Source organism: Gadus morhua, chromosome 12, assembly GCF_902167405.1.
Source record: "Gadus morhua chromosome 12, gadMor3.0, whole genome shotgun sequence".
NCBI lineage: Eukaryota > Metazoa > Chordata > Actinopteri > Gadiformes > Gadidae > Gadus > Gadus morhua.
In genome coordinates this window covers 3,703,885-3,774,030 of record NC_044059.1, presented here as the reverse complement: position 1 = coordinate 3,774,030, position 70,146 = coordinate 3,703,885, and the positions used below count along the sequence as shown (strand labels likewise).

General features: G+C 44.6%; 4 protein-coding genes and 4 long non-coding RNA genes across 16 annotated transcripts in view; 6 read left to right on the top strand and 2 right to left on the bottom strand.

Annotated features, from left to right (window-relative positions):
* angptl1a (angiopoietin-like 1a) overlaps window positions 1-6,174 on the bottom strand; it is a 16,059-nt gene extending 9,885 nt beyond the window's left edge. Inside the window, exon 1 of one of the 2 annotated variants that reach the window (XM_030372704.1) lies at window positions 5,811-6,174. The gene's annotated coding sequence lies outside the window, so the exon portion shown is untranslated. Of the gene's footprint in view, window positions 1-306; window positions 509-5,810 lie in introns of those variants that run through there. The other variant, XM_030372705.1, reaches the window with a different exon arrangement.
* ralgps2 (Ral GEF with PH domain and SH3 binding motif 2) overlaps window positions 1-22,501 on the top strand; it is a 72,631-nt gene extending 50,130 nt beyond the window's left edge. For 2 of the 3 annotated variants that reach the window (XM_030372701.1, XM_030372702.1), the window contains exons 10-21: window positions 10,660-10,797; window positions 11,148-11,238; window positions 12,860-12,927; window positions 13,060-13,198; window positions 13,993-14,144; window positions 14,559-14,613; window positions 15,508-15,585; window positions 16,691-16,796; window positions 17,400-17,492; window positions 18,136-18,241; window positions 21,542-21,633; window positions 21,720-22,501. In XM_030372701.1, coding sequence (XP_030228561.1) covers window positions 10,660-10,797; window positions 11,148-11,238; window positions 12,860-12,927; window positions 13,060-13,198; window positions 13,993-14,144; window positions 14,559-14,613; window positions 15,508-15,585; window positions 16,691-16,796; window positions 17,400-17,492; window positions 18,136-18,241; window positions 21,542-21,633; window positions 21,720-21,749 — 1,148 coding nt within the window. In that variant the 3' untranslated portion in view covers window positions 21,750-22,501. The remainder of the gene's footprint in view (window positions 1-10,659; window positions 10,798-11,147; window positions 11,239-12,859; window positions 12,928-13,059; window positions 13,199-13,992; window positions 14,145-14,558; window positions 14,614-15,507; window positions 15,586-16,690; window positions 16,797-17,399; window positions 17,493-18,135; window positions 18,242-21,541; window positions 21,634-21,719) is intronic. The other variant, XM_030372703.1, reaches the window with a different exon arrangement.
* A 4,236-nt stretch (window positions 22,502-26,737) lies between these two features.
* On the top strand, window positions 26,738-44,807 carry fam20b (FAM20B glycosaminoglycan xylosylkinase). 2 transcript variants are annotated; one of them, XM_030372697.1, is made up of 9 exons: window positions 26,738-26,952; window positions 27,974-28,528; window positions 28,933-29,180; window positions 34,941-35,027; window positions 35,118-35,227; window positions 38,415-38,586; window positions 39,142-39,333; window positions 43,245-43,304; window positions 43,487-44,807. In XM_030372697.1, the coding sequence occupies exons 2-9, from the start codon at window positions 28,400-28,402 to the stop codon at window positions 43,716-43,718; spliced, it is 1,230 nt and encodes a 409-aa protein (XP_030228557.1). In that variant the 5' UTR covers window positions 26,738-26,952; window positions 27,974-28,399; the 3' UTR covers window positions 43,719-44,807. The 2 variants fall into 2 exon arrangements, with proteins under 2 accessions (XP_030228557.1, XP_030228556.1); XM_030372696.1 differs by having other exon boundaries at window positions 26,739-26,952; window positions 28,152-28,528.
* A 178-nt stretch (window positions 44,808-44,985) lies between these two features.
* LOC115555698 (uncharacterized) lies at window positions 44,986-47,734 on the top strand. Of its 2 annotated transcripts, XM_030372699.1 has the most exons (4): window positions 44,986-45,160; window positions 45,790-45,982; window positions 46,766-46,817; window positions 47,052-47,734. In XM_030372699.1, the coding sequence occupies exons 2-4, from the start codon at window positions 45,791-45,793 to the stop codon at window positions 47,417-47,419; spliced, it is 612 nt and encodes a 203-aa protein (XP_030228559.1). In that variant the 5' UTR covers window positions 44,986-45,160; window position 45,790; the 3' UTR covers window positions 47,420-47,734. The 2 variants fall into 2 exon arrangements, with proteins under 2 accessions (XP_030228559.1, XP_030228558.1); XM_030372698.1 differs by having other exon boundaries at window positions 44,988-45,982.
* Window positions 47,735-50,168: 2,434 nt separating this feature from the next.
* LOC115556076 (uncharacterized) lies at window positions 50,169-51,712 on the top strand. Its single transcript, XR_003978935.1, has 3 exons — window positions 50,169-51,052; window positions 51,199-51,241; window positions 51,351-51,712. It is a non-coding gene; the product is annotated as an uncharacterized LOC115556076 (long non-coding RNA).
* Window positions 51,713-57,969: 6,257 nt separating this feature from the next.
* LOC115555016 (uncharacterized) lies at window positions 57,970-60,380 on the top strand. 4 transcript variants are annotated; one of them, XR_003978810.1, is made up of 3 exons: window positions 57,970-58,415; window positions 58,754-59,223; window positions 59,312-60,380. It is a non-coding gene; the product is annotated as an uncharacterized LOC115555016 (long non-coding RNA). The 4 variants fall into 4 exon arrangements; XR_003978808.1 differs by having other exon boundaries at window positions 57,970-58,883; window positions 59,052-59,223; XR_003978809.1 differs by having other exon boundaries at window positions 57,970-59,223; window positions 59,312-59,460; window positions 59,561-60,380.
* A 105-nt stretch (window positions 60,381-60,485) lies between these two features.
* LOC115555018 (uncharacterized) lies at window positions 60,486-60,993 on the bottom strand. The gene is made up of 2 exons (XR_003978811.1): window positions 60,816-60,993; window positions 60,486-60,675 (listed from the first exon to the last, which is right to left on the bottom strand). It is a non-coding gene; the product is annotated as an uncharacterized LOC115555018 (long non-coding RNA).
* A 6,620-nt stretch (window positions 60,994-67,613) lies between these two features.
* Window positions 67,614-69,270, top strand: LOC115556137 (uncharacterized). Its single transcript, XR_003978942.1, has 5 exons — window positions 67,614-67,855; window positions 67,956-68,094; window positions 68,177-68,265; window positions 68,390-68,510; window positions 69,044-69,270. It is a non-coding gene; the product is annotated as an uncharacterized LOC115556137 (long non-coding RNA).
* The last annotated feature ends 876 nt before the right edge of the window (window positions 69,271-70,146 follow it).

The following is a 70,146-nucleotide window of genomic DNA, read 5'->3' as shown; positions in this document are numbered from 1 at the left end:
CTTCAAGCCACCATCCTGCTCCTCGTATATATTCCCCCCCCCTGTCCTGCTACTTTGCACCATCCCCAGTTGCCTGGCGCATTGGGTCTGGCGGGAGGATGTGTCTCATTCCCATCAACGGATGACGCACAAATAACCTAGGGGGAAAAGCCTGCAGAACGGGAAACACTATTTTCTGCTCTTAATTCAAATAATGAATGCAATGTTGGTGGGGCCAGGCTCTGTCAAGGTGCTTGTCAAGCCCAGAACAGATGCTGCATCGACTCGCAGCAGATCTACACACTCCCACAATCCAGCTCTATCTACCTTTTGTCCCTGTTCTCCCGACTCCCGGTTCGATTCAGAGGCTGCTCTCCTCTCCCCGTGCGCTGGGGGAGAGCTTGTACAGTGGGGAGATGTGACTCTGCTCTTGACCCGTAGGGAGAACACCCGCTTGCTCAGGAGAAAGTGAATTTCAGGTATAACGTAGAGGAACAAGTACTGTAGAGGCACAGCGCCATCCAAATCACATTCACACACTTGCTCATGCAAAGGCGCACACACACACATGCAAACAAACACAGGGCTGTGTATCCACATTGCCAATGACTTGGCTCTGAGTTCACTCGCACAAACCCTTACTGTCATTCTCCATCTTCCCCCAGTTCCCCCAACTTTGCTTATGTTGTTGTTGTTGCTTGGTAACTGTGGTTAATATAGTGGTCACTTACATTGTAGATGCGTAGCAGCTGGTAATAATAGCTATTATCAGCAGCTGTGAGTGGGGCCATAACCTGAGAGCTCGTTAGGGCAGAATCAACAATGCTGCTGTTTAGATTAGTGGATAAACACAGTGCAAATGGGCATGACTGCCTAACAACATAATCAGTGTTTAGGTAAACAATGAATAAAAAAAAAATGTAACTGCATTGCTCTAAATTGAGATGTCATTTATATTTAGTCAACCATCTCATAGACGTTTCACAACAGCCATCGTCCGACATATTTCTAAAAAAATGTCGAGCCCCTGCTCTTCATAGCCAGACTATTTTCCAGGTGATTATTCGCAGCTTCTGATGTATCGGCTGGGACGGCTCGTCTTGTGGGGACGAGAGGTTTGGCTGAAATATATTTAAGTTATAGCCAGCGTATTTCTTTGCCTCCAATCCGGCTTCCAGGACCTCCATCTGGCCCTCAGACTTTCCCACAGCCTTTCCAACGTGCCCCGAAATGCACAACACATCCAGAAGGAGTGGAGAGAAACGAAGGAAAGACAATTGGGAAATGCCGTCTGCAACAGTAAATTGCTGTGCTTTATTTACATGTCAACACAGCTGGACGGCTTCTTTCCCCCGTTTGCTTAAAAAACGTTCATCCACCGTCCATGTAGCCCCGTGCAAGCCAAACCACGACCCTCTCTGCTAGCGGTGCCGAGTTTCACGACCGCTCGGACGTGGGTGTACTTTTCTTACAAAATGGGGATCTCTGTTGACACTGTTGACAGAGAGGCAATGTCATAAAAAAAAGAAGTCAGAACTTGTCCATCGGATTTTGAACCGGACAAACCATTATGTTTCTCATTCATAATGTTCACCATTGTGTAATATTTACCCATATTTACCCCCACCCTAAACTGAGTGAGATTCAGGTGAATCTGCAGATAATAAAAGAAGACAAGAAAGAACAACTTACTACATCTGTTATGTGGACTGGAACCTTTGTTCAGAACTACACAACCACCGAGAGCGCAGAGAAAGGAAGAACCATTTCCTGTAGTAGGTGGTGAGCATTCAGGAAGCCCTGGCCTGGGCTTGGATCATACCCAGACAGATGACATAAATCATAGAACCCTAAAGGGGTTCCTGGGTCCCTTTTGCGTACCAAGCTACTGAATTATGCTTTTCTGGGCTGTGAAATGCACAGCACGGAACCCCCCCCAAACCCTCGGGCCCTAGAGGCCCCTGACCCCCCATCTGTTTTGGTCCCAGAACAGTGAAACTCTAAACATGTGGGCTGATGGGCAGGTCGGAGGTCTGCTTGTGGGGGGGGGGGAGAAAGAGTGTGTTTGCTAAGAGTGTGTGGGGGTTGCTAAGAGTGTGGGGGATAAGAACGTAGCCCCACTCCAGTCTTGCTGACCCATATTTTGGCAATCAATTGGCCTTTGTGAAACGTAGGTAGGCCATTTTCCTCTGTTTGGATATGGCAGGGTTCAGCCATGCGCACTGCGCGGGAGAGCCCCACAGACACACGTTACACCTATGCACACATAAAAAAACAGGGCAAGTTACACGTCGCCATTATTCAGTTCACTGCACTCGCACCGGAAATGGTTCACACAAGGGCCCTCTTTATTGCCCTGTCAGACACACTTCAGATAAGGGCCCTCATCTCTCTCTCACCGCTCTCCTGTTAGCCCCTGCCCACAACTGTAGAGCTCTCTCACACACACTGCAGTACTATCATTCAAGGCTGTAAAGAACACCCCTCACCCTGAACACAACCTGCATGGTGCGCACGCTACTACCACCTTAAACAAAGAGGCACTTTTGAAGTAAAATGTGTGGATAGGAATATGGGACAGTACTTGGTGCATATACCATGTTTTAACAGTGCTGAGCATGCTGGCAAGTTTGACATTGAAAAAACAAAGTCCATCAAAAGCAACTGAAGAAGTATTCGCCCAATTTACTGCTTCATTGTTTTGTTTCTTTAATCCGTTTAACTGGGCAAAGACGTCCGGGACATCGATGAACAGAAGCCCCTTGTGTTTATTTTCAGTGTGCAAAGTGCAATATCGAGGTTCAAGATGAACTGTGGGACAGGCAGCTGCCGTTGCTCACGCATGTTTTTGTAACCCAGGCTCACCTTTTTACTGAAACATTTATCACTGATACAGATGCTTGATATTAGCCCAGAGAGGGAAGAGCTCATTTATTTCAGTTTGTCTGCTCCCCCCCCGCCCCCTCCCAACGGTCTAATGTGGTGTTGACCCTGCAGCTGACCTGTCCATTCGGCTGTGTCCACACTCTCATTAGTGGAGACTCTAATTGAGCCTCGGTATGGCTGTAAACAAGAGGATTTCTACTTCCTCCCAGTTCCTTTCCCCTTAGTCATTACAGTTTTCTGCTGTTTATCGTCTCTTTCTTTCAGACAGCAAGCTTCATTAAATGCTGAGTTCTTCCATCAGTGCTAACACATGAATCATAAAAATAAACCATCAAAAACAATGGAAAACCACTCTCTGACATGGTTTGGCTGTATAGGCCTGTCAATGTTTATCTTGTATGCCTGTTCGTGTTTTGGTGTGATGGAAACATCCAAATTCAAATTATATCTGTGCGTCTCTGAAGGCATTCATCATCAGTGGATTCGTTTTGCCTTGCAGAGCTGCTGGTATTTCATATTGTCTCAGCCCCTGTTTACGCAAGATTAATATCTACATTCGTCAACCCTTTTTGAATCTAGACACTTATCCAGATCAAAATACAAATGTGTTTACACAAATGGAACAACGCGATCACAATCCTCTCAGCCTGTTTAGACATCTGTGCAGTCTACCAGAAATCTCTGCTTGATTTGCACTACCACATTAAAGTTTGAGGTTCCTTCCTACCCCCTCCCCCCTGTTGCTTTTCATTGGTTGACGACCGACAACGTATAAGCTAAGCGTGTAACTTGACCACGCTTTCTTGAGATATTCTGTCTAGACTCCTATCTCTCGTCAATCTAGATTGAGCGCAGCATACGCTACAGAGGAAACCCCCATTGCGTCACGACCTCACAATGGTATTAAATTTGGGATTTTTGAAGAGGGACTCCAACCCCTCCTGTAAACGGGGCCTCTGTGATAATGTCACACATGACAAGTCTGTGGACCATGGCGTGCCGGCTTCCATCAGATGGTTAAGCACTTACAATTAGTGACACACATCAGACCTCCAATCCTCTTTGTCCAGGCTCTCCTTAGTTAATAGTTGAGCACTGCATGGCCTTTTTTTTTTAAGTAATTGGCAGTCAGTGCTGTTAACAGCAAATAACTGGTTCACACTTCCGAAAATGGCAACATTGGTGAAACTGGTGCAGTAATGCATCATAGCTGTTAAATAAAGTTTGACAGCAAGTAGGGGTTTTGGTTGTAATTCATGACGTAAATGGTGAAGAGTCCTGGATTCGTGTATGAACGGAGGGTGATTAAGCTTTAAATCTTCCGTCCAAAACGTTCCTTCCACACGTGCAAGTTTCAGGTGAAGCTCAGGGCCACGCTATTCTAGCACTGAATGTTCTGCAAAAGGCTCTCCGAAAGCGGCTCCACCTTTTTGTCTGGGATGAGTTATGAGGGTATTTAAATAACAATTTAGCTCCATGGAAATGGCATAATTGCTGCAATACATTCTATCAGCCTTTTATTGCTCTCTAATTTTGTCAAATTCCCTCAAGTTTAGCCTTTTTAAGTGTGTGTGTGTGTGTGTGTGTGTGTGTGTGTGTGTGTGTGTGTGTAAGGGAGAGAGAGAGAAAAAGACAGAGATTTAAGTTGGCGTGTCTGTGTATCAGGGTCTGTTTTTATGCTCTCTGTCCATTTTTCCTTCAACGACGTCCGCAGATGTGCTCACTCACGGGAGATGGAGCGGTTCGCCCGGCCTCCCTTCCCCAGCAGCGCAGCTACTACTGTAAGGCCACTTGAACCTAATGGTTCACCGTCAATCCCAAAGCTCGGCCGAGCTTTCAGAGTGTGTACCATCCGCACGGTACTTGGCCCGGCAGGGGTTGCTTGTGCGATACCCCTGGGCGGGGTGGGGTTCTGTGTTCTGCTATAGGAGGATGTGGTTGGAGTACAATGACCAGGTTTGTTTTTTAGTTTTAACAGCACCCTATGAATGGCCCTCTTATTTCCTGGCCTGGCTACCCCTGAGCCACTATTGATAAGCCCTGGACAAGAACGAAAAGTGGCTTGTTTTTTTAACGGGGGGGATGCACGGAACGCTGCGTGCACGACATGCAGATTTATGTGCGTTTGTGTGTCGGTGTGCACATGTGTTGCGCTTTAGTCGGCACGAAGCCGGGCTGACCACGCCTGCATCACCGGGAGCGCCGTGTCCTGCCAGGAGTGTCGTGTCCTGCCAGGAGTGTCATCACCCCATTAAGCTCCTGTTATTGATGTAGCGTCATAGTTCCACCGGACCAGGCCATCACCTCCTCAGTGTCCAGACACAGGAGGGCACGTTGAGAAACCCAAAGCTCTTGGAAAATAAACAAGGCTAGCTCCGTTTGGGCCGTCTCTCCGTCTGATCTCCCTGGGTTCCCTCCAGCTCGTCCCCAGGACGCTCTGATGTTGCCCTGCTGTTCTTTGTCGTTCCTCTCGGTCACTTTCAACTTGTGTTTTTCTTGTTTGTTTTTCTTATTCTTTTCAACGTTATCCTACCTTATTTTAATTTTTTTGGGATTATTGAACATCAGCACTTTGTCAGAACAGAGTGCAACAGAATGACCCTATACATCAGCAGGCTACTGCCTACATGCACCTTTTTTCAACTTTCTTCATAGCACACAACTACTTGTCTCACAGTCAAAACCTATTTCAATTATTCAAATTGTCTTATTATCCACCCAGCAAGTTTGTTAAAAATAGATGTATAAGCTTAATGTTGCTGTCTGCAGCCGGTCCAAAGTGACGAAACGTGCTTACCCTTTGGAGCAATCACAGCTGCTGGAGCACACACACACACGCACACACACACATACACACACACCCCTTTGTCCTTTCCGACTCCTACATACCGAGACCAAACTCAAAGCAGACAATGAAAATACCTCTGGAGCATGCCAATGCTTACCTTGGTGACTTCCAGAGGGCTGACGTGTGTTTCCTTGCAGTAAAAGAGTTTCACTTGTGTGTTTTGAATTGACGGTGCACGAAGTCATAGCACTCGGGATTCATCGCTCTGTCCTTCTCAGTTGCTCAGTCGGCTTTCCTTCCTCTTTCCCACTGGGCTGTCTTCGGTCCGAGGGGGGGGTTGGGTGGGTGGGTGGGGGGGGGGGGGGGGGGGGAGCAGCCTGTCCGGTCACCTAGTGTCTTCTGAGGCAGTGCTTGCGGCCCTCTTCCCAGCGATGGAATCTCTCTCTGGGCTCAGCTGGCCTGGGGCTGAGGCAGGGGCATGGCTTCAGGAGCGGGCCAACTCAACAGACTGAGCTCAGACTACTGATGACTTCAGTTTTTGCACAAAGGATGGGGAGACGAATGGGAGGGAGGGAGGGTTGGTGGGTGGGTGGGTGGGAGGTAGTGGATGGAGGAGAAGGGGTTGGGGGGAGGGAGTGGGAGTTTGATATTGCCTATTTGTCTGCCCAGCCTACCTCTGATGTAATGGGTTAGGTGTGTGTGGGGGGGGGGGGGGGGAAGCAGGGTCCGCCTCTTTGAGTTTCCCATCCCGCTGTAAGAGTGTGTGTGTGTGTGTGTGTGTGTGTGTGTGTGTGTGTGTGTGTGTGTGTGTGTGTGTGTGTGTGTGTGTGTGTGTGTGTGTGTGTGTGTGTGTGTGTGTGTGTGTGTGTGTGTGTGTGTCTCTAAAAATAGAAAGGCAGAATGGGAAATGTTCTACGAAATGCGCGCTCACACACACACAGTCTTTATATTAGCTTGTTCCGATGCGGAAATGTGCTACAACCTCCCGTGACACCCCCCCCCCCCACCCCCCCCACCACCACAAATCAAATAGCCCCTAGTCCCGGAGTCCCTTTGATCAAAGCCCGTAGTACCGGTGTTCTTTGGATCAAAGCCCCTAGAAAGCAAACCTCACCCACCACTTATCGTCCCACTCGTCTTATTTTGTTTTTGTTTTTCTGATTTGAGGAGAAGGCTGATTGTGAGGCCGATGTGGCCTCTGGAACAACTTCCTGGCAACTTCGAACGCAGGATATGCGAGGGCAGGGCGAACGGCGGTGCAGATAAAAGTGATTTGCGTGATGGGGGTTTGTGGGCTCGGCAGGGGGCTAGGGGGGGTTAGTTCAGAGTTCTTAGCCCCAGCTGGAGCCTGCTGTAGCCGCCTCAACTTCTCCACTTCCCTCCTTGTTGGCCCACGTTGTTGTGTTTATCGTTTGTCAGAGAGGGGTAAAACTTAGTCAGCGAAAGTTGTTCACCGGATCAAAAGGAACACGGCATCCTCATTTTAGTATTTGTATTTTTTCACCAAGTATAACCAAGGCAACAAGGGGCTCTGTTTGTTTCACAACGGGGAAAATCAAGGACACTGGAGCCCACAAGGAGACATCCCCGGTGCTCCCTCTAATCTCCAGATTGATTCTCGATGAGCTCTTCACGCACGTGCGCTAGTAGATCCGTATGCACGAGCCAAGTATTATACAGTATACAAGCTGTCTTCTATGCATCCATGCTCTTGCTCGCTTTCTCCCTCTCTTTCACTCTTGTTCTGTGTCTTTCTTTCTTTCTTTCTTTCTTTCTTTCTTTCTTTCTTTCTTTCTTTCTTTCTTTCTTTCTTTCTTTCTTTCTTTCTTTCTTTCTTTCTTTCTTTCTTTCTTTCTTTCTTTCTTTCTTTCTTTCTTTCTTTCTTTCTTTCTTTCTTTCTTTCTTTCTTTCATGTATGTATATTCCGGAGCAGGATGTAGTCCTGCATGACCTACTGCCATTATCCGTTGACATCCTGTGAGAAGAGCAGTCACAGTGGTTTAAGCCTCCCACTTCCTCCTCTTCTTCTGATCTCTCTGTCTCTCTGTCTCTGTATCTCTGTTTGTCTCTCTGTGAGAGTTTATAGAAACCTTTCCCTCTCGACAGTCCTTTGGGTCTGTGTCTGTCCCCCCCCCCCCCCCCCCCCCCATTATTGTAAGATAGTCCTTGATGAGCCCTTCATGTCTTTTATATTGAGAGCGATGGGATGCTGTTTCTGGCTTTGCCTTCTAATGTTAATATTTACGTAATGAGACACTGTGAATCCGTGCTCTGCTCCAAGGCCTGCAGATAGACGGAGAACACTGGTCCGATTTATACAGAGATGAAAATACTATCAAACAACGTGAGGGAGTTTTGTCTAAGCCACACTGTCACTTAGAAAAACTGTTAACTTCTGGGCGTGAGTTAGCTGGGAACGTCGGCTGTATGAATGCGGCTGTTGAATTCATTGCTTGAGTCATCGAAAATGAAAACGGCGCCACTGTTGCATTGGATCAGTGCACCAGGAGTGCAAGCGACACGGTCTGTCACGTCGGAGCCAAGCATGTACAGCCGATTGAAACAACACAGTGTTAAACTTAACATCCCTGTTTGTTTTCCTTTTGTGCTCACAAGCCCTGGCCGGTTCTCCGCATGAGGTCTGGAACAGCCCTGTGTTCCCCTAGTGGTAACACATCTCCCACGCAGGGGCTCTGGACTTATTCAGCCTGCCCTGTGTGCAGAAAGTCTTCTCTAGAAGTCATCCAGCAGATTAGTGCAATATAACACCAGCCCATAGAAATTATTCAATGTGCTTTTTCCTTACCCTTGATTCTTAAGGGTTGATCCAAGGTAGTGGGAAATGTCCGATATGGCTTTCATACTTGCATGCGATGCATTGTATATCGGCACGCCATCTTCAAATTGGAACCTGATGTGCTTATGACAAAACATGGAATAGGATTGAACCTATAGAGTGATACACAATGGAAAGCTCTCTGAACAGAGGTAATTGGCTGAAGACGTGTCGTGGAAAGACTCGATCACACAGGCACTTTAATATGTTTGTGGTGGAGGATGACAAGGGAGATTCCTGTGGGATGGGAGGGCCATTATGCTGTATGTCTGCGTCTGGGCTCGCACTTGAATATAAATTCTCAGAAGTGGAAAGGATTTTAAAAGAAGAAGAATTTTATGTCTGCTGTACATCACTATCTCCCGTTTTTGACATTGATATTTATCATCAGACTCTTTATCATTTTATTTTTACCCTCATGATTTGCCATATGGTGGCTCCCTTATGGGGGATCGGTCAACGTCAGCGGTGGCTGCGCTGTGGAATTCTCTGGAGAAACGATGTAGCTGTCGACATAACAAGACACTGTGGGTCCTGAATTGGTTTCAGCACAGCATCAAAACGAATGACAATTTGCGCAACAAATTCAATTGCACACATTGGGCCCTATTTTAACAGTCTGAAACGCAAGTGTGAATCGCCAAGCGCAAATAGCTTTGTGGGCGGTTCTATGCCGATGTTGCTATTTTACCGGCGCATAAATGAGTCTTGCGCCCAGCGCAAATCTATAAAGGGTTGGTCTGAAGTAGCCTAATTACCCGTAGGTGTGGTTTGGGGGTAACGTGCAATAAACCAATGAGAGTGCCATCTCCCATCCCCTTCAAGAGCCATGAGCGCATTTTTATCTGACAAGTGGATATTTTGACAGAGCGTTTGCAGTCTCCAATGAGACAGATGCATGTCACATGAATTTCAAACTTCAAATGGCTCAGTTTATGGACAAATAATATTGCCTAATTCACACATGGAATAGCGTTTTCTGCCACAACTTCAGAAATACTGAGACTTCAAATACATTTCGGCAAAGAAAACACACATATGATGTGCAGTAACTGTGGTTCCATTTAATGATATAGGCAATACATTAACAAACATCGTTTCAAACCAGTATGCACTATCGTTATCGACTTGAGTTCCTAATATGCATGTGTCCCCCCGTTAATATACATTGCCATGGACTGTATTATGCGTTACTTGTTTAGTTGGCATGTGTTTAAACAGATGGATGCACACACGCGCGCCCGCATTCATTAATAATTTTACACATACACACACGCGCGTCCGCATTTATTCTTACTCGCGGTAAAACAATGTTTTCTCACGATCAAATACTCATCAATCCTAAAAGTTATGGGCTTGTACGCAATGTTTGTGTCAAGCAAATATGTGTTTGCTGTACGTGTTTGCAGATGCATTGATTTAAAAGTACAACTTATTACCGCTGTATCAGCTGTTCTTTCCCAAATAATTTACCAAGAATTTGTGGCTAGGTAGATGAGGGAAGCAAAGTGTATGCGCGAGGTGCACAAGCAACATTATGCATGCGCCCTTTAAATAGCATCTGAACAACGCGCCACTGACCAGGTCTTTCCTGGTTTGTTGAGCAATTGTTTTCTGAAACCGCAAAATAGCACCAGGGAGGGTTAGGGTAACCCTAACCCCAGAACACGCCTCCTCCTTTCGCAAATCCGCCCCCTGGGGCACAAGATCATTCCCTAATATACCGACGCGTGGTGGTGGAGGGCAAAGAACACACTGCGCCAGTTGCAAACTAGCAACGACACATGCGTCAGTGTAGAAAGTCAATTGCGCCGGATGCAAGATGGGGCCCGTAGCCACAAGTTGGAGTTTCAACATGATCATATTGTCATTCAGAGGCGGTAGTGTGTCTCCTGTCAACATGATGTATCACTTCTTAGGCCGGTTGATTTAAAGAGTTAAAGTTAAAGACCGAGAACAGCACAGCATCTGCATTGACTAAAGTCCTTTTATGCAAATATATCTGAATCCAGTGGTCTTGAAGGGGTCAAGAGTTAAGTGGCGTGATCATACTTGAGATGATGAGTGAATTCATGAATTGTTGCTAGCACTGTCCACCTACGTCTACGCTCCCTTACTGTATGGGTAACACTTTCCTTAAGGTTCCCTCTGTTCTTCCTATTTGTTCTAGGTATGTACCTGTCTGACCTGACCTACATTGACTCCGCCTACCCCTCCACCGGCAGTATCCTGGAGAACGAACAGAGGTCCAACCTGATGAACAATATCCTTAGGATCATATCAGATCTGCAGAGATCCTGCATCTGCGGTGAGCTTTGATACGCGCAAATGTATACACCCGTTTTTACACGCACACGTGTAAAAACACAAGCACATAAAAACACACTCATAAAAACGGTAACAGCCTTTCCTTAATGAAGTGCAAGCTGATTCAAGCTCTCTGGTTATAAAATTGTCCTGTTCTAATGGTTTTATGGTTACCTTATGAAAATATTCAAATATGCACATCACAGATGGCTTGCCATATGATGTTATACAGTTACTCGGTTTGGAGTGCAAACCTACTGAATCCGGTACTCTGCACTGAGGTATTTAGCCTACAGACTACATTGCATTGAGTAACACTAGCTTCTGCTGCTCCTTGCCCTGTATCCCCAGACACACCAGTGTTGCCTCACGTCCAGAAGTATCTCAACTCGGTCAGATATATCGAGGAGCTGCAGAAGTTTGTGGAAGATGACAACTACAAGTAAGACGCACTGTGAAAAAGAGCCTCCCGACTCACTTCCACTGCGGGATGTAGCAGTTAGGACGCAATGAAGTCCTTGAGTAGGCCACAAGAATTCAGCCAGCAGCATATGTTAGGTGGAAAAACTGATTTATTTACCGTGCTTGAAAAAGTGAAATAGCAAAAGCCCAAAAAAATACTTTCATAAACAAACCAAAAATAAACCAGAGGGTTGCTCACTAGCCAAGTTCTAATAACATGAGAATTCCAGAACATGTACAAGCCTCACAGCAAGCCGTCTCACTCTGCCTCCACCAACCCTCCTCGAAAGCAGAAAATACCGGACTTGAATAAAGCCAACCAATTGACTAAATTGGTAGATACCAACTACCATAGGGGTTCACAGACCCAAGTACCATAATACATTTATATTTAATAATGAAATCATATTCAACCACACACTTCATTACACATCTTAAAGGTTGGGTATGGGATTTGCGAAACGCCAGCAGATTTTGAAAACACAAAACTCAAATGGTCCTACCCCCTCTCCTTCAACGCTGACTCTGACCCATTCCAAGTACATGGACGTGCAATCATGCACGAGCGCAAACACAGATGCACGAGAGCGAGCCATTAGCTAGTTAGCTAGCTCCAGTAGCTACTGCAGGATAACAACAAACAGAAGCTTGCAGTGGCTGTAAGTGGGTCATGATAAGGATTTCAAGTAATTTTGCAAAAATGGCCAAAAAAAGAGAATTCCATACCCAACCTTTAACAGTTCAAATTTTGATTATGAACTTCACTGTGGCAAAATGCAAAATACTGTAATAATTAAACATAGTGCAAATAACGCCCCCCTCCCCCTTACGAACAGTCATTTTCCTGCATCCCAATCAGGCAATGAAGTGTTGCATTTCCAGGTGCTCGTGTTGCCCGGGATTCAAAATGTTTGGGGACCCAGGAAGTGGGTGTGGCTGTCAGTGTCTGTTTGTGTCCCGCAAAATGTATGGGTTAACTTAACGGCAGAGAATGGGTTATGGAGCATATCGGCTGATAACTGACCGATTGCGAGGATGTTTACATGCAAGTAACTTAAGGGTTTTGTCGTTTGTGATCGCTATGTCTCATGACGAGACGCCTGCACCGTGCGTCATACTCAACATTAACAGATGTGTGAATGCGTGTGTGCCTGTTGATCAGTTACGGTTTGCGGGTAGTGTCCTGTGTACGTGAAAAGGAGGGGCTACCTTTTCACGTGCCCTGACTGCAATAATCCATGAGGCAGATTTCCTGCTAGGCACACTGTAAAGAAAACTGGTACGGTCTCACGTGTTCAATGCAGACGACACCTAAGTCCATAGTTGTTTTTTTCCATTGAGCAACACTAGTCGTGCAGAATCCATGGGGTGTCGCCTTGTAACACGCTTTCATAGGGTTTTAAATTTGAAGTTATAAAAAGTTTTGTTTAGAAAGAGAAAAAGAGATTCATTATCCACACTAATTGGCAGAGAGTTTGCTTAAGAGCCTGTGTTTTGGGATGCATTAAGCGATGTCCCAGGGTCCCCGTGTTCAACAAAGAGGATTCAAGCACTGGCTATAAACCTTAACTAGCTGACCCAAGGTTATCTCCTGTCTGTAGGCTGTCCCTGAAGATTGAGCCAGCCACCACCACACCACGCGCTCACATCTCCAAAGAGGACCTTGTTGGTAAGACACAGATTTGGAATGAGCGTACGTTGTTGTGTTTCTTCCTATGGAGGATCTGTGGTCGATTGAGGCAAAATGAGCCACTGAAGGTGAACTCACAAGGTGTTTGTTCCCTTGTTTCCTCCCCACCAGGTCAGGAGGTGTCCTCCTCGCCTCTCTGTGGCCGCAAGGGAACAATAGCCCCCGAGGGCGCCAAGGTCTCGGCCACACCCCCCTCGCCCCGCAACCTGCTGCCCTACAGCCACAGGAAGAGCCACAGCCTGGGCTACAAGTCAGTACACGTCCCGGTCACCGATCAGGCCTTACTATGGCTGCACAATTTGCTGGACTGAAATCTGTTTATTTGTATTAAATGATACACTGTCGCAGCTCAGCAATTGCTTTATAAATACCGTTTTTTATATACAGCAGGCACCACAGTGCATTAAACAAATCAATAGTCTGTTAATCGCAATGAATTCTAGGTGGAATTCTAACACTGTGATTTACTAAAATGAGTGTTTTAGGAAAGGGGGGGTTGTGTTATCCCCATGGTTACAACCTACGGCAACTTTATGATACTATTTTAGTACCGTCATTCTGTTACAGTTATGAGTGTTATAATAAGCAATGTTGTGTATGAAATCCTTCCACACACCGTAGCGTTATGCTATAGTTGTCCGGGAAGCCTAATCCTCGCTCAGACACAGACATTAAATAAATCTCTGCTCAGACAGAGCATCACAATCCACACTCACCATGGCATTATACAATAAGTGTCCGAAAAGCCAAACTTTCTCGCGGACAGCAAAGTCCAAAAAAGTTGATGGGGTTCGAGGAGAATGGCAAAAACATAGGTCTTTACCCCTTTTCTCTCGAAACTGGGGAATTATTTAAGTAACTGAGGAAATGGCATCCATTACTATATTTACGATCATATAAGACAAATGACCACATGTGAAACAAAGTCCATTAAACCATGCCAAATCTCTGGTGTGAACATGACCTCATGCTCCCACGGAGTGAAATGCGTACATCTGCACTGCAGAACCCCAGGACTCACCATGTCTCCCCCTGTCCGGACAGCTTCATCCACAAGATGAACACGGTGGAGTTCAAGAGCGCCACCTTCCCCAACGCGGGCTCCCGCCACCTCTTGGACGACAGTGTTATGGAGAGCCACACCCCCACCCGAGGTCAGGCGGAGAGCTCCACCCTGTCCAGCGGCATCTCCCTGGGTAAGACTGCTACACCAAGCACCCCCACCACCACAGAACTACACAGTCAGCCCATAACCACCACAGATCTACTGCAAGACTATTACCACCACAGATGTACACTGTAAGGCCATTTCTACCACAGATCCAATAATGCATGACCATTACTATCACATATCTATATTGTAAGACCCTTCACACTGTTATCCCCACAGATCTATTCTGTAAGACCATTCTCCATTTTGTCATGGCCAGACCAAAATACAGAAATACAATGGTCAAAAAGAATCCCATTTTCCCTTCTCTTCTCATCAACCAGATGGTACGGTCTGATTAGTTGTACAGGCGGCAAACTTCGAGAAGGCAGACCCTGATTAGTGCAGGAGAAAATGTTACTCCCTCACATCGCCTTTCATATAATTTTCCTGTTTTTAGGAAGCAGTGAAGGCTCCGAGCTCAGTGAGGAGATGTCGTGGCCAGCTTTTGAGAGGTAAGACCTTCCAGACAGATCCCCACAAGTTGAAGCTATTTATTAAAACATTAACATCAGCCAAAGCTAACTGAAGCTAATCTTAACGACGACCATATAAATATCTTCAAAGATGCGTGTTAATAGAGCAACCGCTATCCCTGTTGTGACTGACATGGTTTGTGAATCCCTGGTGTCATCCTAGTGCTAGCATGAGTGAACAAAGGCACGCTCCCTAAGCTACGCCGTCATTGGCTCTTGCCATGTGGGCTGTCCCGCCGTCACACTCCACGCTGTCCGCTCGCCCTAGGCAGGAAGACGCCACACTGTGTGATCCGAGCGCTGACGTCCCCCGGCCCTTAGTCCCACTGTGTCCATGGGCCCCGCCAAGCCCCACCGCTTCTGATACATAGTCCCATGCCCGGAACCCACCCAGCCTGAAAACCATCCTAGCCCTCCTCCCCAAAAACACCCACTCCCCCCTCCCCCAACATTTTATTAATTTTGTTTATTTTTTTCTTATGGACGGTTTTCACAGAAGCGTCATCGTAAGACAATCGTTGATCCCCCTCATAACAGCAAGTATGGGTTTGCCCTTTTGTATGTAGCACGGTTCATCGACTAAACTATAGCATTAGTTTACTACGCGTGCCCTGCTCCATATAAGTAGCAGACTCCTAATTAGCGCAATGAGCCAATGCCAGTGTTTTGTCCAATGATGGCGTAGCGTCTGCGAAAAAGGGTCTCTTCCATTAGAGACCCCTCTTACAACACGCAAGCACACAAAGCCCTGTCACTCCATCCAGCCTTAACATCATCTTGGCCAAGAAAAGGTGTGGCTGAGCCCACACCAAAGATCCTCACACTTATCAGTGTACCGTGCCCCCCTCCCTACCCCTATCCCATTCTGAACAGGACTCGCTTCTATCACTCTCTGGGCCCAGTGACCCGCGTGGCCCGCATCTCCTACAGAGGCGTCCTCAGGGCCAGCAGGTATAGCCAACCCGACCAGTACCAACTAAAACCCTCTCTCGGCCTCTATCCCTGCCCTCGAGCCCCCCTGCTGACTGTGGGGGGGGCGGTGTGTGTGTGTGTGTGTGTGTGTGTGTGTGTGTGTGTGTGTGTGTGTGTGTGTGTGTGTGTGTGTGTGTGTGTGTGTGTGTGTGTGTGTGTGTGTGTGTGTGTGATTGGAAAGTATTGGGTCATTACAGGTGGCTGAGGATCATAGTCTCTTAGTGCTCTTGCTCTGCTAACCATCAATCTCTCCCCGGGCTCGCCTCTTCCTCGAGACACATGTGCATGCATGTGCCAGCTCTCTTACACGCACACGCACACACAGACACACAAACTCGCATTCTTTTTTGTGAGGGGTTCCAAAATATTTTAAATAAAAATAGTGAGATCCATCGTCGGCCAAGCCGGCCTCACGCGTTCTTGGAAACGGAGCATAGCATCACACTCCTCTTCCTCATCTCATGGCCTGGGCTCAAGAAGAGTCTGAGGTCCGAGGTGAGCCAGCCAGTTCCCATGGATGTTCCGTATTAAGGCGACCATGATGGTTATTTTCTTTCTTTCTTTCTTTCTTTCTTTCTTTCATTCTTTCTTTCTTTCTTTCTTTCTTTCTTTCTTTCTTTCTTTCTTTCTTTCTTTCTTTCTTTCTTTCTTTCTTTCTTTCTTTCTTTCTTTCTTTCTTTCTTTCTTTCTTTCTTTCTTTCTTTCTTTCTTTCTTTCTTTCTTTCTTTCTTTCTTTCTTTCTTTCTTTCTCCCCCCCCCCCAGTGGGCTTCATTATGTGGTGTTTTAAGCACAGGAATTACTTCTCTCCGTTCCCCCAGACGGACCCAATCTGAACGCCACTGCGCTTCTCGTGAGCACCAAGCCCACAGAAAACTCGCTTTAAAATAATATTTGGTCACATCTGAACTTTATAGAGCAGGAGTCAAATCAAGGTTCTCTGTTATTGGCGAGAGGGGCTCTGCAGATTGCGTCCGGACGACACTGTTATGTTATATTTTGGTGTGTGCGTAAAAGGGTAACCAAGGAGATCTGTGGTTACATGCTTGTGAGTTACAACATGACTCTGTTTTTCCCTTGCTGCAGCTCTGCAGAGTCTGAGGAGCTGGCTGTCCACTTGTATCCAGGAGCAGCGACGGTCCAGGGGGTCTTGAGACGCAAGACAGTCCTCAAGGAAGGCAAGAAACCCACGGTGAGACACGCGCGCGCACACACACACACACACACACACACACACACACACACACACACACACACACACACACACACACACACACACACACACACACACACACACGACTGCACACACACACACACCTGCTCTAGTACCAGGCCTTCAAACAGAGTGAAGTAAAGATGCAGCCAGTGTCAAAATTCATGCCGACATATTTATTAAAATGCTATCGATGACAAACTTTAAATCAAACCCAGGCTGTTACCCTTCATTCTCTAATCATGCGTCCAAAGGAGCCAGGAATCATTTAATTTCTTCCCCTCACCACCAAACATGTGGTTTCTTTTTGCTCTTTGTCATTTCCTCTCAGGGCCTTGGTAATGTATTTCTGTCTCTTTGTCGTTTAGTTGAGGGTTTCAAGATATAACAAACTGCTTTCCACCGGCGTTGGACTAGGAGAGCCGCTTGAGTGCATGCCACGGAGTCCGCAGCGGCTTAGCGTTGATTAGCATTTGCATATTTGGATCCCACCATTGACTACAATGTAAGTTTTACCTGAGGCCTCTTGTGTCATCCACCTCTCTCTAACCCCCCCCCCCCCCCTCCCCCCTATCACTGCAGGTTGCCTCTTGGACAAAGTACTGGGTGGCTCTCTGCGGCGCACAGCTCTACTTCTACCCTGCCAAATCCCTCAAGGCCACTGAGAGGAAGCACGTGAGTAGCACACGCTGTCACTCACACCCGAGTGCAGGATAATGACTTTGTTGCTGATCCAAGTTCAACCCCACATCATCACTACACCTACGACTCCCAGCAGAAACCCAAGCAAATGCACTTTAGACTTTGACTTGGTTCTAGTTCTACATTTACGTGTGTGTGTGTGTGTGTGTGTGTGTGTGTGTGTGTGTGTGTGTGTGTGTGTGTGTGTGTGTGTGTGTGTGTGTGTGTGTGTGTGTGTGTGTGTGTGTGTGTGTGTGTGTGTCCTCAATCGACCCAGAAGCTTATGGAGGGAGAGGGTGCAGGACCTAAATGGATATAAATAAGTGGAGGGCTAGGTGGCGTTAAGTAGGGGGATTGTGGACCGGGAAAGGGGGGTATAGGCCCAGCAGGGGATAGACAGATGGTAGCATTCATTGAATAATGGAAGCCATGACATCATTGCAGTCCTGTGTGTCACTCACGGGCTAATGAGAACCTTGTGGCATCCGCAAGTTCCTTCGCACTTTGCTCTGTCTAAGCCTGAAAACAAAGGAAACGCCAGTCTGGCCTTCCTGGGCTTGAACGCAGATGCAAGGCAAAGCAGAGAGCCGGGAAATCAACTGAGTCTGTTCCCTTCCATTCTCTCGTCCCGCTGCAGTTCAAGTCGACGTCTAGTAAAACCGTGTGTGTGGTTGGTCTGATGGCCATGATGACAGACGACCCAGAGCACCCTGACATCTTCCTCCTGACGGACTCGGAGAACGGTAGGGCACATACACAAGCACACAAACAAGCAAACAAACATCCGCCGAAGGCAACGGGAATAGTGGGGAATAGCTATTCCCCACTATTCACGCAGCCGGAGTTGAATTATTGTTTTAGTATATACTACACGTGAACACTCCAAAAATAAACAAGATAACACTTTTTTATTATTTTTTATTAGCGTGACGTAGGGGTTTAACGGTATACTGAAGTCACGGTTCGGTTCATACCTCGGTTCAGACATCACGGTTCGGTACGAGTTCTGTACAATGAAGGGAAAAGAAAAAACAAAAATGCAGAAGGCAATTCTTTTTTATTGTGCATGTCTCAGGTTGTACCACCTAGTGTCCAACAGTCTCTCCCCTAAGCTAGCTGCAACAGCCTGAACTGTGTAATCTAAGATGTAAACAGTAAACAATATGTACACCACATCATCTCCAGACTACATCCGTAACTTGCAAACAAAATAAGAATCAGTTATAAAACTGAAAATGCAGCATGTCTTATTTATGAAAGTACACAGAATTTTGGCGCATTTCCACCGGAGGGTGCGGGTCAGTTCGATGCGGCTTGGAGTAGTGAAGGTGCGATTCGGCTCGGCTCAGCTACGGCTCGCGTTTCCACCACCGACAGTATCCTTATGTTAGGGGGGTTTGTGCAGCCTGACACAGTGTAGCCTGCTAATAAATCCAAGGAAAAAGAAGAATGCGCACAATGAACAAAGATCAACAAAGGTCAACAATATTATTGATAACATTTTCATTTATTATTATTAATATCTAATTAACTAGATATATATATTATTTTTTTAACGTATCCAAATATCTAATTTTCTAAAAATAAAATGTATGATATGTTCATATTAGAGCTGTCAAGCGATTAAAATATTTAATCGTGATTAATCGCATTAATGTCATAGTTAACTCACGATTAATCGCGATTAATCGCAAATTATATTTCTATGCTAAATATCCCTTGATTTTTTTGTCCCATAATTCTTCTCATTTTAATTCTCTTATCAACATGGTGAAGTGCATCGGCTTGCCTTGTGCAAATTATTTTTTATTGATAATAACATTGGCATATACTGATCAAAACAGGACGATACAAAAAAAGAGCCTATAGTGCAATTAAACGACTGCTTTGAACAAATGTCATTTGAACATAGCAGAACTACTGCTTCTTTGTTTTGAGCCAAAGAAAAAAAAAAAAAAAAAAAGTATTTATTTTCTTTTAATAAAATGACTGCGTTAATCGCGCGATACATTTTTTAGCGCCGTTACATTTGGTTTGCGTTAACGCCGTTAATAACGCGTTTAACTGACAGCTCTAGTTCATATCAAACTATAATTCCTTACACATTTCTCAAAAAATAAAAATAAAGAAAATAAATAAAAAACATTCATGAAAATATATATATCATCTCACTACTGATATATTTTAGTATCAAAACTATAATTCCCCAAATTCCCCAAAAGATAATAAAAAACAATAATAATAAAAAATCAACACCCAATGAAAATCCAACAGATTCCTCATTGTACCCTCTGAGAATCATTTCCTTTAACCTCTTTTTAAATAGTTTTAAGTTTGGACATTGCTTGAGCTCTTTAACCTATTCCATGCACCGAACCGTGACGTCCATACCGATTCGGTCAATACGAATATACATGTATCGTTACCCCCCTAGCGTGACGAGTCGACCGTTATGCGCATTCCCCATTACGTCACTGTTTTAAAAATAAAAAGCTAATTTCACCTAGAAAATACCTTATTTTGTTTATTTTGTTGAGTTTCTAGGGATGTTTTTTTGTTGAATTTATTGTATTTTTTCCTCTGAAACACTTGCAAAGCAGGACATTTTGCCACAATTTCCAGAGTTTGAGATCTCAATCATGGGATATTGCCCAATATCCCCAGATAGCGAACCAATAAAATTGCGGCATCGTAGAAGGTTCACCTGTAGCATATACTAAACGTGTGTGTGTGTGTGTGTGTGTGTGTGTGTGTGTGTGTGTGTGTGTGTGTGTGTGTGTGTGTGTGTGTGTGTGTGTGTGTGTGTGTGTGTGTGTGTGTGTGTGTGTGTGTGTGTGTGTGTGTGCGCGCGCGCGCGTGCAGAGGTACACACACGTGCGGAGGCACACACACGTGCGGAGGCACACACACACATTTTAACACATACACACACACAGAGGCGCGCACACACACACACACACGGAGGGACACAAATACATCGTTTCTTTTCAACATGGGTGCACAACGTCTTCATTGGGTGCCAACAGGGGCGGAGGTGGACACTAATAGCCACCGGGAGAATCCTCCCCGGTCCGGCCCTCCCCCCCCCCCCCCCCCCCCCCCCCCGCCAACAACGTTTTTTTTTGTTTGTTTTTCAGTAATAACAAAAAAATCGGTAAAAAATAATGATATAATTATAATTAAGAAAATAAAAATGTGTAAAATAGGCCACAGTTCTGCTCTGTGTGGAAGAGAATTGGCACTCCGAGAATTGGCGCACTTCCTTACAAGACCGGTAACCATAGCAACGCCGGTAAACAAAAGCAAGCAACCCCGAACTTGCTCGCCTTCTCTGTCTGACGTGTCTTTAGGGTCATGCCATTAGACGTGGGGCCGCTCATAAATCCCCCTACATTTCCGAAAGTGGACTTGACCTGCAAGCTGTTTATTGGATAAACGCATTTCCCAATCCCATGAGTCTTTGCTCCATTCTACGTCAATTCAAGAACAAACAAATTAAAGTAAACTGTATTTCGTATTATTTATTTATGGCTATGAAAGTTCTGTAACGCCTGAATAATGAAGAATTAAATTAAGTAAAAAAAAAAGATATTAAAAAAAAAACATGAATGAGACATAGAGAGTAAGCAAGTGGTATAAATATTGGTTGGATGTTCTCGAGACATGTATTGTTAATTTCGGAGATTTTCATGGCGTCTTGACGGGGAATAAATTATGCTCAGGGACGGCTTGCAGACGCTTCGCGGCCGCTCACAAGTGCGGGCCGGTCTACCTGACCGCGCTGGCCGGCCGGCCGGGCGACAAATCTCTCGATCGTCCGGTGGCCACTCCGCCTCTGGGTGCCAACTATGTCTGCTTCTTCAGTACTCGGCTCTTCATTGTTCAGTGCTCTTCTCACCCATTGACTCTGCACTGTGAAACGTATCGGTTGTGCACAAGGCTCCACCGGATTATAATTTCTGAGTGAGTCATGGTGGTGATATACCTTCCCCTGGGTGACAGATTGAGGTTTCCTCTGACTGAGTTTCCTTTCCCTTGCCCAGGTAACACCTACAAGTATCAGGCAGGAACTCGAACCAATGCCCTCATGTGGTTCAAATATCTGAGCACGGCTTGTCAGAGCAACAGGCAGCAGGTAGGTGTAAAGACACGCAAGCACGCCTGCACGCACGTGCACACACATAGAGAAACAAACCATACTCTCTTCCGTGCCCAACACAGGTGCCAGCCAATCTGATGTCATTTGAGTGACCGACAAAAATGATGGTGGTCGAGGAGCAGGAAGAGGAGGAGGAGTAAGTCCCCCTGTGATGAAAAGCCAGCAGCAGGAGGTGCAGGACTAGAAGACAGCCCCCTAGGATGAACAAAAAGCAAGCGGAGGAGTGGGAGGACGAGAACTGTTGTCTCAGTAGTGGGAGTAGTTCACTGCCATGAGTCCCCACCGCCACAACCCTGCGTCCAGTCCACACCCCCCCCCCACCCCGCCCCTCTCCAACAAAAACTCCCTCCCCCTTTCCCTGCCAATCTTGTGCCGGCCTCTCTGCAATCGTCTCCCGCCACCACTGCCTTAACCAGAGACCGTCCCTTCCTGTCCCCCTCCTCCCCAACGCCACGTGTCTGTGAGACGAGTGCGGCCGACATGGCTGTATTCAACTACTGAACAAGGACCTGTACCACTACTTCTTCTGTTGCCCTCTCTGGCTCTCCAGCAGCTCTCTGTTCTCTGCCCTCCCCTCCTTCCTAGCCCCTGTGAGCACGTGGAGTGGAAGCGTTTTGGACTCCTGTTCCTCACCCCCACACGGCCCCGCTCCGGGTGATGGGCAGAAATGAGGGAGGGAACCTTTTCTTTGTTGTTGTTGTTTTCGTTTCATCTTACTGATACCTTGCTCCTAAGAAATAAGAGTGTCGACAGAAATAGAGGAGCTGGACCCTGCACACACACACACACACACACACACACACACACACACACACACACACACACACACACACACACACACACACACACAAGAAATACACACACACACACACACACATACACACACACACAAGCAATACACACACACACACACACACAAGAAATACACACACACACACAAGAAATACACACACACACACACACACAAGAAATACACACACACAAGAAATACACACACACACAAGAAATACACACACACACACACAAGAAATACACACTCACACACACACAAGAAATACACACTCACACGAAAAAAAATACACACTCACGAAAAAAAATACACACTCACTGGACCAACCTGTTGGACTGGAGTTAGATGTGCTTTCTTCTTTATTTTGACATTGTTTAATGTACACTTTTCACATTCTTGGTGACCATTGCTCACAGGTTTAATTTGCCAACTTTCTGTGCTCACACACACACAAGCCTATTTGATGGCTGTATCATACACAAAAGGGCTCTGATTCTCAAAGAATTCCAGCAGAAACAGCCTCTCTGACGTGTCATCTATATTTTAATGCAGAGTTCTTACGCCTCCCATGTCAGGTACTCGTGCAGAGTTTAGCAGGGGCAATGGTTGCTTTGGTTACGTATTAGTTGGTTTTATATTAGTAGCATAACCCCGGGAACTAGGCTAAGCTTTTCCATTGTTGTGATAGCATTTCCATTTCAGTCTGTTTTCTTCTTATCAAATCGCTTCATTCAACACACACACGCACTCGCGCGTTGTAAACACTAATGACTTTAAAGCTGTGAAAGAGACAAAGTGAGCGACCAGTGAGTCTGCATGACAGAGCCTCTGATCTCTTCATTGGGCCGCTTTGAGCACAGCAGCAGCCCACGGGCTGGAGCACACGGTCAAAGCCGTCTTCCGGAGCCACGGACCATCCATTTCAACCCTGCTCGTTGTTGTGAATGTGTTGTAGCGTTACATTTATTTGGGAGGCTTGTTTTTGGTGTTTATTGCTTGTTTGGTTTGTTTGTTTTGAAGGCGGGTGGGAACGTTTCGCAGTATTACGACGTAGACGGCTTGCACCCGCCACGGTAGTTTTGTCTGTTACATTTTTATCGTCTATATTATTTGGTCAAATGTCGTTTTTGTTTTGTTCAGTTTTGTACCTTTTTCATTTTATTTTACTTGCTATATTATATTTCTAGAATGCTTGAGCCCTTCCTCGGTACTGATCTGAAAGCCTCCTATCTCTGTGTTTGGCTCTGGACGAGCATGAGCTGCTTGGTTCTTGCAAGTGCCAAGCAATACCGCTTTGCGCATCACAGGGTTCAGTATGATGGAGGGTCCTTGAGGGGCCATGGGGTAAGGAGCGAGGAAAACACGGGATGAGTGACGGCGTGCAACATATCCAGTAACCCCATTCATAGAGGAAAGCGTTAACACCTTGATGTGACCTAATCCTAAAATATGAACAAAAGGAACAAATCTATTTTAAAGAACTGTAAATTAGTGTTCTACAGGACAATGGTTGAGCGCCACTCCGCCGTTTGTTTCAATCAGCTGTTACATTGTATGTTTACACAGTTGTTGGCCCAAAGTCCCAATCTTTTCTTTCTCTCTCGACAAATTGGGTATCTTCCCACTTACAGACTCCTGTTCATATAGAGCTCTCTTTGTCATTGTACCCACAGTCGCTGAAGAAGTTAAGTTATTGCTGTTGTTCACTGTATAATTAGTATTAAATGAGAGCCCCCCTTTTGGTTGAGTAATGTTTGTGGAACTCCCCACTGACTCTAGAAGCAGTTGAAATGATCACATGACCTCTGGCCAAGCCAAATAGGACTGATCTGCACTGGCCAAAGAAAGAGTTTTCTTCTTATCTGATGTGTTTAAGTAACCACTCCTTGACAGGGTATGTGCGGGACCAGCACGACCCTGTCTTATTACAGGGACTTTGGGGAGGAGAGTAGCGTGGTTTTCAATGCAGAGCTCAGTGTTACTATGTATTGGGGGTGTTCCTATTGGAGAGAATGTAAGTAAGGCAAGGGGGTTAACCTGGGGATGAATGAGTTGGCCATCCAAAGAAGAGGGAGGACAATTGTGCAGCATGGGTATTTGTTCAGTATTTGCAGAAGTGGTCTCGGTTTTTAGAAGATATTTAAGCCAGTTTTGCGTTCTCCCTATCGTTGCAGTTGGTCATAGGGGTGACTCTACCCTCGCCATTGGTGGCTTTAAGTCAACCCTTTTTGAACTGCATATTGGAGTGAGGGGAACACTTTTGATTTTTTTTAAAAAAAGATGTTTGGCGACGCAATCAAAATGGAACAAAAATCACCTTTTAAAAAACAAAAAATAAAAAGGAGCAGAGCAGAGGCACACCTTTTTTAATTGCCAAAACCCCATGAACCCGATTGGTTCAAATGATTGTTGGAATTTAGCGGAGGGTACAATTGGAAGGTACTGTGTTTACCATGTAAGAGGGATTACGGTCAACATGTCGAGAGGGGGGGTTGTTATTTTAGAGCCGCTGTCCCTGCTTCCCGTCTGCCAAGGCCGGTTGTTGACAAGATGTGTTGAAATTGTGATGGAGGACGGGCGGAAATGGGCGACCTACCTCAGACTCAGTTAAAATCATGAGCTGGAGGTTACTAATATGAAGGTTGGACTGTAGGTGTATTGAGTAAGGGATAAGGCCCGACGAGGTGTAGTCCATTAATTCCTGATAATGGACACCTCGAAGGGCATTACCCCGCTTATACCACGGTCACTTGCCAAAGAAAATAAATTAAGACCATTAATTTATATTTTCATGCGTTTTACAATCCAAATATAAAGTTTTTCACAAGCCATAACTTTGTTTCCCTTGTAACGCCTGATGGTTTGACTAATTCCTTGAACAACCATTACCCTCCCGTAAGGTTCTTATGCAACGGATCGTTGTTCACTACTCCAGTAAATAGGACGGATCTTGGCTACGACTTGGCAACCGGAGGTATTGTAATCCGTCGGCTTTGACTGCGTTCCCGTTGCTATGATTACTCATTTTTTAGATAGGCTGATACGATACGCCAGCTAGCGCATTTATTGAGAACGGTGAACAGACAATTTGACTGGAACTACTTAGCAGGTGTCCGTATATCAGGAGTTAATGCACGCCCTGAAGCCAATCGAGAATCGAGCATTCCCCCAGACCGTGCTATAAATCTCTAATACAAATGGACCTCGGTCTCGGCAGGTTTAAGGGTGTGCGACAGTTGCTGTTTACATAATGAAGTTAGCAACCCTCCATCTGGACTTGGTTGATTTGTTGAAATCAACCTTTTCCTAATCTCGAGTTGTTTGGTTTGCTTTCTGATATGTTACGCGAGTTTACAATGTTTTTTTTTTTTTTTCGTTATGAAGTCAACATAGTGGAAGCATTAAGCGTTAAACTTTAAAGGTCGCCAATGTTAGTGCTATCGGTCAACCGTGTGTGGTTGACGGGGAGCTGATGTGTTTATAATTTCAGCGCTATTTCCAACTATCACGATGACTTCCTTTTATGGTCATTATGAATGTGTATCTTCATGCTCGTAAACGTCCTTTAGGAAATTCGACGTACTACGCCACAAAGATTAATTGTATGCTTATGACGGAGATCAGTGCCTTGATCGGGTTGTTGAAAAGGCATTCGTTTTGTAACTAAAAAAAAAAGAATTTCCTACAAAGAAATTCACAATGTTACAGAAAATCCCTTATTGTACTCTTGAGCTTCTGTGCTTCCTATAATTGAACCATTCTGTCTAGAAATGCACAACTACTAACAGTTTACTTTCCGGATAAAGTAAGGACATGATGTCAGTGGACCAGCTTTCTTGACGAGGAAGGGGGTTTGCTCGCCACGACGTGATGAATTTGTGTTCTAGGACATGTTGAGAGATTGAACCAGCAATTCAGCAGACTTTTTGTTTGTATTTTCTTCACACCCTCCTTTTGCACTGGTATCATTTGGAGTTTGTTATAGACATGTCTAGATGTGTTGCACCTTTTATCATTTTCCTGTACCTGGCGAATGTGTCCTCATTACCCATATCCATGGCTGGGGCCAGCACTATGACCTCTGACCTGAGCGATGTGCCCCCAGGCATAAAGACTAAGAACCAATAAACTCTGCCCTTTTTTTACTCGATCAGACCTGAACTTTTTTGTTTGTTATTTTGTGTGGCAGAGTATTTTCATGGTCAGAATGGGTCGACTGTACAATAACAACTTGCGGTTGGTATTTGGGACAGGATTTGAATGGTGAAATACCTCCATCTACTGATTAAACGGGGAAATTGCACTCTAAAATCGCCATCAAGGAAGAGGTTCGGAAGTGGACACGCCAGGCCAAGGAAGAAACCGATGGAAAGGCTGCTACCAAAGGGATGCGAAAGAATATACGTACTCGCAGCAGTATGGCCCTATTTATACAATTTGTAGTTGTGTAGCTCTGACTATTTTTAAGGTCTTTCGTTTCACAACGCGGAGCCACTGGGTTTAAGGTAAGTGTGTTCCGTAGTCCCTAAACATCCCGACGCTATAGCTAGCTTGCTATAATTGCTAACCTGTACAACAAGGTGTGCATGGGGTTCATCGCCAAGCACTGTCCACGTCGTATGGACGTAAAAACATTAACATTAAAGATCACACAGTGTCCGATTGTACACACAACGTTGGAAGTCGTTGAAGCGTTTTATCTTTTTAGACACGTCCACGTCACCTTTCAATGTAACGTTAAACGAATGTTTGACTGAGTGCTGAACGACCCACCGTGAAAGACCAATTGTAAGGTAGAGGCGGCCAATGCCTGCGTGGCCGGATCTGCCTATAACGAGGCGTGTGTGAAGTAAGCAAGCAAGTTTGTTTCCGCGAACCAGCCGGTAGTCATCGTATTTCGTTGATCTAGGGCAGGACTTGAATCTCCACTCCAGTGTCAGTTAGGTGACACCGGACGTTGGCGCGTGTGAGACACTGTTTATGCGTAAGGTGTGGGCTACACGTCAAATAGTGTACCGGGCCACATAGAAGTTAGGATCACTGCTGCCCTAATTCCGATCAGTCAAGCGGCCACAGCCAGAAGTTGGGACGATTTTGTTTCCCGTATTCAGAAAATGGTGCACTTGTCATCCACTATTGCGATGACAAGCGCCCCTTTATCCTCTACAAGGGGAAATAGGGGCTTTCCTAAGTGTTAAGGGTTTGGTTTAGTGATAATATCGGTCTTTACCCCTAGTCGTCGTTATAGGAAGAACCCACAGTGCGGGGGTTGAAACAGTGCCTTGTACTGAGAATATTGCAGGGCTCGAACAAATCAATGGGAGTACAATACTGAGCATTGAATGAATTCTGCATTCAAATGGTGTCTTAATACCACGTCACATGCGTACACAATGACCGTATCACAATAGCCGTCATAAGAAATGTTATGCCTCCTTAATAGCTAATAATACATGGCTGATGTGAATTGGTTTCTTTGCATGTGTAGTTTGTTTTCTGATGGTACATTTGCTCTGACCAAACCAGGTCTTTCTGCTTCAGTTACTTATGCTGGACAGGCTTCCACTGTGCTGCAGTACTGGGTCACTTCCTGCCCCAAAGGGAAAGCAGACGAGAGGGGCAGCAAAAAAAACCGATCAGCCGGTATGCTATGCATATTATTGACTACATTCCTATCCTCTGTTTCCGTTTTCTTTCCTCCCAGGCTTTACTGCTTCCTCGTCCGCCTTCTCTCTCTCCTCCACTCAACTTTGACTTAAGTCCACCTAGCTCTGGTTTCCAGGCGCCGGTCTCCCGTCCTTCCCAGGGACGTTTGTGTGAGTGAGGGGAGGGGGGCAGGCAGGAGAAGGACAGTGTCATGTTGGCTGTCCTTCGCCGTGGGTGAAGAGGAGGAGGGATTGACAGGGGGGGACGTGCGTCGCCAAAGGCCGCTCGTGGCTGGTTTCAGCTGACATGAAGCTCAAACAGCGCGTGGTGCTACTGGTCGCCTTGCTGCTGCTGCTGGGCCTGGGCAAGATCTTCCTGCTGGATGGAAGTGAGGGCACCGCAGCCAGCCGCAGAGACCTCCGGGCATTTCGCAAGGTCAGCGAAAGGACAGCATTTTCATCAATGCAAACACAGACATAATAATAATAATAATAATAATACATTTAATTTAGAGGCGCCTTTCAAGACACCCAAGGTCACCTTACAGAGCATATAGTCGACAAGACATTGTGGAAAAATAAAAATAAGTAAATATAATAAATTAAAATAAATAAAACAAAAACAAGACAAAACAAAACAAACAAACAATCAAAACAGTTATCAGTTAGACGTTGTGTGCGAGTTTGAACAGGTGAGTTTTGAGTTGTGACTTGAAGGTTGTAATGGTGTGATGACATGTGCCTCAGCATAAAGGACGAGGGTTATCTTCATCCATCTTAGCGATTCCGTGTGTGTGTGTGTGTCCGTCCGTGTCCGTTTGTTTCTGTGTGCATCTCCAGATGGAGGCGGGCCTGACGCTGTCCCGCACCGCCCAGCTGACCCACACGCTTCAGTCTCCCTGGGAGATCGCCAGCCAATGGGTGGGCCCGCGGGAGGTGTACCCCGAAGAGACCCCTGAGCTAGCGGCTGTGCTCACGTCCCTTAGCACGGCCAGGATCGAGCGGGCCGATGTGGGCTACAAGGGCACCCAGCTCAAGGCTCTGCTGGTGCTGGACGGTGGGCAGAAGGTGGTCTTCAAGCCCAAGAGGTGAGTGGTGGATGGTAGTGGTATTTTTCGCCTTGACAGGAAACCCTCTTCTTTCTTCTTTCTTCCAATTTCCAGTTGACGCATGTCCAGGTAAATTGGCTGCAAAACACATCACATGTTACTATCGCCTTGCCGAGTTGCAAGGTATTTATGTCTGATCTTAGTACTGCAGTATTTTCCACTCTGTATTTTCCACCTTCCCCGTCATAGCAGAGAAGCTCTCAATAGCCACATAATCATAAAAGCAAACCATAGCTCACACAACGCAGCCAACCAAGGCTCACTACTGGCCTGTTAAGCAAGACGACTTTATTTATACACCACTCTTCATACACAAGGCAGGGTCAAAGTGCTTCACATATAAACATTGTCATTAGGGATGGGGATCATTAATATTTATTGATATCGATACCATTTTCGATACTCCTTAACGATCCGAGTCTTTATCGATACCACTATCGACACTTTTCTATTAATTGGTGGAAATACGAAGCGTTTTGAGGGATGAGGAAAATATTTAGGAAATAAATACTTGCATTTTAAATTAAATATGTAATTCTTAATAAATATTGACATCAGTAGTTTTAGTTATATAAACTAAAATGATTAGAGCACTATACAACTGTATTAGTAATACAGAAACATGAGTTATACAGTATTACTAATGTTCCTCACCAAAAACTCAAATTACCGTTTATTTATGTTACATTTGAACGCATCATGATAACCTAACAGTCGTTTTACTGAGCCAACCTCAACACATCATCATGCAGCACATCTGAAAGTTTATTAACTTTTTAAGATAACTAGCTTGTATGCTGCTGATTACAACACCGATTTCACAATTGACTTCACTTGTTTTACTTGTAATACCTGTTTGCTTACAATTCCATTAAAAAACATTGGTGGACTAGCTGCTGTGATTTGATTTGATTTAAATGCCGTGACGCGACTTGAGGGACACAACGTTACGTTACAAAAATAGTAATAAATGAACGACGGGACTCGATAGTGGTATCGATAAGCCCAAACGTTAATGTTTTTCGGGTTTTGAAAAAAGTGGAACCGGGTCCTTGATATAACCGGGATTCGATCCCTATCCCTAATTGTCATACAATAAAATAATAAAGGAACTTGGTCCTTTCTCTGGGACACCAACCCGACCTAAAGGCAATTTTCTGGGACTCCAACCCAGATCCTGGGACTCTAACCCAGACAGAACTTGGGTCTGTCTGGGTCTGTCTAACCCTTATCCTTTCTCTCTGGTATCAGATCATACATCTAATAATAATAATAATAATACCTTTCATTTGTAGAGCACTTTACATTCGAAAATCTCAAAGTGCTACAGAAAAAAAAGGGTTGTTCAAACATATAATACATATACAGTAAAAGAGAAATTAGCAAAAGGCATTTTGAAAAGATATGTCTTAAGGTTTAGTTTAAAAACAGCTGTAGTCTTTGGGGCCTTCAGGTGGTCAGGGAGGGCGTTCCATAGTCTTGGGGCAGCAGCCCCAAGACTAGGCTGATGCAGAGCGAAGGGTGAGTGAGGTGGTCTGGGGGGTGAGGAGCTCCTGGAGGTAGGGGGCGGCATGTCCGTGGATGCACTGGTGGGTGAGGAGGGAGACCTTGTATTCAATTCTGAATGTGACGGGGAGCCAGTGAAGGGATTTCAGGATGGGGGTGATGTCATATTTGCGCACCCTCATCAGGATCCTGGCAGCGCTGTTTTGTATGTACTGGAGCATCTGGATGCTCTTGCCAAAGATCCCGATGAGGAGTGCATTGCAGTAATCCAACCTGGAGGAGACAAAGGCTAGGAAGTGGCTCTCTGCATCTGCCTAAGTGAGTGTAGGCCGGAGTTTGGCAATGTTTTTAAGGTGGTAGAATGCGGTCTTGTGGAGGTGATTGATGTGGTTGTCATAGTTCAGTTGCTGGTCCATTTTAATACCCAGGTTGGTGACGGATGTGGAAGGGGGAATGTTTTGGCCAGAGAAAGTGTTATTGGATGTGGGAGGAGCGGAGCTGATGTGGTGTGCCGATGAAGATGGCTTCTGTTTTAGAGCTGTTAAATTGAAGAAAGTTGAGCTTCATCCACGCCTCTATCTCCTCCAGGCAGTTGGTCAGTGTGGATGTTGGCAGGGGGCAAGAAGAAGGGGGGGTGGTTCTGAGGTACAGCTGTGTGTCATCAGAAGGTTCAGGAGACTTCTCAGGGACTGGTTGTAAAAATCCACTGAGTCAGTAACAGAGAGGCAGTCATCAGAGCCAGAGGAGAGAAGTTGGAGATCCAGGGCCAGGGATCCGTGTCGATATTTTGTCGATATGTTTCTGAAGTGGATCTGTCGCTTTGGTTTGGTGTGGGGGGAAGAGAAGGCCAGCTCCATTGACACAATCTTGTGGTCTGAAACACCAAGATCGTAGACCTGTAGGTTGCTGATGGGAGCGGAGTTTGAGATGACCAGGTCAAGTGTGTGTCCCCTGACATGTGTTGGGACATCGACATGTTGTTGTAGGTTGAGGGAGTTCAGTAGCTGAAGAAAATCAGCAGCGTAATGACATGAGGGGGTGTCGACATAAATATTTAAATCGCCCAGAATTATGGTGTTTGCAGATGTAGTTCAGAGTGTTGTGAGGAGATCAGACATTTCCGGCATGAAAGCATAGTTGGGTTTTGAGGGCCGGTAGATGAGGAGCACAATCTCTCTGGTAACAATAGAAAATAAAGGCAAAGTTTAAAAAGCATTTTAGAAAGTGTATTTAAGATTTAGCAGAAAGCTAAAGCAAACATTAATGTCTTCAGTCTTGTTCTAAAAGTGGTCAGAGTTGGAGCAAGTCTTAATTCGCCAAGGAGTTTATTCCAGCTATTGGTTGCATAGTAACTAAATCCTGCTTTCCCATGTTTTGTGTTTACTCTGGGGATAATTAACAGATTGGTCTCAGAAGATCTTCTCAAAGAATATGTTGATTGTATTTGACAAAAGAAGGCTATTAGGACGTGGTAGGTTCGGACCTTTCTTGGAAGGAATTTTTAGTAACTGGACCTTGTTCAATTTTAATTGAAGACCCCTGGTCTGCAGTGTTGAATGAAGCACTGAGGTCTAGTAGCATTAGTATTGAGGTTTTGCCAGTCTGTGTTAAGAAGGCTGCGTTGACAACGTTAATAAGGGTGGTCTCGGTGCTGTTAAGGGGTTGAAATCCTTATTGAAGGTGTCATAACAAACAGTTGATGCCAGGAAGTGATTAAGTTTGCTGGAGGACAAGTTTCTCACTGGTTTTACTTATGAAGGGTCGATTTATATTGGTAGTTGTTAATAATAGAGGCATCTAGGCTCCGCTTATTTAAAAGGGGTTTAATAACTGCAGATTTCAAGGCTTTTTGGAAATTGCCTGAGAGAGTTGTTAACTATTTGCAATATGTCTATTGCTAGGCACTCAAAAACATTCTTAAAGAGGTTGTTATGTAAAGTATCAAGGCAACAAGGAGTTTTAGCGTCTATGTTAGGCCACGTTACTTTTGCCTGAACAGGGTGGTAGTCCAACCTTTTTGTTTGAAGTGGAGATATATTGATAGCACGTCTGATGCCTTCAATTTTATTAGTATAAAATGCTGAAAACTCATTGTATTTATGTGTGGAATGGAGATCAGGTGGAACTGTGTTGGGGGTTTGGTCAGTCTGTCAACAGTTGCAAATAGGCTTTTTGCATTATCGGTATTGGTTTTAATGATATTGGAGAAAAATGTTTCTCTAGCACTTATTTTGCTAAATTGTAGGCATGGAGGTTCTTTATAGATGTCATGGTGAAAATAAATAACCCTTTGTTTTACCCCAGATGCGTCAACCTTCCTGCATTCCTTTTTCTGGGCTGTTACAGGAGCAGCTTATCTCCAGGGTGCCTTCTGCTTTCCAGAAATCGTTTTAACCTTAAGGTGCAATGACATCTATGATTTCAACATTTCTAAATAAAGTTTTCTTCAAGATCATCAGCAGAACATGGGTTTAGAGGTGGTAGCAAGGAGATGGCCTTTTTAAAAAGTACATTAGAATGTTCATTGATATACTGTATTTTGTCTGTATGTCAGGAATAAAATATATATTAAAGAAAACACAAAATTGGTCACAGTGAAGGATCAGTCACGGGGAGATCAGAAACATTGAGGCCCTTTGTGATAACCAGGTCTAGAGTGTGCCCCTTACAAAGGGTAGCCTCTTTCATATGTTGAGACAGTTCAAATGTGTCCAAAATGGTAAAGTTTTTTTGCACACTTTCATTCAAATCATCAGTATCAAAATTGAAGTCACCATTTATAGCTAGACATTATATGTGGTTGGCCTGTAAATAATTAATAGGAGAACTCTGGGGGAGCATTTCAATACAGCACAAAGGTATTCGAATGATGGAAAATCCCCTTCAGTTTCCCCTGAAATACATTTTTAAATATAGCAGCAACCCCTCCAACTCTATTTTCAGATCTACATTCATCCAAAAAGTTATAGTTGGGAGGAGCTTCCTCTATCAGAACGGTTGCACTGTTATTTTGTATACTGTGTCTACCGCTGAACCCTTTTTTATCTCAGTAATGCTCAGGACTACTATCAGTACGGTGGGGGGGGCTGGGGCGCCCTCCACATGGGTGTTATCCTGTGGCCATGACGTGGCCATGCTGTCATTGACTAGGGGTGTGCCAAATAATCGTCATGACGATGCATCGCGATTCTAATTTTCACGATCTACTGCATCGATTGTTGACGCCAAGAATCGATTATTAATTTAAATTTTTTTTTTTTTATTTTTTTTTATAGTTTTATAAAGCCTATTCACTTTTTGTGGCATCAGTTTGTCCTCTTATGTTTATGAAATAATATTGTTATTATAATGGCAGCTACTTCCAAAAGGGGAAATGTTTGAATGTTTTCATTTCATTGGTTTAAAGGACCACTGAGGCCATGTAAACGGCACTGATTATCCTTATGTTATTTTAAGTTTTATAGATCCTTAGCACTTCTTGTCAGTGTATCCAGTAATAGTCGTTTCAATAAATACAGCTATGTATGAATTGAGTTGCTTTGAGTTATCAATTGAACACACTATCCAGATCATACACAGCCAGTCAGCCACTGGTAATGGCTTAATTTCACTGAACAGTGTTCAGTGAAAATTCGCAATGCATCGCAATGCATCGCAATAATTCAAGTATCGCGATGCATCGTGATAGAATCGCATCGTGGCATGTGAATCGTGATACGAATCGAATCGTGACTTCTTTGGCAATACCAACCCCTATCATTGACACAGATGCAAGTTTGATGCCAACATATTCCATTGTCTTAAATTCAGCTGGAAAATCACAAATTGAGGAGACAGTGGAGCTGGAGTTGTTGTGGCTTTGGGAGAGATGAGGCTGGAGGTCATCGTCGATGGGGGAGTGCGGAGGAGGGGGGGTGGCCGTTCCTCGCCAAGCCAGCATCAGTGATGGGGGGGGGGGGGGCATGGTGTCGATGGCTGCTGACGGGTTGTTCAAGGTCTTCGGTCTGTCTGCTATCTGTGTCAGATAGTGGCAGAGTAGATGTGTGGGGGAGGCTGTAGTCTCGCTTCTTCCTCAACAGTTTTGAGTCAAACCTGTTTGGGTGTAGGCTATCTGCTCTGAAAAGATATTATCCAATAAAGTTGTTAGCCAATGCTAAATAATGAAAGATAAGGGTGGGGAAAAAAGGGGCACGCTTATTGTGTGACCTCAACAACTCCTCCGTCTTTCCACAGGTACAACAGAGACTATGTGGTGGAGGGGGAACCGTACGCAGGCTACGACAGACACAACGCAGAGGTGGCTGCGTTCCACCTCGACAGGTATTATTCCGTCACCCATGTGGGGTGGGGGGGGGAGGAGGGTGGTTTGTTACTTTCGGCCTCACATCAAGGCTGCTCTACTTGCCACAGGATCCTGGGCTTCAGGAGAGCGCCCCTAGTGGTGGGAAGATTTGTCAATCTGCTCACCGACATCAAACCCGTGGCCACGGATCAACTGCTGAGCACGTTCCTCACCCAGGGTACATGCTCCTTCCTGTTTCACACCAGGCTCTAAGTTCTGTGTACTGTGGGTGTTTCTCGTTCTAAGTGATAAGGGGTGGGTGTGTGTGTGTGTGTGTGTTGGATGGCCATCAGGGGATTTCAGCCTCTTCTTTTTGTTTAAAGGTCAGGTTGTAGGTCAATGTGTTTGAGGGAATGTATGAAAGTGTATCCGTTCATCTCCCCCCTCTTCATAGGCCTGTGGTTGGGTATTTCTCAGCACTGCCTAGTCAACTTGTCCTTCTTTTGCCGTTTTCCACCACCCACTGGGCCCAGTCCTAGTTCTTCTATGAAGTACAGTGTTTCCCCTAGATTGGTTTAACCACTAAGAAAACCGAGAAAAACCTAATCAGGCGAGGTGAGTGAGATGGCATATTGGTGTGGTCGGCGTTCGGTCAGATAAGGGACGGCAATTTATATTTGTGTTCTAATTTATGTTCACTTGGTTTATAAAGACTTAAAACTAGTCATCACGCGGAGAGACAGACTTGTCTCTCGAGGAGAGTCTGACCTATTATTACGAAATCTGTTATATGTAAGCTTTTGACGGCAGGAAGGTGCGCAACAGATTTGTTTTGGATACCGGATCATGGCCTATTTTAGTTATTGAACAGGCAAACAAACGTCTCAAAATCCCACCCACCTATCATAATCCCCCTCAGGGGTTAAAACAAACTTTTTTCACCACCGTCCCGGAAACGTCCTGAAAAACCTTTTGAACCGTCCAGAATCGTCCCTAATTTTCCCAAAAATCTTTTTTACATTTTGAGTTGTTACTTACTGATAATATAATAAAAACACATTACATCATGTTGATAAAATAATATATTTGTTTCCAGACTAGATTTGTTTAGCTTCAAAATTACAAGTAACACCCTCAGTCACAGAACTGTGGTCTACTCCACCATTTAGTGACTGCATGAGGCTGTTTCAAGCCTCCATGTCCATTTCAAGGGGGGGGGGGTTCCCCTTGAGCAGCTTTGGGTTTCATTTAGATGTAAATGTGACGGCTCTGCGGTTCCAGGGGCGGGGGGGTAGAGGTGTTGCTTCGCTGTCTCCACAGAGACAACGCAGCATTATCATGAGCAGTTATAACTGGAGAGAAAGTGATATCTGCGAGCTCTCAGGTTCGTCCCGAGGTCGTCCAGGGAGAGATTATTGATCCTCCCGATGACAATTAATTACTTCCCCGGAACGACGGGACGTCGTTAGTTTTATTCCCTGATCACCCTTATCCACAAACAGCCATTTGAGACCATATTTAACACTAGGAGAAAAATGTAAACTCCAGTCCAATTAAATCCTCTAAATACATAGGATGTGTTGTTGAAAGTATGGAACATACGCTTGTCTTCACTGAATTAGGGCCGCAACAACGAATCGTTAAAATCGATTACTAAATGCTTTGGCAACGAATTTGGTCGTCGATTCGTTGTGTCGCGCGATTAATAAGTTACTCATGGGCGCAGCACTGTTTACAGCCAGCCGCCGACAGGTTGGTTCGTGGTTCATGCACGCGTACAGCAACCTTTAGTGTGAGCGACCACAGCTTGTATTTTGGTCATATCTTAAAACTGGACTGTAGGCCTACATAAAAGTGTTGTACCTTCACTGTCTTTGGGTTAAAAAAACTCCTTCAACTCCGTATCCGTCTAGTCAAACCGAAAACTCTGTCAGCTGCTGCTGTTGCAGACGTTGTGTAGACGGGCTCGGAGTCGGCACATCGCGTGCATTAACAGTCATTCAAAGCAGCGGTAGTAATCACACAACCGGACGGTGTAGAAAGTCCCGTCAGTTAAAATGTTAATGCAGTTTTTAAATCCATGTTAAAATCGGCAGGATAAAGAGCTAGTTAGCTTAAAAAAAAAAACGGACCAATGTGTTCAGGTCGGCTCTGTAATATGATTGATGCGTTCAAATGCAACAGAAAAAAAAAAATAATAATTGAGATTTTGGTGAAAACTTGTTTCCCAGTAATATAAAATAGAATTATGAGCTGTTTAATGTCCTATCTTGAACTATCATCTTATCAGCAATATTACAAGTTCTGTTTCAAAGAGTCTCGAAAATGGTATCAATAGGTTTGACCGGTTAACCATGGACATCCCTTATATACATATAAAAGTATGTCATACATTTTGTGTTATCCCAGTTATGTTTTTTTAATTTTTTTATTATTTAATATACATTTTTAATAGTTCCGGGACGATGGAGCAATAACCTGGTGTTTTTACACTTCAGTCTGCACTGTGAATTTGAATTAATGTTCAGTTTTTGAATAATGATGCGGCAATTCCAAATATTATTATTTTTTTATCCTATTTGATTAATCGAAAAAATTATCGACAGATTAATCGATTATTAAAATAATCGTTAGTTGCAGCCCTACACTGAATAGGTTTAGTATTCCATCAAAAATAGTTTTGGGAGGAGGGGGGATATATCCTTTCATATCCCCCCTCTTCATAGGCCTTTGGTTGGGTATTTCTCTGCACTGCCTAGTCATCACGTCTTACCTTTGCCATTTTCCACCACCCACTGGGCCCAGTCCTAGTTCATCTATGAAGTACATTGTTGCCCCTACAATTTTTTTCAGCCCTGGTGGTATGCACCGAGAAAACCCTTGACGCATGGTGTCAAGATAACGCTGCGTTATTATTGCATTCATTTATTTGAGAATTATTATTTATTTATTTTTTAAATGCATTACTTTGGCCCCGCAAGGCCAAACAATTATCTAATAAATGAATGCAATAAAAATAGTGCAGTTATCTTACCTGTACAATTATATGGGAAACACTGAAGTACGAGGTCCTAAGCTGGCTAACTGAGACAAAAGGTTGTTTTGGAAGCAAATGCGTGTCATCTGTTTTGAATGATGGATTGATTCTTAAAGACCAAGAAGAGCATCTAAATAAGGTTTTAAACACTGTGTGTGTGTGTTGGTGCGTGTGTGTGTGTGTGTGTGTGTGAGACGTGTTTGCTCTCATGTTTGTGTTGACACAAAAACTATAAAAGCCACAGGGTAATCCCTATTGCAACCAAACTAATTACAATGAAAGTATAGGGCATGACATTTAATTCTCTCTCTCTTCCTAGTCTACCCTTTTCCTTCTCCTTTTATACTTTCTCTTCACACCCCCTCCTCTCTCTCTCTCCTCTCTGAAGGTAACAACACGTGTTTCTATGGCAAGTGTTACTACTGTCGCGAGAGCGAGCCAGCCTGCGGCGTGGGAGAGTCGATGGAGGGCTCTGTGACACTGTGGCTCCCAGATGTGTGGCCCTTGCAGAAGCATCGGCACCCCTGGGGCCGCACGTACAGGGAGGGGAAGCTGGCCAGGTACGTGTTCCTGACACCTGTGTAACCGTGACGGCGTTGTCCAAGCTTTATCACGGGTGACTGAGGTCAGATTAGAGGGAGTTTCTGGCTGCAAGTGCATGTGAAGCTGCGCCAAGACTGCTAATAATAATTTAAAAAAAAAAGCCTGCTAGGAAAACTACACAGCCACAGAAACGCTGATAAGCAGCACTAACGCTGTGTTGGCTTATTGCTCCGAAGGACCTTTGACCGATCGCAAACCACGCTGATGCAATTCCCCCGGTTCTCGACTATCCACTGGAATATCCCAATAAGTCTTTGCTTTGGGTCATTTGCTCTTTGCTGGGAAAAACATTAAATGCTATTACAACACGGATAGTGTTCCAGATGTTTGTTCATGCGGGAGAAAAACACTGCACGTGTCTAATATCTTGTGTGGACAGCGGTGGAATTCCCAGGCACCAAGCCTTGCAAGCATGCAGGGCACACCCCCAGGATAGAGAACGTGGGAAAAAGGAAAAGCAAAGTTGCTGAACGCATTTCCTAACCCCCCCCCCCCCCCCCCCCCCCCCCCAGGTGGGAGTACGATGAGAGCTACTGCGAGGCGGTAAAGAAGATGCCGCCGTACGACGCAGGGCCGCGTCTGCTGGACGTCATTGACACATCCATATTCGATTACCTCATCGGAAACGCCGACCGCCATCACTACGAGAGTTTCCAGGACGACGGGGGGGCGAGCATGCTTATTCTGCTGGATAACGCCAAGAGGTGCGTGCAGGATACACGCTGCATCTCTCACTCGCTCTTTCACTCTCTCACCCACGGTAGCAGCAGCTCTAGATCTTTCTGTAGCCTCTTGTGAACTGCAGCAGCTGTGATCCACTAGCAATGATGCCACAGTAGGTCATAGTGCCCCGTTGCATATGTGCAGTGTCAAGTCAGTGCGTGAACTGACAGCCTTTTATCTGCTCGCTACCGTCTGCCTCTTAAACAGTTTTGGATTTCAACCCATATACTTGAGACTGGTTTATCTCGTATTTTGAATACTTAATCTGCAAGTGTCTCTGTGGTTTGGATTGGATTGTAATATACTGGGTTACACTGTAGTGCATCAATTAGATCTTTTGTGAGGAAGAGATGACACCCTATTTGTTGTGCTTGAGTTTAGGAAACCTTCTCTTTTAAGAATGTTCAATACTCTTTCAAGGGTTTGGTTCCTTGATAAAGAAATTGCAATGGATAGTATCTGGAAAGTCTAGAACGAGTTCCTGAATAGAGAGCAGAGTTTCCCTTGTCTGACCTGATTTCAGTGTATTCTTTGGAACTGCTGCCTACACGGTAGTTCTACTGGGTTTGTCGGTTGTGCCTGTGGCAGGTTTTATGTCTTCACTCAGATGTCAAACGCTCAGGAGTCTGGAGATTTATGAATTGTAAAAAATAGCACGCGTGCTCCCTTTGACTGTTTAGTTGTGAACAATATTCGACTAACTAAAGGGAGTTGTTAGTAGACTTCTGCGTTATCACGGAATTGCGGTATACTGAATATATAAAAATATACCAACTTTGGCAATTTTTTGAAGAAGGGTATATAAGAAAATAGTCCAAAATAAAGTCTTCGCCATTGCATTGTTGTTGAGACTGAAATGGCCTCATTCAACAGCGATTAGGGGCTATTTAGACTTTACTTTCAGAATCCTGAATTTATTCTCAGAATTCTGACTTTAGACTCAGAATACAAAATAATTCCCAAATGGCCTGAATCCTCTTTCGGACAACTTTAGGTTTGAAAGTAAATATTTTTTAATGTTGGAAAGATATTGGATATTCAGCAGTTATTGACACTCGAATTACAGCTATCTGACGCTGGAACTACAGACGCGAATACCGGTAGGAGTCCTGTGTGTCTAGTGATATGCATCTGCCCAGGAGACGGTCGGGCAGCCAAACCCCTCTCTAATAGAACCATCATTTGGTCAATAATCCTACACAAGAGGCGAATTACAAAGTGCCCTGCCTTAAACAATAGCCTACCGAAAACGCCATTTACCCAGATACCTCTCACATTAAAAAATGTCCGCAATGGATTAAAATGGCTGTAAAGTGTATCGCGCTGGCTCTACAACAGTAAAAAAAAACCTGCTTGGACAGTGGTGCTCCGGTGTGGGTGGAACTTTTAGACTGTATATGATTTGGACCTAATTTAGGTAAGAAAGGCGCTTATGTCCCATATATTCATTATCCTATATGCCATTAGTATTTAAACCGAGCAAGAAGTTGGCAAATTGCATATTAGACACGCAGCATTGTAGGCTAGACAATGTCATACATGCAAAGAGGCCGTCTGAGACAGCCATGTCATCTTAAACTATAGAATCCGTCCCTAACTCGAGCAAATTCTGTCAACATACTATTGATGGCACCCCTTAAAATATGTGTGACAACTTTAAGTCTAAAGCCCCTATGAAGAACAAGAAACAACTCCCTGTTACTGGTGCATGCCTCCTTATACCACCATAACTAGTGCAAGCGATCTGCAGATTCAAGATGAGAATCTATTCAGGAGTGGCGGCGAGTCTGACATCACCCTAGATAAGATGAGAAGAGCCATTTCTAGTGAAGCATCGCATACATGGGGGAGAGTTGCCCGAAAATGAGGGCAGCCTTCAACAAACTCACCTGTGTTCAACCAACAGATAACGGCCCTTAAGATCCTCTAAACAAACTTCCGTGCCCTGTGTGTCCGAACAACAAATAACGGCCGTTAAAGGAGGGTATGTTTAATATGATATCGAGTTGGGATCTTTATTAGGGAGCAAAAAAGCGCATGTAGACGCATTAGTCAGTATATTTAGTTCATGTCTCGATGAGAACACTGAGGGGGGTGAAATTAGGCTAGTTTTCATTTTATTGGAGGTTAAAATTTATGAATAATTAGGGGTGCGGCCTCTTTAGTGACAGCTAGCCACTGACCCTCACCTCGCCTTGGAGGCTAGTTTTCAGAATTAGCATGCTATCTCCGTCATCTTGACCTTGACTGCGTTCATTCCTATTGTTCATTCCGGTGCCAAGATGCCTTGCACTGCGGTCAACTGTACCAACCGATCGTTTAAAAACGAATGAGCTACGAGCTAATTCAGTGTACGTCACCTAGATGACCGTATCTCCCTCCCCCCGACGTCACATCAATGCCCTTCTTTGGTTAGAGGAAATGAGGCAGAGTCAAACTATGACAAGATAGCAACCTCATAAGCCAAGAGAATTGGAGGCAGTTGGAATAACTGAGGTCTGCCCGGATGCTACATCCATTTTATATACTATCTTTGGTTAAGACACTTATTATACTACCAAAGAAGTGTCGGGCTACTTCTAGCCTTCTAAGCCTTGTTTAAAATAGCGATTTAGTTTTTACCATAACACATGCCCCCATCGTTCCAAGTTTATAGCGTTTTGGTAGAATCTGCTAAAAACAGCCAACTTAAGAATGCATCTACATGCGCTTTTTTGCTACAAAACAAACATTCCAACTCGTTATCATACTAAACATATCCCAGATCCATTTTATATCGGATTTCTCCTTTAAGATCCTCTAAACAGCTTCCCTGACCTGTGTGTCCGAACAACAGATAACGGCTGTTCTACAGAAGATCCTCTAAACATTGTCATTGCTGAGCTGTCCGCATAATCATTATTATTCCAAAATGACGAGCTATCGTGTTGAAATATCGCAATAGAGCTCATAAGTCCGCCCCTTCCGGTAGACCCCCCATGGGACCTCTGACATCGTAAAATACGAATGGGTTTCAATGGAGAGAAAGTTATTATTTTCTGGTCCCAGTCTTATATGCCCTGGATAACACATATGTTGTTTATGGATATAAATTAAAATTGTTCATGCAAAGAAAAAAATAATAATAATCGCGAAGAAGTTTCATGTTAGGTTTTGTGTGAGGCTGTTCTGTGAACTACTACCACCTCGCTGCTCTCGACGCGAATGATAATAATAATAATAATAATAATTGATCAGTTTTTTTATAGCGCTGCTGGTCCTGAAGAGATAGGTTTTATATGATATACGTCACCCCAACTCTTGTACAGACATGGCGATCTCTCTTCTCCACTTCACTGCTTTTATCCAAGGGGAGGATAACGGCATCGAAAGGTAAAACCATTATAAGTCGGGGCACGTGTAGATTTTTCAGTTATGCCGAGATTGTCGGTCTTGTCCACGCCAGTCGCAGGGAGCGTGACTTCACATACGAGACCTGTAGTCTTTCTCATTGCGATAAAACTCTTTACTCTTGGCATGAAAAATTATTATTTAAATCCACAAACAACATGTGTAATCCAGGACATATAAAGAGTGGGACCAGAAAATGATTCCTTTCTCTCCATTGAAACCCATTCATATTTTACAATCTCAGAAGTCCCATCGCCATGGGGGTCTACTGGAAGGGGCGGACTTACGAGCTCTAAGCTCCCAACAGCTGTCTGCCTCTCCATGTAGCTCACTATCGTTCCATAGTTACAAATAGTAGCCAAAATCGTAACGCACAGAATTCTGAAAAACAATTCTTAGGACTCTACTTCCAGCATGGTGGGACGACGGATTGCCCTGGGGCATGGCCCTGGCCGCATCCTGTGAAGGGATTCTTACATTTAATGGTTGTTTTTTCCTGCAGTTTTGGAAATGCCGCTCTGGATGAGCGCAGCATTCTGGCGCCTCTCTACCAGTGTTGTATGTGAGTATACACAAAACTCTATTACTATTACACAGCTTCTACTGTTTAACATATATTGCCCTTCCCGACCTTAAACAAATACCATAAAGATTTTGTTTCCAGCACTCATTGACATCTCTGTCTGTGTCTCTCCCTCTCTCTGTGTGTGCCTCCCTCCCTCCCTCCCTCCCTCCCTCCCTCAGGGTTCGGCTCTCCACCTGGAACAGGCTGAACCTGCTGAGGAGCAGGTCGCTGAGCGCCGCCTTGCGCCAGGCCCTCACCTTTGACCCGCTCCAGCCCGTGCTGGCGGAACCCCACCTAGCGGCCCTGGACAGGCGCCTCGCGGGCGTCATAGCGACGGTGAAGCAGTGCATCGAGTCCCAGGGTCCAGACAACACCCTGATAGAGGACCGGATAAACCTGCCCCATCCCTAGACACCGGCAGGGGAAAACACCACCAGCGTCTGGAGGGGGGGTGGTGGTGGTGGTGGACGTCAGAGCGGTTTTTATGAGGTCCTGTCCTTTTAAGAATTGATACGTTGGTTGGTTTTTAAAACATGGACAGCGGTAAGGCCAAGGGGGGAGCATCTACCCTCAGTCCCATCTGATGTTGTCTGACTCTCTGTGCTGCTGCTGGTGAGTCTGTCCTCAATCAGTTCCTGGGCTCGCCCCAGGTCAGTCGGTCAACTCCAGCCTGCCCAGCGATGGTGACCATTATCTTGTGCCAAAAAAAAAAAAAAACGTCCCAAAACACATCCCTCGCAGATATTTCCCTCTGGTGGAGAAAAGGGAGGTTGTGGGCCAGCCCTGGGTTGTGTTGCGGTGAGAGATTACGCCTCCCAAGATGCACTAGCACCCTGCTGGTGGGAGATGTTTGGCAGCAGCGGTAGTGGACACAGAAACACGGCTCTCTGTGGATTTAAGAAAATGCCACACACAAGCTTTTTCAACTGTATGCTATCAAGATATCAGGTCCGTCACTACCGGTCCTTGTCCATTTCCTAAAATGTATCCCTGAAGCGGACTATAATGGGTGGGGACAGATCAACACTTTTTTTTTCTCCGCTCCCTGCTTACATCCTCGTCAAAGATGGTCTTCCTCCTTTGTTTCGTGAGAGAAAATGTATTCTTTGGGAGCCAAGAGATTCTATTTCTTTTTAAATAGGCCCTTTTTCCCAGATCCGGAAAGGATTACAAATGACTACAAACTGTCCAATCGGTGTGTACATATTACACTTGTTATATAGCATTAATAAAGCTAGCTTGAATATACCTGAAGAGGTATAATACTGTGTGTGTGTGTGTGTGTGTGTGTGTGTGTGTGTGTGTGTGTGTGTGTGTGTGTGTGTGTGTGTGTGTGTGTGTGTGTGTGTGTGTGTGTGTGTGTGCGCATGATTGTCCTCGTCTGTCAGATAAGGTGCCATACATTACAGAATGTGAAAATACAACTGCTACTGACTGGAATTTACGTGGTATCGGATGTATGAAAACATTTTGAACAATAAAGTAATCTATTTCAACAAACTCCTAATATTGTGATGATTTCTCAAATCGTTACCACACACCTGAATCCAGTGGCGGTTTTAGGCACGGTCGACCCGGGCAGACGCCCGGGGCGGCATATTTGCGGGGGGCGGCAAATCACATGGGGGGGCGCCACGAGCAGTATAAAAAAAAAATGCGTTGCGCAGCGGTTATCAATGAAGTACGACATAATATTGCGTGGGGAATAGGTATTTTGGCGCCCCCTCTGGCTGCAGGCGCACACTTGTTCGTATAGACGGAGAGAAACCCTCACCGAAGTCCCCCCCCCCTCCCCCGTCAACAATCGCTGCCCGGGGCGGAAGTGGACCTAGGGTCGCCACTGCCTGAATCAAGTAAACGCCAACGGTTTCCTTATTACTTATAATGGGAGTGGGTTTTATGTATTTTATTGCATGATTGGAACGACCTGCCACTAAACCTGTTAAGGTCGTTTAGACTGGAGAACGGACCCCGCTAGGCAAATAGAGGCCAAACTGTCGGGTAAACGTTGACCTGTTATCAGCCACTGGTACTCCACTGGTATGCAACGCTTAAAATGATAGCAGGTCCGACCCAATGATCTATAAACAAATAGATATTTGTCACTTCCAGCATCTTGTTTCAAGCCTCATCTTCGTGGTAACTTTTTCACACACACAAATTAATGTGTGTGTGAAAACACACATTCATGTGTTCGTGATGTTTCAAATTTTTGAACGCATTACTTTTACAGATTGGAAAGGGCTCTATATGAGTCATAATGGAAGGGTGGGCATGTATGGAGAGTGAAAGTGATGCGTCTGATGAACAATTGGTTTTCCACCATGTGGTCAGGTCTGATCGTCTGGTTTCTCGGGAGACGTGTAGGTTATCGAAACCATTTCTAAATGGTCTCGTGTAAACAAATTCATTTTCGGCCACCCACAACTTCTGTTGTGCCTACTCCTTGTCATCACTTGGTCCTACTTGGTTTCTCACTCAGCATGGATGCATATGAACAAAAGCTCCGAGCCGTGAGATCGATGGAGGAACAAGGTGCCGAGTATACCATGAAGGGACAGGAACACCGATGTAGCAGCTGGAGGCTGGGGGTGGCTTTTACCATGCCGTGTCTATTGGTGATCGCATGTACGGCCTTTACCATTCACACTTGCCACACCATAACCTCGCTCTTGGTGAGTAAGTAATGAATACACGCCATACCTAATTGGCTACTTGTTTGTTTAAATGTAACCATTGTGTGGAGAGGAAGTCGGTGCGGGCCAATGACAAAGGTCGATACTGAATTGTGTGTAAACTATTGAATTACTTTTGAATTTAAATATAAGCAATTTAGTGTTGTTTAGATTATTATTGCATAGGTTTATGGAAATGATATAGCCTACGATTATGTGACGATCACAGCGAATTATAAAGTAGAATATAATCGAAAACCTGAAGAAAAGGCTCCTTCCCATGTAAATATATCTACGCTAAGGCTAGTTGAGGGATGAATTGAAAGAGAGTTTAGGTTTTGTCAAATAGGCCTACATTTTCAAGCAACAGAATACCCCTTCGATCTAGTCAGATAGTTGTACTACTTTACAGACTTACATATTTTCCTAATTTAAATAAATCGGGATTACCAGAAGCAACAAATACGAGCTCTGATATCATTTCCGACCTAATCTGTCTGGAACGCACCATGTGTGTTAGGGTTAATTTCTACATTTTTTTAAATAAAGTACATATGAAAACCTTAGTTTACATAAACACCATTACCTGATAATCGATAATGGCAACCATTAGTAAATGATTACTAGATCATTAGCCAACGGTTAATTAACTATAATTCATGCTTATAAATAATGGAATCAACTAATATTTGATTAAATTATTATTATATTACCTTTTGCTTTTACTTCATTTGGTGTCATAATTAGAAAGACAATAATCCTCTTGTTTCTTTTCTATTGCAGAACGTGGAAAAAGCATATGATGGCATCTTCATACAATTTCATCCCATCTCAGGTGCGTCATAAAAAACCTTTGCATCAAAAACAAGCAGGACCAGTTTAAGATTTCCGTTAAAACATTTGAATTGTAGCCGGTCAAACAAATACCCACGTTTATAAAGTTAAAGGCAAACACTTTCTCTTGGCCATTTAGCAAACCAACCCAACTAAAAGTATGATACAAAAATATTCCTCCTACCCACTTCACCCTGTCCCTTCAATACGTCTGCCCATGTGTCCACCCACCCAGATATCTCAGACAATGAGACACTCAAGTTCATGAACTACACAAACAAAAGTGTGGATCTGGTGGACAACAAAGAGATCGTCATCTCTTGCAACGGCCCGTACATCCTACACATGTACGTGTGCCCCAGGGGTTTTAACAACGAACCCGGACAGGGCCACCTGGAGCTACGCCTGGCCCCGGAGCAGCAAGCGATCACTAACTTCACCCTTGAGAGCAGAGGGGGCATCGACTGCAAGGGCCTACAAACCACTGTCTACCTGCGGAGGGAGCAGAGACTGAACCTCTACTTCTCCTCCAAGAACCGAACCCTCAAGATTAAGAATGTCATCCTCGGCCTCCGCTACCTGTTGGGGCAGTGCCAGTACTGAAAGAGAGAGGCTGGGTAGAAGTACATTACAAAGACCGGTTCAGTCTTCTGATCCAACCTGAACAACAGGGCTCGAACTCAAGGAATATACCTTGTTGTTGGTTCTGAAGACTAGGCCTACTGTTCAGAACAGGATTGACAGCGCTATTGCCTGAATGTATCTTCTCGCGGTGGAATGTGTATGCATTTCGCTCTAAGCTATTTTATTATTTTTACTTTTTTTTTAATTTAATCTATTAATAAAATTTGTTATTATCTCATATTGTATAATGCAATTGCACTTTTATTGTGTATCCTAATAAAAGGGTAAAATATTTTTCTTTATTTATTTCATTATTTACATTTGTTATTGGCTTTTGTATTTCAATTGGCACAACCAACCCCCATAGAAGCCTTCCTGGTTAAATGAATAGCTAAATCTTTTTGGCTGAGCGAGTAGAATATTGGCTAGTATATATTGATATCTTTATAAATATTTATCGCACAAGTAAATACAGGAGGATGAATAACTCGCAGTCCGTCTGCTTGGCTCTAAGCCTGCGGTCGCTTGATCTAGCAGTAGATTCTAGTCATAAATCGAAGGGTCAGAATGTAAGGCAACCTGATTTTCGGTTATGATACTGAGTCAACTAAAATCTCATAAATGATTTCAAATGCGCTGTCAAATCATATGGCCGTCAAATCAATGTATGCATTTTGATGTGATTGAGTACTCATCACAAATCAAGTCAAATAAATCATGACAAATTGTCAGGAACAAACAGATTTTCAGGACAGTATGATTTGTGTTTACGGGGAGGATCATTGGGATAAGCCTCCCACAGATCCCCACAGTCTTCACCTCCCGCTGCCTACGGCGGGTGAACAACATCCTACGGGACCAGTTCCACCCAGCGCACCATCTCTTCCAGCAACTGCCCCTCCCCGTTCCATCCGCTCCAGGACCAGCAGACTGACCAACAGCCTCTATCCACAGGCTGTCAGACTGCTGAACGGACAACCTGCCCCCCGCACCCCCCAGCCCCCCCCAACTCCTCAGTCACATAACTCCCACTCAATAACTGTGAACTGGACTGCATTGCTGCACTGTTCACTATTTTTCCATCTATTTTTATTATTATTATTATTCCATCCCCCCCCCCCCCCCCCCCCCCATCCTTACCACTCATCCGATACACTCACACATCACTATAACTATGGACTGGACTTGCATTGCTGCATTCTCATTCTCTTTCCTCTCACACATTAGCTATAACTGGACTGTTGACATTTCAACTACACTAGCACTATCGCACTTTTGGGTTATTGTTATTATTATAAATATATTTATATACCATAGCATATGGGAGATCTATCTTTATAGTGGGTAATGTAGGTACTTGTATGCCAGTGGTGGTGGTGAGGCTCCAAACATCATTTCGTTAACTCTTTGGAACAAGGACAATAAATAAATCTAATCTAATCTAAACTAATCTAATCTAATCTACATACCTGTTCAATGAAACTCGCCCACGTTTCTGTCCAAGGCTTTCCACCCTATCTCTTTGTCTCCAACCCTCAACCACTTTCACTTTAGAGCAGCCACAACATATTGCGTTTGCCATTGAGATGATGAAATCTCCCTATTTTGTCATCCCCTGGCATTCACACAACTGTTACACAACCGCAGCACACTTTCGGTGACCCAATCAGAAGGAGAAAGCTTGTTGCTGCTTGTGTCATTCCAAGCCAGTGGATATTTTACTTTTTCCCCTTCTGTGGGGCACCAACGATTTGTATTTCAGTTGGGCTGCTCGACAAAGCTATTATAACCAGATAAAAAATGGGATGATTAGAACAGATTGCTGCAGGAGATGGCACTACATTTAATTTTGCCCTTTGTTGAACACTCATGTCCATTGTGGCTCAAGAGAGATCACACACATTAATGTGTGATAACTCCTTTTTTCTGATTCCTCACCAACCTCACAGAACCGTCATCTACATATTTACAATAACAAATTTACATTGACGTTACAGTAGGATTTTTTTTTACCATCTTTTAGATTCGCTTTTTAAAAAAATGCTTTATTGTATATTCTCTTGTTTGGCTTGAACTATTCCTGCTGAATAACAGCTTTACATTCCAAGATAATAACGTGTTAAAATGCAAAATATATATTTTTTATAGTTATATTGTTTTGTTTGGAAAAAAATATTTTCTGAATATTTTCCGTAGCTTGTAAATCTTGGTAACTGCATGCCACAATCATAATGACCCAATATAATTAAAACCCCTTTAATATAAGTTCACGATACAAAAAAAGGGATTGGCAACCATGAATAATTAGCATGAATGGGACAATACAATAACTTTTTTTTTTTGCACAAGCCTATCTACAACTTTTCGGTGCATGCAAAAATATAATTGATTGTTAATTGATGTGCCTTTATTGTAATTTGTTACCCTCAACATAAATCTATCTACATAGAACAAACGGTTAGTTAGAGTAGACTTTGCTTGTGTGTTGTTTTATGAGCTCTGTTGGCACCAAGATGTAATACTCCTACTGTATTGCTCTACTTATCTTGCGTGTTAACAGAGACATGATGCAACGCAGGCTAGGGGTTTTCCTCGGAGTATCGCTGTCTGAGAGAAGAAGACAGAGGTAATCACTTTAATGCCTTTCTCTTTGGCAGTGTGCAAGGACAGTTTCTGTTCAATGATGAGTCGAAAGTATGAGATGGGCGAAGTATGAGATGGACGAAAGTATAAACAAGTCCATTAAACACTCTATATATTAATCAATTGAATTTGATTCAAGCTTTGAATCAATTTTCATACGTCACACGGCAGAGAGGGGGCGTGAGAATGAATAGTGGTTGCACGTGGGGCATGTCTGGCCCCGTTGCGCATAATAACACACCGAAACCTCTGCGCTCTACGTCTGTTGCTACCTTCCAAACTCAATGGAACAATGCACATACACTTTTCATGCACGCTGCAACTAAATTCTAACCTAACATTGCAGGAGGATAGACATCAAAATGTACGGAGCCACATATGTGCAGCAGCCTTTAAATCACATCATAAAAGTCAAAACAACAACAACAAAAAAGTGCAGTTTGTTTGACGTTACGCCCACAACTGACAGCTTCCCAACTTGTTGCTAAAGATTTACTTGAGCGGTTAACCGTGTTTGTTTGTTCCTGGCGCAATGCCCACTCACAGTCTCTCCAAAACTGTCCAGAGAGGCGGGGCTTGAGCAGCGGCACGTTGCCAGGCTAAATTTAGCAGCGCGGGAGAAAGAGTTCAATGGAGTGACGTTGTAAGCGTAGGCGGGCCGGGGTTCCCTCCCTCCTTGTTTACAGTTGCAGGGTTTCCCTGAATGTGTGGGATGAGTTTAGGGGCCAGGGCTAATATATGGAGAACGGCTGGCTGCTCCTGGGCATAACTCAAATGGAGAGAATGGAGGCAGATCCAGACAGCATGCAGAATAACTATGTGCTGGTCCACACTGAGAACACATGTGCACGGTCAGACCCATCCCGTCGCATCAAGGTGCTCCTTGCCCACATGGTAGTGGCCATAGTGGTTGTATCAGTGATGATAGTGGCATACCTGGTCTATCGGGCGAACGGAGCTGCATCCGAGGTAAGTCATTTTATAAATATATCAAAAGAAATGTACTGAACCGAAAAACATGAAAGTGATTTACCCATGTTCGTCTGGCCTGTCTGTAAATTCAATCTGTCCCTCTGTCATTGCCTGCGTTTATTTTCTTTCCTGTCTGTCTGCAGGTGTCGACCCGTAAAAAAGTTAACATAACCGGCCCGCTGAAAGGTATAAACCTAAATTGTAGGCTACCTATCTACTACCGAATGTGCATGCTCCCACTTGTGTTGTCTGTGTGTGCTAACAGTTACTATCTATTTTTGCTTTGCTTTCCCAGACCCTAACCACCAGGGAGAATATGACATATTCACGGCTGAAAAAACGGCTACCTACTTAATCTACGGCGAGCTGAAGTGCATTGAGCACACATACGAATTAATTTATTTGTATCAAAACTGGAAAGAGCAAAGCCCTGAAATCATCCAAACTAAGAAGTATCACTATCAGGATTCCTGCATTGTAAAAGAGGTCAATCTCAGACAAGACAGCAGGGTTTATCTGCTCTTTAATATCGGCACGCCGAAATGCAATGAGTCCGTGTTCCGTGTCTATGAACTGTGATGGGCTCTTGGTTTCAGAAACAATGCTTGTTAACCCTCTATCAACTGTAAGGGATTAATTAAAGCTCAATCAACTGTATATGTGTGCGTCTGTTTAAAATAACTGAAACTGAAATAACTAATTTATTTTGAGGAAAAAGGCCTTTAAGGGAAATAAGTACTGTAAAAGTGTACCTCAATCGGGCTATATTATTTTGTAGATTATTTTTTTTGATATTATCTATCTAACAATTGTCAAATACCAATCCTACATTGTTACCAAATATACATTGTTTTTCCTGTTTAATGAACCTTTGTTACATAATTCAATTAGTAAACATGCCTATCCTGTTTAAAAAGTTGTGATATCCATTTTACATATCATTTCAGCCTTACTATTTACATGATCTTACATTGATGGAAGACCTTAATACCATCTGATTATATAAATGAAAAAATGTTCAACTAGCCCAGTGAAATATACACGCATATTAACTTTATAGCAAGAAGTGACCTAATGAAGAAGGTTTCCTTAACTTTAACTGTCACATTAATGAAACTGCGCTCTGGACTTACCCCGGTGATCTAAGCATAATTACTTTTAGGCAGATATCCAGCAGCTAAACGTCATGACCTAAGCTAAATAGATCATTGTCCGCAGCTAACCATCCAGTTTAAACCAATTGGCAAATAAACAATGTTAGATATATTGATAGGGTTAATCTATAGGCTACATATATCTATCTATCCAACACATTATATATTTTTAACAGTCTGCTGGTTTATTGTCAGAATTTAAGCCCAGACCTTTTGGACAGTTAAACTCATAGTGTTATTCCCCGGCGTTCCATCTAATGTTTTCCTTCGGGTGCGGTTCAGGCGTCGTTATCAATTTATAGCAGGTCTGGTAAGGTGCGGAATATAATTCGCTGGTACGGGCGGGTACGAGTTTGAAAGATAAGACCCGTGCATAGATTCTCGGCCATGGTGGAGAAGTAATTGGGGGAAGAAACGTTGGCTTTGACTCTCTGAATTCCAGATTTACCGCCACTTCAGATTTTTTTGGGCGCTACTCATCCTGTAGCGACCGGCAGCAGGTGTTCGTTTGTCCGCGTTTTGTTTTGTTTGTTAGATGTAGGCTACTGAACGTTCCCTGTTTTTATTCAATCGTTGATGGAAATGGACTAAATACGATTGTTCATTCAAGCAGTCGCCATGGAGATACTTTACGCTGTCATCTTATGGACCTTATGGATTTATTATGTCCAAGGCGTACGTAACCAGCAATACGAGCCGGTAAGGACATACTCCCGGGAATGTTTAATGCGATGGGACAATCCGAGCATGGGGGATTTATACTTGGACCCGCTTGTAACTGAAGACATTCTAGCCGAGATCTCCAGGCACAGGTCACCTGGAAATGAGCGTAAAAACGTTTGCAAGGAGCGGAAACGGGGGAGGAGAGGTGGCGTCCGACTCAGGTTAAAACGCCAAAGATTGCGCCGTATTCCGCTCCCATCCATAATACTCGCAAACGTCCAGTCGCTCAGAAACAAGACCGATGAACTACAAGCAAATTCGAACTATTTACATGAATACAGGAACGCCTGTATTACACGTCTCACCTTCAGTGAGACGTGGTTGTCGTCCAGAGACTCCGATGCGGATTTATCGATCAGCGGCTTTGGGGCGCCTGTCAGGTTGGACAGGGACGCCGAATCTACGGGGAAATCTCAGGGTGGTGGTGTGTGCGTATACATTAACCAGCGGTGGTGCAGCAACATCACCGTCAGGGAATCAATATGCACAGCTGACATCGAATTGCTATCTCTGTTCGCCCGTTCTATCTCCCAAGAGAATTCCCCCAGATATTTGTGACTGTAGTGTATATTCACCCCAAGGCTAACACACAAACTGCTGCCGATACTATTCACAAGGTGACAAAGACTTCAATCACTTTCCCCGGATGCCCCGTGTCTCCTTATGGGAGATTTTAACAACTGCAAACTGAGTAAAAGTCTCAACCTCTATCAATACGTGACATGCCCAACTAGGAAAAATAAGACTTTGGACATGTGCTATGGCTCAATTAAGGAGGCTTACAAGGCCTCCCCTCTGCCCCCCCTTGGTTCCTCAGATCACCGTGCTATCCATCTCACCCCTGTGTACAGACCTGGGCTTAAGAGGGGGAAAGTAAAAACTAGAGAGATTAAGGACTGGAATGATGAGTCTGTTTCTAAATTACAAGGTTGTTTTGATTGCACCGATTGGAATGTCTTCAAGGACTCTGCTTCAGATATTGATGAGCTGACTGACACTGTATGCTGTTATATCTCTTTTTGTGAGGAGTCTGCTATTCCTACAAAACATGTAAAAGTGTATGCAAATAATAAGCCATGGGTCACTAGTTCCCTGAAACAAGTGCTTATGAAAAAACATAGTGCTTTTCACAATGGGGATGAGGATGAAAATAGAGAGGCAACTAAGGAGGTCAGAGCAGAAATCAAGAGGGCTAAATTACAATATAAAAATAAGATAGAGGAGAGACTGGGACTGACAACTTGAAGGCAGCATGGGATGGTGTTAAAAGAATGACAGGTTTGCATAAAACACAAAACAAGCCAGTCCATATCCCAATGTATAAGAGTGATAGCGATTTATCTGAAGCATTGAACACTTTTTTTCCACGTTTTGATATTCATGACTTTTCAGATGAACATAAGAAATTAACTGAGGAGCAAGCTCTGGTAAAGTCCACCCCATTCTCAATTACACAAGAAGATGTTAGGTCATTATTTAAGAGAAATAAGGTCAATAAAAGTCCGGGTCCAGATGGCATTACTGGGAGATTGTTAAAGTGCTGTTCAGAACAGCTCTGGGGGGTGTTCACTGATATTTTTGAGATGTCCTTGGAACAGAGTAGGGTCCCAAAGGCATGGTAGGAGTCCATTATTGTTCCAGTGGCAAAGAGCAACACTACAAAGAGTTACAAATGACTTCAGGCCAGTGGCATTGACCTCACTGGCCATGAAGTCATTCGAAAAGATTGTGAAGTGTCTTTTGTTGTTAAGGGTGTGGCCCTGGACCCAAGGCAATTTGCATACAGGGCTAGAAGAGGGGTGGAGGATGCCCAGATTACACTACATCTCCTGTACAGCCATCTAGATGGTCCGGGCACACACGCCAGGCTTTTGTTTTTAGATTTTTCTTCTGCTTTTAATACTATCCAGCCACATGTTGTAGTTAGTAAACTACTATCAGAATTTAATCTTGAGAGTAATCTTGTGAGCTGGATTATGGATTTCTTAACTAACAGAACACAACGAGTAAAGGTAAATGGTTGTCTCTCGGAAAGGCGTGTCTCTTCCACTGGCTCTCCCCAGGGTTGTGTACTTTCCCCTCTACTGTATATCCTCTCTACACTAATGACTGTAGAAGTCAACATATAAATAGACACATCCTGAAATTTGCTGATGACACAGTTATTGTTAGTTTACTGCATAAGCATGAATCTCAGCATGGGCCAGTGGTTGATGAGTTTGTCAGTTGGTGTGACAAGTCTTTTCTTCAGCTTAACATCTCAAAGACAAAAAATATGGCCATTGATTTTAGAAGAAACCAATCTTGTTCTCCACCACCTACATACATAAATGGAAACTGCATAGAGATGGTTGACCAGTATAAATATCTGAGAACAATGATAGACAATAAACTCAAATTTAATACTGATACTATTTGGGGGCAACAACGATTGTACTTCCTTCGGAAGCTTAACTCCTTCAATGTCGATAGGGTTATGTAGTCTTTATTTTATAAATCTTTTATAGAATCTGTTCTCACTTTTTCTTTAATTGCCTGGTATGGGGGCATCAGCCTTAGGGACAAAAACAACCTCAGCCATATTGTGAAGGTGGCTGGGAAGTTGATTGGCTGTCCACAAGTATCCTTGCTGAAAATTTATGAGAAGCAGGTTACTAAGTAAGCATTGGGCGGCAGTAGCTCAGGAGGTAGAGTGGGTTGGCTGGTAACCTGAAGGTTATTGGTTCGATTCCCGGGTGTGTGAATGTGTGCCTGTATGGTGAATGTGAGGCAAATTGTAAAGCGCTTTGAGTGGCCAATGGTTAGAAAAGGCGCTATATAAATGTAGTCCATTTACAATGTCTATATTGGACTGTAAAAATCACCCCCTTCATTGTTATTCATAATGTCACCAGCGCACACAGCTTTTGGCTGTGATATTATATATTATATTATAGATGCCTATTATATAATATCATTTAGATATAGAGCTCCAGGTCTCCCGCCGGAGCTCCAGGAGTGTTCGAGAATATAGTTTAGAACACGGCAAAAAGCTGTGTGCGCCGGATGATATTATGAATAAACGACTGTGTCTCTGGTACAACATCATTGTTTCGTTAGCGAAAAACGATATACACAAGCATAACTATGAATGTATATCAAACAGCACGAAAAAACAGCACCAGTACGCTCATTAGTCTCGAACGGGGAGCGAGTCTGATGTCAGACGTCAATGTGTAAGTAGGCCTAGATTACAGAGTGTCGGCCTATTCTGTTGTTATTGTAACGTTCACCCCACGGTGGTACAGCGTTGAATAAACAGGCGATATCTGGCTTGCAATCCCGCTCTTTATTTAGCCAATACAACGGTTATCTCCGATCACTGTTGGCCTTGACCACGCTGTACCTCCGGCCTTAGACAACTTAAAGGCCATGGTGCAGGTTTTATTTTTTTCGAATTTGCGCAATTTTCTTGTTGGTAATAAACATTTTAATGGTTACCTATTGTATTTAATGTTGTTGGGTATCACAAAACGGAATTTAATACGAAAAAGTGGGTCATATTGGAGCGGTTTGCGATAGCTTCTAATTTCTCCCGGAAGACGTTGCATGACGTCACGGTAGGGAGACGACAGCCGTAGCCCTTCGAGACCCATTGAGAGCAGAGGGTACTAGAGAGATAAGAGATAGATATTAAGAGATAAATACATAGATACATATATAGATAGCCTAGATAGATAGATGGATAGACATATAGATAGACAGCATAGATAGATATATTGACCGATATAGATATAGACCGAGAGATAGGGAGACAGACAGACAGATAGCATAGCATAGCATAGCAAGTTAGGTAGGTGGGTAGTAGAGATGCGCGGTTGGCGGTTGCAACCGCGGACTCCGCGGTTAAACCGCGGATCGGGCGGGTGACGTGACAAAAAATAATATTTTAATTAAATTCGGGCGGTTGGCGGTTTAACCAACGAAATTCAAAAATATATACACATTGTTAAATGTCGTTACCTACTTCCAAGCACATTTTGAAATAATCCAATTCTCATCAGGCAGTAAATTGGCCTCTCTGTCTCTATCACACACACACACACACACACACACACACACACACACACACACACACACACACACACACACACACACACACACACACACACACACACACACACACACACACACACACACTAACGGAAGCAAAAAAGTTTAAATTAAGTGACGATCCGTCCCATGTCGCGTCTCCACAAACCTGCAAGTTATGAGACAGCTGTCAGTATTGGAAGAAGCTTTAACGTCTCGTAGATGAAACTGCATGGGTTATTTTGTTTCGTATAAGTTATATTTTAAAACAGCCATTGTAGCCTACCAATCGTGGAATATGGAATTTCAAAGAGATGATGGAGTGATTTGACTCGGAAGTGACAACAGGCATTGGCAGCGCGAGATGTGCAGAACAAGTTAAACTTCTAGCTCAGTAACATCAACACCTAAGAAAGAAGGTAAGAAAAATAGTCGGAAAACTTTGATTTGCAAGGCAGGCGGCAAGTGTTGGGCTTGTTACAGTAGCCTATATAGCCTTCAATGCGGTGAAATTTCGGAATTAATAGGCTCGAGTCGGCGTTTCCTTAAAAGGCTATCTTTCATTTTGCAAAAAAAACAACACAGTAGGCTATATTACCATATTAAAATGGTGTACCAAATTGCGTTTTATTACAATGATAAAAAAGTGTAGGCCTACTAGCCTATGGTAAGGTCAGGTTTGCCGATGTGCTTGGCTATTTTAAAGTTTCTCCCTGTGCATCGATCGGAGACAGACGTCACTTCACTGATAATATTCTGGGGATAGGCTACAACATAGCCAATAGGCTTTCATACTAGGGACTTTATCCTTTAAATATCTTTGCGGCATTGGATCAGTCTCCTTTCAAGAACAGGCAAGAACTTTCTAGACTCGCGTCAGCAGCGCATATACCTAAAAACAACAGGCGGATGGCGGGCGGGTGCGGTTTTGAAAATTGGTCAAAAAATTTGTTGCGGATGGATGGCGGGCGGATCAAGCGTTTTGTGATGCGGTTGCGGATGAAATAATAGCCCATCCGCGCATCTCTAGTGGGTAGGTAGGTGTAGATTTAGAATGGTGTACAACTGTGTTTGTGCTGGGTGTAATAACTCTAGCAAAACAGGACACAGGGTCCATGCCTTTCCGAAGGACAAGGCAACCCTCAGACAGTGGGTACAGTTTGTCCGCGTTAGACGGGCAGATTTTTCTATTCCCTCGGTCACAAAGAACTCCAAGGTCTGCAGCGCTCATTTCACGGAGGAGGATTACGACCAAGGGGACGTCAGGATGGTATCTCTCGGGTTAAATAGGCTGGCACAGCTTATTCCGAACGCCGTGCCTTCTGTGCACACGCATCTCTCTGCCTGCCCAAGCCCCGAGACCGAGAGGCACCAAGATCAGTGCCGCCAGCCGCAAGCGAGAGCTGGCTATGGTAAGCCTCATGCTAATGTTTACAAGCTGTGCGTTAGCTAGCCCTGTGTATACTATATACCGTATTCCCTTTGACCCCGCCTCCACTACAGTCATGCCTCATGATCAGTCTGACATTAGAAAAGCACATTTCGTGATTCATGAATATGAACCAAAACAAAATTGTCCTGAAGTAAATGTCCAAAAGCTTGTCATATAGAAAGCGCCATGGCTAGTGTTTGGATCACTGGCGCTCATCAAGCGGCTTTCACATTGCCCTTTTCCTGATGGAAAGTGACTATTACGGTCCTCTTTCATATGTATTTAGACCTGACCGTGTCGCTAATCTATTTACGCAAGATGTTGACAGATGCCTCACCGTGTGAGACCACGGACAGTGTCAATGCTGCTACGGTAGAGGACCCCTTGCCCTACTACACTTGTGACACTGGGACACAGTGTATTTTGAAGCCCCTTGGAAGGTCTCACGGTAAATCTTTATTTCATACTCTGGGGATCTCATAACATTCTGTTTACTGTAAATATGTTTGCTATAATTCTTATGCAGGACAATTTCACGTGTGTTTCCACTGGAGAAAAAAATCGGTCTATTTGTATGTCTGCTGTGTGTGTGCCTACCTATCTTGGTCTCTTGCAGGCTCAATGGCAGCAGTAAAACTGGAGGGTATCATCACAAGGACATCCTTACTGAAGGATGTTCGACAGCTGTCTCCGCAGCACCAGACTTACTCCTCTGAAGCCTTCCACTCCCTGATCCTGCACTTCGCGCCCAAGCACACTGGGTTTTCATACCATGGCATGTATAGCAGGTCAGTGCTGTCCAATGGAATAACAATGCTGTATTTTATCATACATACACCAGGTTTCGAAAGTGTTCTCAAATGTGTTATTCTGTAGGCTTCTCTTAACGGCGCTGCATTACAACTGTAATGCGAACAGAGAGACCGCACGAATAAGCGATGGTTTGGAGAGGTATAGCGTGCGATATCCACGTTTCAGAAAAGGTGCCTGGGTAGTTGTTCCCATCAAAGAGAAGGCCTCATACGGTAGGCAGTGTCATGCAGTTCTATCATATTTTGACATTTGCGCACAAGACATCTGTGACATCGATCTTTATACAGTATTTTATCATTATTATGTCTGCAGGTTATGCAACGTCATTAATCGAGGCCCTTCGGGAGAGCTACATGGATTCACCCAAGGCTCTTCAAGAGGTTCGCCAAATCCTTCCAACAAATTCCCAAGGAGGAGGCCGTCAGCCATCTAGCCCAGCAGTCACACTACAAAAAATTGAATTAGAATATTTTTTTTCCCAGACAGGTCCAATCATTTAGTTGTGAGTATGTATGTATGTGTAAGTATATGTTATTTTATTTGGTGGTGGTTTTCTGTATGCCGCATGTTTTGTTTTCTCTTTGTGTGCTGTTTATTGCTTGGGTTTTTTGATTGTTCCAGGAAGTTTATTATAACCCTACATTTTAACCCCTTGCGCTGACCCTAACATCTCTGTCGACTAACATTATCTCTTGGTTATTTATGGCTGTAACCCATTCATTCCTTTATCAGCATCACCATGGTTACCGCCTCACTGCATGTCACATGTTTTGTTTTTATTGCTTGGGTTTTTTACTTAGTTGTGTGCACAAATCATTCCTTTACAGCTCCATAATTCATAAAAAAAAAATTAAGAATCCGAAAGGGACCTCTGGGTGCGCTTTTCTCTTGGATCACTATGCGTCTGCTCTATGTGATATCATTGAATGTATGTGTCCGTGAGTGAGTGAGAACCATCAGCTGACCCTCAGGTAAGATCACACTATTGCAAGATTATTTTATGTTGGTTTCTTTGTGCCTAACCCTTTTTTTCTTGAGATTTGTTTACTTTATCAGGCCTTTCAACCTGTCCCTTTTTTCAGTAATCGATCCCCATTACTAGGGATGACCTAATAAACTGTTTTTATATGAATTCACGTGTTCTGTGTATTTTATAACATTTTAAGGGCGGTTGAGCGATCGCAACACAACAAGCATGAGTTAATTCTTGAACTGAAAAATAATTTTATTCATGTTGTACGTGCCAATATGGTTTTTATTCTTCATCCAAACGAGGCCATTGAAAGCCATGATAGGTCTGGTCACCACTCTGAAATTGTTGCCTGATGGCTGAAACCAGACAGGAGGGTAGAGGCTTCCTTATATGCAGGCCAAGAACTCCATGAGCCCAGCGTATAGCCTGCCTGTATGCAGTGTACCGGTATTGCCTAGGGAAGTAGGTTGGACAATTATTTATTTTCATGCATGTTTATTGTCTATGCAACACATCTCTAGTCGCCTATAACTGTTTAAGTTGGTTCATAGGACTCTAAAAAATAATGCTAAAGTAAACAAACAATTAACATACTCGTGCGTGCTGGCTTGAAGGGGACCATGATCCTGCTTGAAATGTGTGTACGCTATCTTCAGCACAAACGGATTCAGGCAGAATGCCTCAAATCCTGGATGCTGAGTGAGGCATGTCACATCTGCTGGTCTTGGGCTGAGCTCCTCGACCAGCGACCAAAACGCACTCACTTCCCTACAGCACAAGCTCTCCACCACAGATTCCATGGGACGGCACCGCCCACACAAACACCTGCCAAACACGGCGACACAGACACGCTTACTACTCTCTCTCTCTCTCTCTCTCTCTCTCTCTCGGTAAGCGCTACCTTGACGGTGTCAATGACAATCAATCACGAGGAGTAGAATCGAAAATAATCACGCTGAATTCATGACCAGCCTACGTGACCAGCGGCTACCGGGTACGTTTGCAACAACACTTTCACCGGAAGAATAGGTAAAAGCTTAGAAATAAACACTAGGCAAAATATGTACCGGTAGTTACTGGAGCTATTAGGCAACCATAAAAACGTGGGATAACTAATCGTAGGGGTTATCTGGGGGGGGGGGGAGCTCGTACAGCAACGAGCTCAAGCGCTCGTTGCTGCATTTCTAAATGATAGCAACTCACCAGGACACCTCACCATTCTCCTCCAACCATGATTTTAATTGGCTTTGACGGCCATCAATCCTCGGCAATTCCTCATTCGCCCCCTCACGTCTAACAGGCTCGAAATTATACGGCTGTGGGCCATCATAAATGTAATTTGTGGTTCTTGCCACCTCTTCCTCATCCCAGTTAGACGCCATAGTTCTAGTACTAGGCTACTTCCACCACGACTCCCTACCGTGACGTCACCACCGAACGACGTTAGAAAACACCCGTTACCACAAAAAACGACAAAAAGCGACAAAAACTGGACTTTAACACCATTTTGGAGACATTTGATGAATGCGATATATATTTTGAGTGCTTTATGTACCCATTAATCGAAACTTCCGGTTAACCTGCACCATGGGCTTTAAAGGCCTACGTGCAGGTAGGAGGACTGATGAAATGCTTTGTGAAAGAAAACCTCTCCTTGGCATGGCTCATAATGGTGTCACAGACCTATGAAATCATACCAGTAATTTTTTTAGTAAAACTTAAAGTAATAAGTAAAAAGCATAAATGTGGGAAAAAAAAGACAATGTCTGCATTCTCCAGTAGATATACAGTATGCATAGTATGTCTAATAATGACACGTCTGAATACAAAAATGTGCAAAAAACACAAATACATATAGGCTAGCTAGTGGAATAAATAGAAGTTGCTTACCTCTAGCATGGCTAGCTTCACAGTTATTCATATGCACTCTTGCTCGCTCGTGTTTTTTTTTATCCGTTCTGACAGATGTATCCGGTCTGTCTTATTCCGAATAGATTGGGGTTTAACTTAGAGCAGCCGCAGTAGTTCGCAATTGGTCCACTGAGCTCCGTCTGTACTTTTAAGCACACCGAACTTCACCGCTGTCAAGGAAAGTGGATTTATTGCCTGATTCACGTCTTTGTTATCACTCCGTAAAAGTAGTCCGGTAACGCCCCGTGCCCACTACATGCGTCCGTTGCGTGATCCCCATTGACTTTAATGGGGACGGACGCGCAATGCATTGTGGATCCGTACGTTCCGTTGGAGCCTTCGGCTCAGTCAAGAAGTTGAAAAATGTTCACGCCTCGTTTCCACATACGTGCATTCTCGTATGCGATCCAACCGTCTCCGACCGAAAGTCTATTCATTCCTATGTGATTCTCCGTAATGTCCGTTTTTCCTCCGAGACTCCTCCCCTCCGTAAAATTTCTGTCCGGTATGTCCGTAATATACGTTCAAAAAATTTAACTTTCGCCGTCGTTTTACGGAGATACCGTATGAAAGTTTTTATGTTTTTCACAAAACTTGTAGGCTAAGTACCTTTTCGAATGGCAGCGAATGCCATTCGGCCTTTGTAACGCGCCAGAAACCTTTCAACGGTTGATGGAAAGGATTTTTGGGGATCAGCAATGTCAAACCTTGTTGTTGTACTTGGATGACATTGTGGTCTTTTCTACTTCTGTTTCCCAACACCTGGAACGGTTGGAACTTGTTCTGGGGCGTTTGCAGCATGAGGGCCTTAAGGCCAAGTTGAGCAAATGTGCATTTTTCAAACAGGAGGTTGGCTACCTCGGTCACATCATTTCGAGTCAGGGGGTGGCGACAGACCCTAAAAAGATTGAGGCAGTGGCTAGTTGGCGTTGCCCTAGCACCGTCTCGAAGGTGCGCCCTATAGCTTATGCCAGCCGTGGTCTTAGGCCCACTGAGCGCAACATGTCCAACTACAGTTCCATGAAGTTGGAGTTCGTCGCGCTCAAGTGGGCCCTCACCGAAAAGTTTAGGGAGTATCTGTTGGGGCAGCGCTGTATCATCTTTACGGACAACAATCCCCTAAGTCACCTGTCCACTGCAAAACTAGGAGCATTAGAGCAGCGCTGGGTTGCCCAGATGGCTCCATTCGACTACGAGATCAAATAACGCTCCGGCAGACAGAATCGCAATGCGGATGCTCTGTCGAGGCAGAACCCCTCGGACCATCCTGTTTTGGCGGATTTGGCCCTGGGCACGACCCTTCCAACTGCCTTACAGCAAGTTGAGCAGGCACAGCCAGTAACGCAGGTGGTTCAAGCGGTGGTTACGGCGTTCCCTGATAACAAAACCTCCCATTTGTACTCTAGTCAGGAACAAGATCCCGTCTTCCAGGAGGTTGTGCCACATTGGAGGCGAGGTGTTAAACCTGGGCCTGCTGAGAGACAGCGAATGTCCAAGTCGGCATTGGTTCTCTTACGCCAGTGGGGCCGACTAGTGGAAAGGGAAGGTGTTATATACCGTAGGGTGTTTCGTTCAGACGGAGCAGAGGAATATTTCCAACTGTTGCTTCCTGCTAGTTTGAAGTCTGATGTTCTGACCCAGCTACATCAGGAGCATGGCCACCAGGGGGTGGAGCGCACCTTGGACTTGGCCCGTAAACGGTGCTATTGGCCCGGGATGTCCTCCGATGTGGCTCGTTGGTGCCTTGAGTGCGAGCGATGTCAAACTGCAAAAGACACTAAACCCCCAGCACGTAGCTTCATGGGGCATCTGTTGGCCTCAAGGCCAAATGAGGTACTTGCTGTGGATTTCACGTCACTGGAACCGTCTCGGTCGGGTGTGGAAAATGTTCTAGTTATGACTGACGTGTTCAGTAAGTTTTCGCTGGCCATCCCAACCCAGGACCAGCGTGCCTCCACCGTGGCAAGAGTGCTTGTCCATGAGTGGTTTTACAAGTTCGGTGTCCCTGCTCGCATCCATTCCGACCAAGGTCGTTGTTTTGAGGCAACTCTCATCCAACAACTTTGCCAGCTCTATGGTGTGGAGAAATCACGCACCACTCCCTACCATCCTGCCGGTAATGGCCAGTGTGAGCGGTTTAACCGCACCCTACATAACCTCCTCCGTACTCTGCCAGCATCTCGTAAAAGAGATTGGGTTGCGTGCCTCCCACAGCTGCTCTTCTGTTATAATACCACCCCGCATTCAGCAACCGGTGAGTCCCCTCACTTCCTGTTGTTCGGCCAGGAGCCACGCCTACCGCTTGACTTTTTGCTGGGAACAGTACCCGACCCTGTAGCCGGGACGGTGCATGATTGGATTGACGAACACCAAGCCAGGCTGCAAGTCGCCTTTCAGGGGGCTAAAGGCCGGCTTCGAGCTGCAGCCGGTAAACGGAAAGAGGCCCATGACCGTCAGGTTAAAGATCTACCACTGGGGGAGGGTGAGTTGGTCTACCTCCGTAACCTTAGTAGGAGGGGCTGCCACAAAATTCAGGACCTGTGGAGCCCAGTGGTATACGAGGTTATCAAAGCCCCCCCAGTAAACGGGGCGGTGTACACTATTGCTCCAGTGACTGATCGGAGCAAAGTCCGACAGGTACATCGTGGTCTCCTTAAAGCCCGGCTAGGGAGCGATGCACCGGTAGGCCCGCCTTACACAAGTCCGCCAGTTGCTGAGACTGTTGTCGTGACGGAGGACGACATGGATGTTGATCTGGCGTTCTTGCCCCCGACGTCACTGCTACATCCAGTAGCGACGCCTGTTGTTGCCCTTGCCTGTCCGGGCCCCCAGGTGTTGCCTGCTGACCCCCCAACACCATCGGCTGGACCAAGATCTACTGCGGTAAACACCAGTATCCCAGCCAGCCCCTCCCCTAGTCTAGACACTCAAACTAGTACTAGCGGAGTGGTTCATACTGACGGTACACCCGTAGTACGGGTGGTAGAGAGTCTGGATCAGGTAGAGGTCAGTGTGCCAGTGCTATCGCCAGTGGTCCCGGAGTCGAGCATTGGTGGAGTGGCTCTACGCCGGACATGTAGAGCCATGGCAGGCCAACATTCTAACATTCACCATTTACCTCAGACAGCCGGCCAGATGGGGGTGTGCCCCAGTGGCCCTGTGTCGAGTCCAGTTGGTGCTGCTCTTCAAACCGAGGGTTCGAATGGGGCTGCCAACCGGCCTATCGTCGGGACGCCGACTGAAAATGTGGGGGTCGATTGTGGTGAGACGCAGGGGCAGAGCCCTTTGTAATGATCAGGGCCGTCACAGCCAATGGCTTGCGTCTCCACCTTATTTATTCTGAGGTAGCTTTTTGTGTCGGGAGGTGCCACAATTTGTCTCCTCGTTATTTCCTGCTACGCCCCTCCAGGCAACTTGCTACCGGTATGTACGCGTGCTTTCCCTGTGGACGCTCTAGCTGATTTGTTTGGCATGGTGATTTACTTTTTCACACTGGTCGCTTTGCAGCGCTTGTGCCTGTTGCTTGCTGGTGCCTGCTGGTGCCCTGCCTGGGTTGGTGATGCGTGCAGGTTGTTGATCGCGTAACAGTCTCGGTGTAGATTCCAACCGAATGGTAACATTCAGCGGTGCGCTGTCAGCCGCTGGCTTAAGTAGGAAGTTGCCAACTTCCTGGTAGGTATGCCTTATTTTATATCGCTATTGTTTTTAGAATTATGTTTAGCACTAACGGGGTGACCTGTATGCCTTCTAAGTACTGCCGATTGTGTCGTTGCCGACTGCTGTTTTTGTCACCCGTTGTTTACCACCAAAGCTGCCCAACTGTCCTGGGGTAGCCTGGAGGATAGCGGCGAAGACGCTAACGACCACTCCTTTTGAACGTGATCTGTCTGTTGACTTGTCCTTGTGTGTTTCCACCTGTCCGTGTCGCAACTAGTGTGTCGGTGTGTGTGTGTAGAGTGTTGGCGAGTGCGTGCGTGTTTGTCCTGGGGAAGTGTTTGGTTTAATTTGGGGGATTCTGTTTATGGTTTGTTTTGAGCCCTGCTTCTGTTAAGCCACTGGCAGGAGGCCTTTTTATAGCTGCGGATAACCAGTGGGCTATCACGCATGTTTAAGATCCTTTTTGGCCTGGTTTGTGTGTTTGTGTTATATTTTGTTTTCTTACTGATTTCCTTTTGTGAATTACATTTTGTGTAGTTGTGTTTATTGTTTTGTTTGGTCGTTTGTATCTGCCCTCATCTCTCTTTTGTTCCTTCGTTTCCAGGCGCTGAGTGCCCACCGCAGGGAGGCAACTAGATCCTTTAGGTGGTGGTGCCCCCTTCCAGAGTGTGGTTTCACGTGTGTCCTCTTGGAATTTCGCTTTTATCATTTTGATCCTGTGGGTAAGCCTCAGCCCTAACCATCCTGTCTATCCCCTACATACAAATTGATTTAATTTATCCTGTTTGTTACATGTGGAACACACATGTTTTAGTTAATAAAAACAACTTATTTTTGGAACTTCGTCTCTGGTGCCGTCAGTCAACGAACGTGTGTGCTAGATAATTGTTTGGATTTAATTGATTAGTATATCCCTGGGTGCAATCCCTAGGGTGGCGTTGTCGGTTAGCTTGCCTTTTTCCCGTAATGCCACATTCACTTCTGGCTTTTCTGCTCCCGAGTTCTTTTACTTGCAATTTTTCTGCAAATGTTCTTCTTTCGAAGGGATTCATAAGCAAAGACTTAACTGAATTTGGTGCTAGCTGAACTCACAGGGAAACAGTGGTAGCAGTACTCAAAGTCACCATCTTGCTGAGGTAATGGCAAATGCGCGGTTACGCGCAGTGGACAGTGCACTGCGCTTGGGGCTATATTTTGAGCGCCCCCAAGCCATATAATTCGACGACGCTGATTGGCAAAATTATGTACTGTTCTGCCTAGCAACGGGGGAAACATTGGCTAATAATACAGGCTTGTGGGGCTGAGCTGGCTGAGCGAACTGCGCCCCACGATGGCCGGTCGGCGGGAGGGCGGCGCCCTAGCGCCGTCTATAGGCCTGGCGAGCCGCCACTGCGCAAGTTTTGATAAATGGGTACATAAAGCACTCAAAATATGTGTATCATTTATAAAATGTCTCCAAAATAGTGTTAAATAGTAATGTAACGGTTTGCGTCGAGGCATCGGGGCGTGTTTCGAGTATGTCTGCTCCTCAGCGAAGCTCAGCTTCGAGTAGGATTCACATTGGCGAAATAACGTAGCGTGTGACGTTCGAGGCTTTGCCTCGGGCTACTGCTTCGAAATATTGGTTCAGTATTGGTGGGACATTTTGACTATGGATGTCCCGTACACGAATACAAACTTGTGGGATATTGTCAGTAGTTGGATAAAGTTTGATCATTGCATTTGCAGCAGTATCAAGCAACATATCACGTTCATAAGTCATTATGGAGTTTGCTTAAAAGAGAAGGTTTTCCCCTGTTTGGGAGCATTTTGATTGAATTTCTCCCAATAAGATTTGCCTATTCATACTGCTATCCATTTTAAAGCATGGTTTGGCAAGTAGTAGCATAGTGTTTTTTAATGTTGACTTTTGCATTGATTGTTTTTGTTTGTAGGCCTATAGGTGAAATGCCTAATCCGCAACAAGCTTCTTGGTTATAATAACAATACATCTTCCATGTTGAGGCATTACCGTGCCCTTCATGAGAAAGAGGAGACACCCACAGCACCTGCTGGGACTTGCACACGTGCGTTTTGGTGTTCACTTATTTTTTATGCATGATGCATTATAAGAGGGCTATACCATTAGGTTACTGCTTGTTCACTTGTTTTGTCTCTTTTGCCCAGCTCCCAGGAAAAAGGTAATGGACGAGGCCTAGTGGACATGGTGGTGAAGGATAGCCAGCCTATTACTATGGTCAACGACCAGGGATTCAGGGGGCTGGTAAAATTACTGGACCCTTCATATGTTCTGCCCACCAGACAGGTATATATTTTTATGTTATCATTCATTAACCTACATTATATATCTTTAAAAGTCATGCTAAAAAGTGTTCTTGTTTTCTCAGGCTTTAAAGGCCATGGTGGAGGAACTGGACTTGAGCATCTGCGTACAAGTGCCAGAAGAATTGTAACACTCTTTCGGTCTAGTACCAAGGTATTATGGCTTGTGCTGCATATTGTTTGTTTGGAACATCACTTTTCTTTACTATGTCATTATCCTGTTGTGACTGTTTTAGCACTGTCCAACTATAATTGTATATGTTCTTTTCTGTGTATAGGAAAGTCTAGCCCAGATGCAGCAACGCATGGGAAGACCAATGCGTAAGCTGCTGAAGGAGGTTGAGACGAGGTGGAACAGCACCTATAATGTTGGAGAGGCTGCATTCAGATAGAGAAGCTGTAAGTGCAGCTATGGCTTCTCTCCCTTTTAAAGACACCATGTTGACTCTAATGGAGTTTACCATAATTAAGGAGTGCCTTGGTGTGCTACAATTGAATTGTCCGAGGTAAAGAGGGTGTCAGCCTCTAAGATTCTTCCATTATTGAAAATGGTCTCAATAACCCTCGGTGAACAGCTTTGATCCATCCACACTGACATGGCCCAACAACTCACCAAATCAATACAACTGAGGTTAATGGAATCCCTTAGCCGCTCCCCAAAGACCAGTATCCTGACCCTCTATACTCTCCTGGACCCACGTTTCAAATCCCTCGGCTTCCTCACTCCAACCAAGGCTGATGAAGCTGTGAATAGGCTCACCACTGAGTGTAGTCAAGTGATAGGTGAAAAACCGGTACAATCATTTCCACTTGTATCAGCAGCGATCCATGAAGTCCCTTCCACCTCCTCTGGTAAATTGATAGAGAAAATTTGATTTTGCTGTGTTTATTTTGTTATGATATTTAATCAATTTTCGGTCTATTTTCCCGAGGTCAACTGTGGCGACATTTGGATGCAACTGTGCAGAGGAGCAGACAAATTCATAGTGCCACAGCAGATGCCATCGTAGAGGTCCAGCGCTATTTAAGAGAACCTCACATCAACCGAAATGATGATCCACTCCAATACTGGGAACTGCACAAACTATTATTTCCACACCTCTACATTTTGTCATTGAAATTTTTGTGTACCCCTGCATCCTCTATCCCCTGTGAGCGTGTTTCTAAATAAAAATCATTAGCCAAATCTTGTTACTGAATAAAATCATTAGCCCCCCCTTCCCCCCTCCAAAGTTACACAAAACACTGTCCCACATCTCAACCACATTTCCCCTTTTACAAAATCAGTTCTACTATCATATTGACAATTTTTTTTCAATAATCAAAGCACTTTCACTGTCCTGTTGCCTAAACATATCATTTACAAAAAGAAGACAGTACCCAGTTCCAAGAACACTTTAATGGCTATAGAATTAATCACTCATTGTCAGTCATCATGCAGTGTGATACCACTTTAATCTATAAATCACTTTGAGTATTATTATTTCAGATTCAGATTTTATTCGTCACATACACAATACATTGCAGTGAAATCTTCTCAGTCGGCTCCATTCTAAATAGTCACATAACAAACATAACAAAACAGTAAATACATTCAAGATGTCAGAGGGTTATTGCACATAGGAAAAAAAAGGGGGTTACTTGAATAAATATATAAGTGCAGTTGCTATAAAGGGCTTAATCAGTACCATTTAGATACCTGACAGCTTGGGGGTAGAAACTCTTTCTGAGTCTCTCATTCTTTGCCGCCAGTGAGCGGTATCTGCTCCCTGAGCCTGGATGGCTGGGGTCTTTCAGTATGTTGGTGGTCCTGCCCTGGCACCGATTGATACATAGAAATTCTAGATTAGGGAGTTGCCCCCCTATGGTACGCTCATCTGAACGCACCACTCTCTGCAGAGCCTTACGGTCCTGCATGGTGGTGTACCCATACCAAGCGGTGATGTTCCCAGTCAGCATGCTCTCGACGGTGCAAGGGGTAGAAGCTCCGCAGTTTGGATGCTCTGAATATCTTCAGCCTCCTGAGATGGAACAG

What these genes read in the sequence shown, in the direction of transcription:
- fam20b (XM_030372697.1), top strand. Translation starts at nt 28,400, where the DNA reads ATGAAGCTCAAACAGCGCGTGGTGCTACTGGTCGCCTTGCTGCTGCTG. An exon ending in GAGCACGTTCCTCACCCAGG is followed by an intron (nt 35,228 to 38,414) that starts GTACATGCTCCT and finishes TCCTCTCTGAAG; the next exon opens with GTAACAACACGTGTTTCTAT. An exon ending in AGGGAGGGGAAGCTGGCCAG is followed by an intron (nt 38,587 to 39,141) that starts GTACGTGTTCCT and finishes CCCCCCCCCCAG; the next exon opens with GTGGGAGTACGATGAGAGCT.
- LOC115555698 (XM_030372698.1), top strand. Translation starts at nt 45,695, where the DNA reads ATGGTCTCGTGTAAACAAATTCATTTTCGGCCACCCACAACTTCTGTT. An exon ending in ACACCATAACCTCGCTCTTG is followed by an intron (nt 45,983 to 46,765) that starts GTGAGTAAGTAA and finishes TTTCTATTGCAG; the next exon opens with AACGTGGAAAAAGCATATGA. An exon ending in ACAATTTCATCCCATCTCAG is followed by an intron (nt 46,818 to 47,051) that starts GTGCGTCATAAA and finishes CCACCCACCCAG; the next exon opens with ATATCTCAGACAATGAGACA.